Below are 60,948 nucleotides of genomic sequence, written 5' to 3'. Positions count from 1 at the left end.
GGTCGGGCTGGGTCCATGAAAGGTATTTAGACCAATTTTTCAAGTCAAATCTGGTTTGAAAAATAGGTTACTTTTTCTTGTCCAAATTCAACCCAATTTAAGAAAGGTAAATCTGGGCCAGTCCTGCCCATATTTGATTTTTTAAGATTAGTTTTTATTTAAAAATATTTTTAAAAAAAATATAATACACTATATTAAAAATACTACCATAAATATAATAAATATTTTATTGTATTAAATATAATTTTTAAAATTTTATATTTTAGGTTGAGTAAGTTGAAAAAGTTTTTTTTAGATTTTGGATAACGCGTTTAATTGTTATTGAGTTAGTGATTTAATATAAATATAAATATATATAATTAATATAACATTTTTTTATAATAGAATATATTTGAGCTGGGCCGGACTGGGGCAAAAAAATCTTACTCAAGGTCCGGATTTCAAGTGAACCTTCGGATCGAATTCTATATTTTCTTTTCCTTATTAAGAATGAAGCATTAAATCTTTTATTTAAGTAAAAAAATATTTCCACTTAATCTTTTATTCAATTCCTTTCCACAATTTTGACAGAAAGCTGTCTACAATTCTTTATCATTTTAAAAGTGATAGATTTAAATTTTAAAATTTGAAAAAATAAATAAATTATATTCAAAATAAAAGGACTAGAAGATTTTAACAAAATTTATTGCACAGAAGCTTTTTCTACCTTCTAGTGTCACGGACTTAGGAACCCATGACACTAGTCACCTATGAAATACTACGGTTTCAGATGCGTTTGATTGACGCCCCAGATTTGATGAAGCTCCATCTCTCCCACTCACCAATCTCCATTGTTATCGGAGACGACTCTGTCAACTTGGACTCCAGGTGTAATAAATTAAAATGAATGCAACAATTGGTCAGATACGATAATTAGTTCAATAGGTGTCTGGATATTCGTCGTTTGATAATTAGTTCAACAGGTTTTTGTTAATCTGAAAGCCTAGAAATCAGAAAAGAGAAGCATTAGTTCTTTTTTTCTACAATTGGATCAAATCAAAACTCGTATTGCATGTGTAATTTCGGGATTTTTCCCGACTTCCAGACATGACAAAAGAATCAAACAAAAAAATAAATGATGCAAGTTCCAACAGCTACTTCCCACCATGATTTTGAGCCCAAAAAGGTAAGAAAAAAAAAATTAATTTACAGTTACCTTTGAACCTTGTGCCAAATATTTTGAAATCCTTTTGCTACAATCATATTTTCTGCTAACTTCAACCCAACACGTCTTAGAAACATAACTCCACCTTCTACTTTGAAAGAAGATTACGGGAGGGAAAAGAAAATTTTCGGGTTTCTGAGATGAGGGGGGAAAGGGGAAAAGAGAATTGAGCTGCCTACCCGAGAACAAAGATATGTTTCTTCCCTGCTAAGATATTTCTTGACCTCGATACTAGGATGTGCTATGGATTTTAGGGCTACCAAAAGTGTTAAGAGTCGATGTAGCATTTAACGCGATGGTCACCAGGAAAGTGAAACAAGGTTTTGCTACCAGCTCCCAAATAAAAGTTAACCAAGGAAATACATTGCTTCTTGGACCATCTTTTATGCATAGTACATGTACAAGCTGTTAGCAGCAACACAAGCTATCAAGTTTTCGGTGGGGTGCCACGCTAAGTGCAGCAACTTTGTCGTGAAATCAAGAGAGTTTCCATTTGCATCAACTCCGAGGGTTTCTGCTATTTATGGCAGATTTTCCAAAAACACAAGCATTTGAGAGGAGTCCAGCACAAAAATAATCAAAAGTTAGTGGTAGTTAAAAAGGAACAAATAAACACTTGATCTCTACCTCGTCGTACAACACGTGTTATGCTGTTTAGGGATCTGGAAGGCCTTGAGGGTGACTGAACTTGTGTCCTGAAAAGATGTTAGGATGTTTATAACTACTTACATCATTACAGAATCACCCAAGATTTTACGATGATTGAGTGAATAGTTTACCTCATTGGATTTTTGCTGGCTTCCAAAGTTGTTGTCTCAGTGCTTCCAGGGGCACAACCAAATACACGGAACAGATTGCTGAGATCATGGGAAATATATATTATGATAAGTGGAAGACGATAACATCAACAATAGCAAAAGATTAACAGACCTAATCTCAAAAAACAAACCTGTAGGAACCTGTTGCAACTCGCAATCCATCACCACTTAGGCAACACTCAAATTTGTCAAAGATTGAATCGTTTTCATACAAATCACACAACTGAAACAATTAAAAGAAAGCCATAATCAGCTCTGACACAGCACAACACGAATATGATTAATATAATCTCTATCAGAAGGTAGAAATCATACCTTGGGTCTTAAATATTCGTGAACCTGGAATGTTGCAACTGGACCCGAATCCATGTTTATGTCCCATAACTGACAACCAAGTGATACGTTATCAAGTCAGATGATAAGTTCTAAGATCCCTATTAAACAATTATGCTAATGTCAAATGAATTAAGAGCACAACGGACATCAAGTAGAGAATAGGGAAGGCAATCAAAAAAGCATTTACTTCAAAATTGTTGAATGCTCAAATACTGAATAGAAGAAAATATTTTCATGATAAGCTCTCTACGAGATAAACAACATCCTTTGATTATCCAAGTCCTAACTAAAATGCCGATGAACCAAATTGCTCTTTCCATTTCAATCAGTGTGCTACATGTTTACAAACTAAAGTCTTTATTGAAAATATATTTGCAGCAAAATTTGAGCTTCATGCTTCCTGCATGTTACAGCATACCAATGGCAAACAAATCCTTTTCAATGTCTTACAGAATAAGTGGACAGATAACGAAAACCGGGATTAAATGGCACATAAAGTCGTCGGCTCAGTGCAGTATGCTTAAGAAGAATCACGTGATAATGTAATAATCATGCATTGAAAAGGAATAATCATATATGGATCAATACTGAAAACAATTTTAAAAAAAAATAAAAAGGAAAAGAAACAAAGCTAAAACCTTAAGAGTCATGTAATCACGGCTGAGTATATATCTTCCATCCTTGGCAAATTTAATATCTGAGATTGAGGCGATTATCTCTGTAAAAAACGATCTAGAACCAGGTGCCTCCGGTTCTTCAAACCTGTTGGCATAGTATAGGTTATTCAGAAAGGATATTGAAAGCAAACAGCCAATATACCATCAGCTGTCAGGATCTATAGGAAAGTCTTTTGGGAGAATAAGTTGGTAAATTGTAGACAAAGGTACAAAAATGGTAAAACACTTACAATTTGGCATGAGAATCACACAAAGCTGATTGCCGCAAATCAATGAGGCGAATCGAGCCCTTTGAGCTACTATATGCCAACATATTACAGTGGGCAGGGTGAAACTCTGCTGATGTTATAACCTCTGAAAAGATAGGCATAACAATAGTTCAAATGAAAACGAAAACAAAAACTATGGCTAAACGGAACTTGGGAACTTAAGAACTACCTCCAAACAAATTTATTGTAAAGATCTTAAAAGTGGCTTAAAAAGGAGATACTTCATAGAATTTATTAAGCAGCAGAGAAGGTGGAACTACTTTAACTGGTATGCTAAGAAGATTACCAGTTAGATCCTCCATGTTTGCAGGCTTTAAATCAACAATATTGAAACTTTGATTGCTAATTTCCAGGTTCCAAAGATTTATACGCAAATCATCAGCTGATATAAAAGTTTCGCCATCACTAGGTAAAATAAGAGAGAGAAAGAGACCCAGTAAATCTTGGAATGAAGGTAAATAAAAACTAATATAATCCCATAAAATATAAACTGCAAACAAGCCTGAATGCAAGAAGCTTAAATATTATGGATTTCAAAGCAAAAAATTACATGAATAACAATTGCATAGAAACATGGTGTGCAGACAATCCAACATCAAGACAAGGACTAGATAATTCGGTGATAAAATATGATGCAAATATTTGGTATGAGCTAAAAACTTACTTCAAGGGTTGAATGGCATAAAGCATATTCAGTTGAGGATAGATCATCATATTTTTTTATGCAAAATGAGAATGCAATAGATCAGAGGCTTCAAAAGACAAATAATTCCTAAAGAAAACTCCACTCATAGCATTTAAACCTTACAGTTTAGAAGTTCTCCGGAGTTGTAAAGATTATTAATCAGCTGTTCATTTTTAATGCATGGACAGTATCCTCAGAGACCATTTCACAATTAAAACTTCTTGCTTGGCCATGACAAAACAGAAAGTTCAGCCACAGAACTTGTTGCTTAGAAATTAAAATCCACCATGTAATTACGACATTATAAACTCAATCATACTTTATCATTATATAACGGCTTGACCACACATGAAGTTTGAACGGCGAAAAAAAGGAAAAAAAAAAAAAAAAACTAGAAACCTAATCCACGCAGTTTTAACTTTCTACTCCATACTAGAACCTAAAACTAAGGATTTGCATCAAAAGATGGAAAGAGTAGAAAAGTAGAAACAAAATATATTTTTTCTTTCCATCGGCATGCTTGGTACAAAAAATGGAAAATTTAAAAGAAAAAGTAATTTTCTTTCCATTCATTACTCGGAAGAGTGGAAAAATGAGAGAAAAGAAAATGAATTTTTTAAAAAATACATAAATCTGAAATTTAACTTACATCTCTCTCATTTTCTCTCCTCTTATCATTCCAATTTGGTATAATTTGTTTTTATACATTAGGATAGAAAATGATTATCTTTACTATTTTCTTTTCTCCTTTCTATTATCCTCTTCCATCTTTCCACTTTTCCACTTACCAAGGACATCCTAAATGACATCACTTTCTGCAGAGATGCCTCAGAATGATATTGCAAAGGACAAGAAACAAAAATCAACAAATAGAGGCCATTGAAGGTAAGAAATTATCAGACTGAAAATCTTAATAAGGGCATTCAAGTGTCTCAGATGATGATAGATTTCTTCATCAGAGAAGAAAAAAAAGTAAGATAAAAGGTTTCTACTCATAAAATATCCAAGGAAAAATCATACTTCCTCTTCAAAGGTTTTCAAGCAAGTCCACATATAGTAAGTCACAGCATAAAGAAATGTAATAAAAATATAAGAGAATACCTACCTGTTATTTGAAATAGAGTTGATATGATAATCATGAGCATGGCCATATACTCTTCGACATCTCGCCACTAGGTTGGTCTCCTGACTTGTTACCTAGAAGATACAATAAAACTTAAAGGTAAGACAATAAAAAGATTCATGGTTGTTCACCAAGAAAAGAAAAAGAAACAACAACCTATTGTCTTCCAAGGACTAGAGCCATGTATGGCTCCCATGGCCCCAGTTATCCAATAAGATGCAGAGATGGAAGTGGCAGATTCTTAGATGATAATGTGTAGCAGGATAGAAATTACAAATCTAACAGTATATGCTGCATAATGCCTAGAAGTGCATCTTTGAATGAGATGGTGCAGAAGGATAATATAAAATGCCAAATACTCTATCTCATTGAAGAATCCTGGGCTTCGCCCCTGATTCAGTTAGGCATTAGAAAGCACATCTTATAGACATGTCATCTTAAAAAGAAGTTCATCACCTTAGGTAGCACTTCTTTTAAGCTTTAAGTAAGGTTTTAACATCCTCACAAGCCTTGGCCATACTAAAACTCGTTTAGATAAAAATTGTATTTAAATTTAAAACTTAATCACAGCAAGTAAATAAAATAATTGTGTTGAGTACAACCACCACAGGTAAACATAGCGATGGAAGGCCTCCTGGTGGGAAAGAGATGTCATTGCCCAAATGGTTGCAGGATCTGTCGGGGGAGACTCCATTTGCAAGAAAAGATTTTGGGCTATTTGAATTACTTGAACTAGCAACATTTCCATTTCCAACAGCTTTCGAAGGGTCAGCAATAATTTTAGAAATTTTCTTGATCTTCTTTTCTTGTACCTGTTACCCTCACATAGCAGACAAATAAGTGGCCATAATAGCAAAGACAAAGCTACCCACAAATCATAATATCAGCCATTAAATATGCTTAACACCAACAGTTGGAAGAATAAACAAACTAAAATGAGAAAAAATACCCAGTTTGTTTTACACTTGTCAAACAATGTCATAGGAAGTATTTTACAGACAAAATTATAAAGGCATGAACATGCTAACATACCACCAATATGTATTGCAAATAATGTGATTGCATAGACAAAACTACAAGCAAACTGAAGGACTTATAGTTAAGACAGAGTTACAGCACGGATTTCTTCCCTACCTTCCAAAATTTGATGGTTTTATCATTGGCGGAGAGGAGAAACAGTGCACTGTTGGCTGTTTGGCACCATCTGATTTTGTTGATTTTTTCCTCTATTTCCAAGCTTTTGAGGTAGTCAAACTGAAAAGAAAAGAAAACCAAAGATAGAGCAAAATAGTTTGAGCCTGGGGAAAAATAAGTGTGTCTGTTCATATGTGCATATGCAAGTAGTATCAGTGCTCCAAAAGTCGATGAGAGAGCACCTCAGGCTCATGGCTCTGGAACTCTGTCTTGTAACGGAACTCAGGGTGCCGACTAATTGGATAATCCGTTCTTTCTAGATCCCTTCTTGATAGACCACGCTGAAATTGTAGTACAAGAAGTTACTATAAAGCCATAATAGAAGAAAATAACTAAGTAATATATTAACATCAGAGGAGGAAGCAGAACTCACATCCTTTGCATCTGTCCTCTCAAAAAGAACCACACGGCCCCCACGGTCACCAGTTGCAAGATGATCCCCAGTTTTATCGAATTCAATTGCGGAAATAATATCAACTGCAGGAGGAAACAAAATTCTTAAGAAAATACAAATGCATTGCCAGTAAGAGTAATGGTAAGATTTTGTCAAGTTTATATAACTTTCTTTATAGAAGCTGCAACAAATGTGAAGAAGCCCAAATCTTGATAACCTTTATTTTCTACACTATCCTTTCTAAGAAATATCCTTGCCAGAGACTCCTTGGTCTTCCATAACTCAGAATAGACTTCTGCAATCTTAAGCTAACTATGAGTTATTGTAGACAGAAAATAATTAGCGATTCCATCCTAGTTAACGAGAATGTTTCTGAAAGCAATCCATTTCTCACCGAATCCAACCTGAACTTATTGCCACACATTAGCAAATTGCTTCAAAAACAAATCCTAAGTAGAAATATGCATATAAGCTGCAAGATCTGACCAACCTAGCTTTTCCAGAAGCAAAAGACATCCATTGCAGCCAAATTATCCACCTACTCTCTGTAAAAATCCCCAATTTAAGCCATCTAATCACAGCCATGCTTTTCTGGGTTGCTTTTCAAGAATTAACTAGAAAGGACTTCTAACCTTAATTTAGTAGTTTAATAGACAAAACCAAAACCGTCTATCATGGCTACTTCCTCCAGCAAATAAGGAATTGTCTCCTTTAGTATCAATAAGAATTCACTTGCCATGTCTTCTAAACACATTCTCCTCAAATCCTTACATCTTTGGACATTATTGGTCTTTTTTATCATGTATAAATGCACCATCTTAGTCCTTAGGCAACTTTCTCAGATCTTGTTCTTCATACATCTATTGCAGTCCTTCACAAACTCATTACTTTTCTTAGTCATTAGCTCCTTGGGATGTTATCAATGTAAGCACCCGACTATCATCTGCAGTTTCCAATATTCCATTCTTATCATATACGAGCTAGTTCCTACAATGGCACCAAACCAAGCATCACCAAAGTAGTTCTGTCACTTGTTCATCATGACAAAATGTCTCGGTTCATCGGTTCCAAAATAATTACTTACCTTGACGTTTACCCACCTAAACTCAACTCAAGCAAAGTTTCACCATTGAATTACTGAAATGGACCATATTAAATTAAACTGAATATCGAAAAGGTCAAATATGTATCAGCAAATCACCGAACTCTATGTTTCATAGAAGCATCACAAACTCTTATATCACTCAACTCATAAGCTAACCAACTTTCTGCCAATCCCATTTGCTTGGCACATATGATATAACCCATTTGTACAAGTAAACGATTGCAAAATATATCCAGGAATCGGTAGAATGTAGCTTTCTTTAGTCAAAAACATACAAATAGTAAAACCCATGACACAACAATGTTGTCATCTTTCCATGGGTTAAGACTCAAAGTAACAAAATCTCTAAAAACATAGTCTATCTCAATCCTAAGAGTGATAATACTCAGATCCTATTTTCAACACAACTCTCAATACTATTAGTTACTTTCCATGCACTAAAAATCCCCATAACCACAAATTTTTTGTTATTAAGATCCAAACATCAATTTAATACAGAAAAGAACATTTTTTTGTGCATGCATCATGAGTAACTTAACCAAGTTCACTTCCATACAACCTTTTTTTGGCTAACAAAAACACTATTTAAAGCATTATTTGGACAAAAGCTCCATCTTTCCCGAATCAAAACCAAATCCCAAAAAGTTCACAATTATTTCTCATACCCATTTACCAAAACAAAAATTACTCAATAAGCCATGATCGAAAATCGATCCAAAACACCAAAGCTAATCCTAATTCCAATTGAACCAACAAAGTACAAATTGGATCCAAAAACGAATGAAAATTACCTTCTTGAATTTCTTCTCCAGCGGTTCGCTCACCAAATACCTGAGAAAATTTCCAATCCAACGGCTGTGGCGGGCCAGCCGGAGCTGCGACCTCCTCATCGCCTCCTTTCATTTCTCTTTCTGTATTTACTGTCTGATAATTAATAAAAAATTGGAAAGGCTAACGGCCTAGATTTCTCCACACTCCCAGGATCAAATCAAAGATCGCATCTTCAGTCGGTTCTTTTTCCATTTTTCCTTTTCCTTCTTTTTTCCAAAAAAGCTTTAAAAAAAAAACAGAAAGAAGAAATTCTAGAATTCAACCATTAATAAATGGCCCAAAGAAAAACAAGAAGACCGGAGAAAATTTAATCATAAAATTTTAATTGTGATTTATTTAAATAAATATCCACATTTAATTTTAAATTAGATTACTATAATTATTATATATGTAATATTATGTTGATAATATTATTAATAATTTATGAAAATTAAATTAGCAATAAAACGAGTAACACTCACACGGGTTAATTTAGTTAATGAAGTAATTAATATTATTTAAATCAAGGTCGAATTTTTAAATTCGAAAATAACAATAACTAAAGACATCAATTTGGACACAACTTATATAAATTTAAATTTTTGTTTCAAATTTAAAAGTTTATAGACTAAAATTGACTACTTTAAAAATATAAAGATTAAAATTAATTAAATTAGAGTAGAAGAATGCATAATATCTATCTATATATTTATTATTATATTTAAATATTTTATTGAGTTGGTGTCAAACTTTAACCGGATCACCAATTCAAGTAATAAATTTATTAAAGGTCATTCATTTTAATAAACAATAAAGATTGTTTTGAAGATAATTTTGTCTGTTCATATAAAATTTAGAAATATACTTGCACATGATGAGATTTAAATTCAAAACATTGTGATATTTGATTTTTTAATTTTACCATTTTAACCAAAGTTATTATTATAATAGCATCCTTGAAATAAAATTTCTTTTGATAATTTCATTTAGTAGGGAGAATTCTTTGAATGTTAGCTCGTGCAACCTTAAGGAGATCGTCTCTAGTTGCAAGCAATTTGGCAAAAGTTAGGTCCTTTTATCTGCAATGTATTGCAATAGAGATTTATGCATTGCTGCCAAGCTCTTTTTGTGCTTTGTTGACTCTTAATTGTGCTCCTTAAAGAATTTGTCACCAATTCTCTAGCTTGAAAAGATAGCCTGAGTTGGAGATATTTGTTGATTATGGAAATTATTATTATTTAAATAAAATAGCTGTTCAATACTTAATATACGTATTCCTAGAGGCATTTAATATTGAAACATCATTGTCAATAATTTAAGTAATAGACGTTGAAATTCACTCTTTATAATCTGCAAATAACATGGTTGCCTTGGACATAAAACGAGCAGCCTAATTAGCCGTCCGTCGAGTTCAAGCAAATGACAAAGAAGAGAATTCAAGTTGCAAAGATAAACAATCGCAAACAAGTACTCCAAAATTTGACTAATTTATAGTAGGCTTTACCAAGCATTAATGGTCAAAAGACAATTCGACTCAACCACAATTTTATCAAAACATCAATTTTTGTAGTCAAGAGAGAGCCTCGCGTATTGACCAAATTTTAGGTATGTGAAGTTCCATCAAAGCCCATTACTATCACGCACAATAGCCGCAAAAGTAGAAGCGTTATAAGCATCCACGTTACAGTCTAGTAACCCATCCGTTGGTCTCGCCCACTGTGAAGCACCAATAATACTCGCATCATTCGAGGGTGTATAAATTTATTTGCAAACTCGATAATTCGAGCATCCTTGTGCTGCCAAACAAAGATGTTCCTATAGAACCAAAGGGTCCACAAAATCATTAAGGCCCGGTGGCGTGCAAAGAGGCGAAAAATGGTCTCAACAATCCCAGTAGTCAAGTGTTGAATTCCCACAATATTCCAGCAATGAATCAGCACATGCTCAATTATTTCAAGTTCATCACACCATAAACAAAGCAGATCAATACAACACCCTTTCTCAACAAGTCTTCCTTTACACGGTATGAAATTGTGAAGGCACCACCTCCAAATAAAGATCTTGACTTTAGTATATTTATAAAATATATTTATTTTATTCGTAAGCAAGAATTTTAATATATATAAGGTTAGTATATTTATAATTCATTTCTAATTATACCACAAATATAAAATGAATTTATAAAATATTTTAAATTTTAAATGGGATAAATAATAAATTTATATATGAGCTTTGATAAAATTTGCAATGTTATACATAAACTAAAATTTGGTGTATTTGTATACATCAAATTTTATTTTTGTTTCATTTTTCACATTCCACTAACCCTATTATCTATGTGGCACAATTTTCTATTATATGTAATTTGTTGAAATGATATTTTATTAGGATAGAAAACAAACAAATAAATTTAAATTATTTTCACCTATATTAAAAAATAAACACTCTCCGGAAAAAGGTTTCCTATTTCCACCAAGAAATCTTTTTTTAATCTATGTGAAATTAATTTAAATTTGTTTGTTTGCTTTAAACCTAATAAAATTTCATATTAACAATTACACATGACTTAACGAAAAATTGTACCACATAGATAACGGAGTTAATGAAATGTGAAAATTGAACTAAAATTAAAGTTCAATGTATACAAATATACCAAATTAAAATTGATATATAAAATTACAAATTTTATCAAAGTTCATATATAATTTTAATATTCATCTCAATTTAAATTAGTATTTTCTTTTAAAATACTACCTAATAAGTATCTATCAAAATGATCAGTTCTATTTAAAGATATTCATGGGTTTGGATTGGATCAAACTGTCTCTTTTAAAAAAAAATTAAGATTAAGCCGAAACAGAAGCTCAACCTAGCCTTTTTAAGCCGATTGAAATAGTCTGTTATATTGTTCAAAAATAATAAAATTTATTTTTATTTAAATTTAATTATAAAAATATATAAATATAAATATAAATATAAATATAATTTTTTATATTTATTATTTTAAAGAATATAACAGGTTGAAACAAATGAAGATTAAAAATTATACATCCAAACTTAATCCAAAGAAACTCGAGTTAATCAAACCATTCAACTCATAAACACCTCTAATTTAATTCAATTTTTTAAAAAATTCACCCAATATTTTTCAAAACACAAGCATATTCATCAAAAATGAATTGATATAAATTTGGTGGCTGAGAGTTTTTGCCATCCCAAATACTCACGACAAAAGAACAAAATCTGAGTACCTACTTACATATGTATATATATATGTTTATAAATATATTAAGAGCTAACAACATGGCGAAGAAAAACATAAATATATAAAATTAGCTTAAAATCTAGTCTGAAAAATAAAATTAAAAACAAAAGAAAAAAAAAAACCTATTTGATGTGGCCTTTACCTCAAGAAATTAGCAGTGCCTCCTTTTAACCCTCACATGCATTATAGACCATATATATACATGTTATTCTTGACATTTCATTTTTTTCTTAAACACTTGTGTGCACGACACACATCCGAACATAAGTATGAGAATATAATTCGAAGATTTTCCAAAACATGGTAAATCTTGAAAAATAGAAATTGAATGTACTCATGTCGAATACATACCGTATCCAACATATTCAAGTCGGAATAACATATATAGTATATATATATGAAATAAGTTGGTGATTATTCTTCTTTGGTACCGTTTGCTGATGAAGTTACTGTAGAGGAAGCAGTGAGTAATGGAGGAGAAGTGTTTGGCAAGCTCTTAGATGCTGAAGCATTGGTTGATTGAGGGTTGTTATTTGCTGCTGCTTGCCCTTCCTCTGCTAATTTTTTCAGAAGGCTCATAATCGTGGGAATGAACTTGGTTGATAGGGAAATTATCCCAGGTAACTGCAAAACATTAAAATTTTAAATTATATATAAATAATAATATAAACTACTTTCAATAATTGAGTAGAGATGGCTAGACTCAAACTGTTTGGAGCGATTTTTAAAAAAAATTGTATTCAAGATAAGGTGATTTTCTTTTTTGGATAGCATGCATGGAGTAGTTCTGGTAATTTATGACAATATTTTTACCAGAATATTTAACACCATTTGGACTAACTAATAATCTTATAAAAGTAATGACCAAATTATACCAAATAAAAGTAAAAACTAAATTATAAAATTGAGGATGATAGAAGGACCAACATCATAATTTTAGAAAAAATGGCAGCTTTGTTTGTTTGTTTGTTTTTTTCTGAAGTAATTTTATTTATAATGTATGAGTTGGATATAGGATATGGCATTCCAAGGACTTTCAAAGTACATGTATATATATTTTGAATATATTAAAATTCATACCTATATGCAAGTAACATAGCCAGACACGTCTAAAAAGAAGCAAATCGCCTCCAGGTATCTGGCTTTTGTATTTCAAGTTTACATGCAAAAAAAAGTTTCAAATGTTTTTCCAATAAATTGTTTCAAGATTTTAATACGTTGTTACTACTTTTCGTTTTTTCTTAAAATATAAATATGCGATACATATTTTAACATGCTTATATGAATATAAATATAATCTTTCAAAGACTACAAATAAATGAAAATATTGAAAGAATTAAAAACTAATGTTTCGAACACATGATCATACCCAACACTCTCATTTGAACACGAATGACAAATATTTTATGCATGCTTAGAAATAAACAGAAAGCCAAAATACATGCTTGATACTCACAACACCATGGCTGAATTCACCAGAAATGTCGAGCTGCACCCAGAGAGCTTTCAGCATAAGGTAACCAACAAAGATGATACCCACATACAAAGGGTTTCTGCAATGACAATATTTGAAATTAAGCACTAATAAACTATTTACTTTAGTTTTAATTTTAATTTTTATAAAATATTCATATCTGATATTTATATTTTGAGATAATAACATTCTAAAAATCCTTAAAACTTCAAAAACATTAAAAGATTTAAAAGAAGTTGAAAAAGCCCGTATTTGTATATTCTATATTTTATAAAAAATCCAAATACATTGTGAAATGTGCACCTTAGAAGAGTCAAAAATTCATTAAATCCCAAGATGATCAAAGCAACAATTGCCCATGGAGGTGGTAACCAGTTGTTGCTACGCTTGTTGGCTTCCTGAAAGTAGAGAGATAAATAATAATTCAGAGAAAAAATTGAATATACCTGTATCGGACACTAACATTCAAATCCGAGTAACATAATAATCTCCTAGAAAATTAATAAGATTTTAAATTTCATGCCTGAGCAGAAATGGCCTGAGTGACACAGTACTCTGTCTCTGCCCGGTATTGCCGCCATAAAATCTTGCACTGGACAGGTGTGATTAATATCTTGTTGGGTGGAACCTGTAGCCAAACGAAACCAGTCATAAGAACCAATCATGCAATAGACATCAATGAAGTGCTTGTGTTCGACACTCTTGTCTGAGTATAATTCAACTAAATCTTTATAAAGATGATCAGCAAGGACAGGACTTAACCTTATCCCAAGTGCTAGAGGCCAATGGATCAGATGTTGTACTGCCCCATTTAGTCACAGAAGCAATGCCTTTGGTATCCAACAAGGCAGAACAAAGTGTATTCTCAATGTTATCGACATTATCATCCAACCGGATTGCAGCCATAACAGATAGCAACTTTAAGGCCTAACAAGGGATAATAAACAAATTCAGAAGAGAACAGAATGGAAGAAATTTCTTTTTTTAAATTATCAAAATGATAATACATAAACATACTGCAGAGTGAGCTGTTTTAGTGATGGATCGAACATCTTCTTTCCCGGTCCAAACCCGTGGCATTGATTCAGAATCGTGATTAAATAATGTAGAAAACCTGTATGTAAAGTCGATTTTGATAATGTATAATGTTTAGAAAAACAAGTCTATATTGTTCAAACACTTTTAACTCAATCATGAAATGTATTATTACCTGTCCTTCATACGGATTAATACCCTTCCTGCTTCTTCTTTTGCTTTCCCTTCAACCACACCTCTCGCATGATTCTCTAGACTCGTTAGAGTCTTCTTCTGGGTTTGTTCATCCATGTCAAAACCAGGGAGAGCAGTGGACAGTCCAGAGAGAATTGATTCGGTTTCACGCTGCAGAAGTTTCCTTATCAATGGCCAGGTTTCCTTATTAGCTCCATCTAAGAGTGCTTCAACAGGTCCAGATAATGCCTCATTCAGCTTTGCCTGCAAATGCACCATTATTATCATTATGATTCAAAGTGGTGATTAAACCAATCATAAAAATGAGATATGGGCTTAGAATTCACCAAGCAAATTTTAGGTCTTTCTTATCCAGAACTAGATGGTAGATTCGACACCCATATTGTAAAGTTATAATAACCCAACTCTTTATTATGACATCTTAGTAAATTGAGATCTATGTTGCCCCGGCACTCCATATGTCTTGAAGTACTGTTGTCCGATACATATTTGAGCATAGGTATGCGGATATGACCCTCCAAATACATATAAAAACTTGAAAGTAATACCCAAATCCTAGTAACAAAGAATGGGATTCAATTTCTAAAACAATTCAATATGACATCTTGATTACTAGGGCTAAAGCTATTTTTAAAGTAATCTGCACAACGCAACAATGTGAAAATTATCATCGACCAGCAAGACTGTGCGAAAAGAAAGATCATGGCGCCAAGGCCTCAACTTCAGCTCACCTTGCCTCCCTAGAGAAACCAAACTGACACAACTTCGAATGATACACAAACCTATGTTGCTCCATCTTTTAAAGTGTTTGTGCTCGATACTCAGGCCCAACAAATATCTAGATATAGGAATAAGGATATGACCCTTGAAGGACCTTTTTGAATACACTGGAAAAGCTTACAAGAAAAATTGAACAAACCCATGTTGGGCATATAGCTGTATCCAACACTCATACCCGAGTCCGGGTGATATAGACACAAAATCCTGCTTTTAAATTATTAGGTTACTCTATCCCTAGCTTTTTGGATAGAAGGGGACACATAAATTGCCATACCTCATAGGAAGACGTAAGCTCTGAAAGCTTGGCAGCTCGAACAGAAGCAACATGATCATTAATGTCACGACGTAGCTTATCCCTGATTTTGGAGGAATCCCAATTTGCTAGCTCAACAGCAGCATCTGCAAAAAAAGTTGTCAAACAAATAGTTTTTTTTTTAAGATTTGTTTATATTTGATTGACAATTTTTAATGTAATTTTGGATAGCAAATAAAGTGATTTTGTGCAGCAAAAATTGTGATATCACACAGCTAATCAGGGGAGATAATTCTCAGCAAGGAAACTAGTAGATGGGATTATGATTATCTTTCCATTTATTAAGAGATATGCAATCGAGAGGGATATGGATAATCCTTATATTTTTCTCAAATATTATCTAAGCCATAATGATAATGGATATTGGCGAAATTCTAGAGATTTGATCTGATCCTACTAGCTGGAGACACCCAAACTGAAATCTCTATATATTAAGGTTGCTACTTACATTGAGTGTGTGCATTTGAGTGTGCACTTATCTATTCATTAGGAGAAACTTTTATTTAAAGTAAAATTTGATCAAACTGTTTCAGCAATTTGTTCTAAACTTTCATGGGAAAATCTTTTTTGGGGAAATTTCTTCATTGTAATTAAATGAGAGTGACTGCAATATTTGTGGGTGTGATTAGGCTTAAATCATCTCTTATACCATGAAGATTATAGTGATTTACTCTTTAGACAGGCTCTGCGGATGTGGGGTTGGATCCAAACTGTGTAAACAATCACCTGTGTTCATTGTTTATTGTTTCTGTTTTTAGTTATATCTTAAGTCGCATTTAAACAAAGAACTTCTCAACTACTCCAACACTTACAATTGGTGCTAGAGCTAGACATAAGACGAATTTGGTGGGATCATGTTGTTAGTTGTTGAATTAGGGAAGGAAACTTGATCTACATGCCACCTATGCTTGATAGCTCGAATTATGCCTACTAGAAACCCGAGTGTTTATAAAATCTATTGATAAGAAGGCATGGAGAGCAATCCTAACAGGTTGGGAACCTCTAGTTACTGAAATTGATAGTGTTCACACTCTCAGACTCGAAATTACATGGTTAGCCAAAGAGGACAAAACAACTAGTTATAACTCAAAGGCTTTAAATGCAATCTTCAATGGTGTTGACCCCGAGGAATTCAAGTGTATCTCCAAGTGTGTTTCTGCTCGTCAAGCTTGGACAACTCTTGAAACCACACATTAAGGAACCACTAGTGTAAAGCAGTCAAAGCTCCAAATGCTAACAACTAGATTAAAAAACTTAAGAATGTATGAGGAAGAGATTCTTTATGATTTTTATGTTATGTGACATATCTAACCAAGCTTTCACCTTTGATGATGATTAATCCAATGAAATTGGTGCGCAAAGTGCCGATATCCCTCTCAGAAAGATTTGAATCAAAGTAACAATCACTGAAGAAGCCAAGGATATCAATACTATAAAAACATATAAGTTGCTTGGGTCACTTCAAATATTTAAAATGAATTTAGAGGAATTCAAAGGGATTCAGAGAAAAACATTGCTCTGAATGTCACATCTCTAGTTGCAACTTGTGAAGAAATTACCATTGAGGACCTATAGAAGCAGCTAGTTCTTCTTACTAAAAATTTAAATCAAGCCTTCATAAAACTTTCAAGGAGAAACACCAGGAATGATGGAGGTCATGGCTTAAACAAAAGCAAAGGAGAATATGTTGTTAAAGAAGAGTGTCAAAGAAAAGAAGAAAAACATTAAATGTCATGAATGTAAAGGCTATATATATATATGTAAGATAATGGATATGGGCAAAATTCTAGAGATTTGATTTGATTCTACTAGTTGGATGCACCCGAACTGAAATCTCTATATATTGAGGCTGCTATTTACATTAGATGTGTGGATTGTAATTATATGGGAGTGAGGCTGCAACATTTATGGGTGTGGTTGGACTTAAATCTTCCCTTGTATCACAAAAAATATTGTGATTTAGTTTTTGGATAAGGCCTCGCAGAGGTAGGATTGAATTAGGATTGAATCCAAACTGCATAAACAATTGTCTGTGTCCATTGTTTATTGTTTCAGTTTTCAATTGTTTCACAAGTCGCAACTAAACAAACAACTTTTCAGCAACTTCAACACTTACAAGCTAAAAACTCAATTTTCCTTGAATGACTTATTTATTGCCAAATAAAACTTTTTAATGAACTCTTTCCCATTTCAAACCTCTTGAACTTATGTTTTGTAACTTTGGTTTATAACTCAGAGAATGATTATGAAGTTCAATCATACCTGTTGAAATATGTGAAATCGCTATATTTTAGGCATATATTTTAAAGTTATTTAGGTAGATAAATCTTATTTAGTAGATAAATCTTAGAATAAATTATTTGAGATATTTTAAGAGTATTTTATTTTATCTTTTAGTAGTTTATTAGAATAAGAGAATTATTTTCCTTATCTTTTAGTACTAATTTATTAGAATAAGGGAATTATTTTTCTAATTAAGTTATGACTCTTTTTTCTATTTAAATTTAGTTGTTTAGTTAATAAAAGACAGAATAGTTTTATTAAATGCTCCCTTGAAAACTTTCATGGTATCAGAGCTAGGTTAAATCTCTAGTAGCATTATGGTTAAAACAACCTTCACTAGAAATAATAGATCCAACAATCAAACAGAGGAAGAAAGTTTTACTGTTGAAACAACTAATGAAGATTATGAGGGCTAAAGTATTCTAGAAGGGTCTTCATTCACTAAAGAACAATTAGAGCATTTACACAAGCTTTTTCAATCATCATAATTTCGGATGAATTATTCTGTTCCTAACTCATCCAATAATCCTTCTTCCTCCTTTGCCCAATCAGGTATTGAATTTTTTATTTTTTTCAGTGTCAAGCCTTGTAAAACAAACACGTGGATCGTTGATTCTGGAGCTAGTGATCACATGACTAGTAGTCATTTTCTTTTTTCAACTTACACACATTGTGCAGGAAAAAAAATCAAAGTAGCAAATGGGTCGTTCTCGACAATAGCCGGGAAAGGCACTGTTAAAATTTTGCCTTCCTTGGTTTTACATGATGTTTTACATGTGTCAAATTTAACTTGTAATCTCATATCGGTTAGTAAATTATCTCAGTCCTCGAATTCTCATGTTATATTTGACTCCTCTGTGTAAATTTCAGGACATAGTCTCGAGGAGGATGATTGGCAGTGCTAAAGAATCTAGTGGAGTTTTCTTTCTTGACGACGACTATCTAAGTCAATCAGCAACTACTTTATGTTTAAATTCTGCTTCTAGTTTTGATAAGGTTATGATTTGGTATTATAGGTTTGGACATCCTATTTTTTACTATTTAAGATATTTGTTACCTGATCTATTTAAAAATAAAAGTCCTTCATATCACTGTGAATTGACTAAACATCATCGGTCATTCTTCCCACCTCAAAAATATAAACTTACAAACCTTTTTCGTTAATTCATAGTGATGTTTGGGGACCTTCGAAAGTCTCAACTTTTTGAGGAAAACATTGGTTTGTCACATTTATTGATGATCATACTCGCATTTGTTAGGTGTTTTAATTAAAAGATAAATCTGAAGTTAAAAATGTATTTCAGTCTTTTTATGCTATGGTGAAAACACAATTTGGTGTGAGAATAAAAGTACTTTAGATTCACAATGGTGGAGAATTTTTTAGGGACCAATTAGGTGTTTTCTTAACCAAACATGATATAGTCCACCAAAGCTCTTATACAAATACACCACAACAAAATAGGGTTGCAGAAAGAAAAAACCAACATCTTTTGGAAGTAACTAGAGCCTTGATGTTCACTAGTCAGGTATTACATTATCTTTGGGGCGAAGCCTTGTTAACAGCTACATATCTTATTAATAGAATGCCTAGTAAAACTCTAAACTCTAAAACTCCTTTCCGTCTCTTTAAAGATAACTTTCCTAACTCTAAAATGATCACAGATTTATGCTTTCGAGTTTTTGGGTATAGTGTTTTTGTTCATATTCACAACCAATGTAAACTAGATCCTAGAGTAAAAAAATGTGTCTTTGTTGGCTATACTTCTAATAAAAAAGGGTTACAAATGTTATGATCCAATTGATAGGAAAATTATTGTTACCATAGATGTCACATTTGTTAAAACACAATCTTACTTTGATTCTAATTTTCAGGGAGGAAATTATAGTAAGGAAGATTCTATAATTGATCAAGAAAACACTAGGAATATACAACATAAAGATTCTAATAATGGGGAAGGTGAATTTATGATTAATACAGAAATTAATGATGTTAATGTTGTTAATGAAAAGGAGTATGAAGGTGTTGAGTCTGATCATGAGAATAAAGAATAAACAAAGGAGTTAATTGTTTACTCAAAAAGAAATCGAAATCAAGAAAGTGGAATCCACCAGATTCATCACCAAGAATCCGACCCGTAAGATCTTGTCAAAAGTTCAGGTAAGCTCATAATCCAACTAATGAATTTTCTGATTTAGATATTCCAATTGCTAAAAGAAAAGGTGTTAGAAATGTTGTCAAATATCTCATGTCTAACTTTGTGTCTTATAAAGCCTTGTCTTCGACATTTTCAGCCTTTGTTTCGTGTCTCGATACTGTGAAAATACCCAAAAATGTGAAAGATGCTTTACAGGTTCCTGACTGGAAGAAGGCTATTTTAGAGATGCGCGCTCTTGAAAAAACAGGCACATGAAAACAGTGGAATTACTTGTAGGGAAAAATCTGTGTGCTGTAAATGGGTGTTCACAACCAAATTCAAACTGGATGGATCTTTAGATAGATACAAAGCTCGACTGGTGGCTAAAGGGCATACTCAAACATATGGGATAGATTATCTTGAAAAATTTGCTCCAGTAGCCAAATTAAATTCTGTTAGAGTTCTTTTATCAATTGTTGTTAATCTTGATTGGTCCTTACAGCAGCTAGATGTGAAGAATGCTTTCCTAAATGGGAAACTTGAAGAAGAAGTTTACATGGATCCTCCAGGTTTTGAAGAAAAATTTGGAACTCGAGTATGTAAGCTTAGGAAATCTTTATATGGTCTAAAGCAGTCTCCTCGAGCTTGGTTTGATCGATTCACTCAAGTTGTTAAAAAACAAGATTACTCACAAGGGCAAGCTAATCACACAATGTTTTATCGACACTCACAAAGAGGTAGAATAGCAGTTATTATAGTTTATGTCGATGATATCATTCTTACAAGAGATGATGTGGATGACATAAGGCGTCTCAAGGAGCATCTAGCATTGGAGTTTGAGATCAAAGACTTGGGTTCTTTGAAATACTTTCTTGGAATGGAAGTTGCTCGATCAAAGAAGGGTCTTGTGGTCTCTCAGAAAAAATATGTGATTGATCTTTTAAAAGAGGCTGGGATGAGTGGTTGTCGCCCAGCTGACACACCAATTGATCCAAATGTAAAATTTGAAAATAAAGGTCGATTAGTTGATAAAAGGCAGTACCAAAGATTAGCCGGTAAGTTAATTTACTTATCACATACAAGGCCAAGCATAGCTTTTGCAGTGAGCTTAGTAAGTCAATTTATGCACACCCCAATGGAGGAAGATGAAGAAGTAGTGTTTCGGATTCTGAGATACTTGAAGAGTTCACCTAGAAAAGGCTTATTCTTCAAGAAATCCAAACAAAGAGGAGTTGAAGCTTATACAGATGCAGACTGGGCAGGCTCAATAACAAATAGAATATCTACATCAGGATTATGTACATTTGTTTAGGGAAACCTTGTGACTTGGCGAAGTAAAAAACAAAATGCTGTAGTAAGAAGTAATGCAGAGGCTGAGTTTAGATCAATGGCTCAAGGAATTTGTGAAATGATGTGGTTAAAAAGAATTATGGAAGAGTTGAGGAAATCAATAACTTCACCAATGAAGTTGTACTGTGATAGCAAAGCTGCCATTAGTATTGCTCACAACCCAGTCCAGCATGACAAAACTAAACATGTTGAGATTGATACACTTTATCAATGAGAATATTGAAGAAAACCAAGTGTGCATGTCGTTTGTTTCTTCAAAACAACAGATTGCTGACATACTCACCAAATGGCTCTCTAAGACAAGCTTTGATTTTCTTGTAAGCAAGTTGGGCATGATTGATATATGTGCACCAACTTGAGGGAGAGTGTTGAAATATGTGAAACCCCTATATTTTTTGCATAAATTTTAAAGTTTTTGAGGTAGATAAATCTTAGAATAAATCATTTGAGATATTCTAGGAATATTTTATTTTATCTTTTAGTAATTTATTAGAATAAGAGAATTATTTTCCTTATCTTTTAGTACTTTATTAGAATAAGAGAATTATTTTTCCAATTAGGTTGACTATTTTCTCTATTTAAATTTAGTAGTTTAGTTAATAAAAGACAGAACAGTTTTATTAAATGTTTTCTTGAAAACTTTCAATACCTGCATATCCTGCATCAAATGAAGCCATGTAAGTTTTAATGCACTTGCAAGCAGCCACTGAGAACCCCTCATCTCCTTTCAAAGCCTTATCAAATGCTTCCTTAAATTTTTCAAGAGTTTCGATCCTTAAATGTCCTAGCATGGATTGGTAGGCTGGTTGGACAAGCTAAATCATAAGACAAGGCAAATGAGATGAGAAAAATTAATAACGGACACTAATTGGTCAAGAATACTATAGAATGCTCTTACTTGGAGCAGTTTTTCTTCAAGGTGCTTTCGCTTTGCAGATCTCACACCTTCATCAAAATATGTGGCTTCTGCATCATATCTAAAATCAGAACAAAATAGAACAAGAAACTCAATCACTGATATGGTAGTAAGCCAGGGAAAAACCAATAACCAACAGGTCTTTGCCTAAGCTCAGCTCATCCAAATGCTTATATAGATAGTAGCCTACTTATAACTTCAACATTGAAACAATCATCTCAATCTCATTAAGTGGTCTTACTCTGATAGAGAAGTGTAGAGAATTGAATTTAGCTTCTTCCCAAAGCCAGCAACGGGACCAGATTTTACAGCTTCTTCCAACGAATGCCAATTCTGTTATATGAAGTAGTAGGTTGGTAAGCATACAAATGTTTATGAATTAAATGCTTACTTACATGTACAAATACCTCATTTGATGTAAAACTAGTGTACTTTTCACTGGCAATTTCTTCACAGCGTACCGTAGCCACCATGACCTAAAGCAAATGAAGCATGGATAACAAAAAAGGCAACAATAATTACAAATTTCATTCAAGTTAAATATGTCCTAAAGGTCACCTTATGGGCTGGAAGATCAAGGTCCTTATTCTCCTTAATGACTTTCCAGATATGTTGTGCACTAAAAGAGAACCCTGAAGCCGGTACTGCTCCCCTCCGATCTCCTGCAATCCCCCCGGGTGCAATAGAGTGGAAGAATCGTTGTCTCAAATTAGCCACCTTCAGTAATATAATAAATAGGAAGATAAACTGTCAATTTGCATGCCATTTAGTCAAAAGTTTCAGAACCATCATCCAACTTACATGCAAATTTATAAATGGTAGGCAGACATGGTTTTTTTAGCATGCAATGAATACTGAATGCATGAGATGACCCAAATACAAACAGGTTACCTGCTCCTTAAACAGCTCTTCCTTTCCTTCATAACTAGAAAGTGCAACAACCTCAACCTGTGTATTATCAGCAATAGCATTAAATTATCAGAAGTAATCTCATAGAAAATGTATAGGGAGAGACATTTACACTTTTGTTGCAAGAAACCAAACCCAATATCTTACGTTGAAAAATTCACTTAATGAAGTTTCCATATGTGCTTCTGGCTTAGGAACTGAGTCCCATATCTGCATTTCAAGAAAATCGGGTCAAAAGAAAACATTCTGAAGTTAATCAGAAAAGCAAGGAGGCATAGGATCCGCATATTTATACCTTCTGGATATCTTCTCTCAGAACAGGTTCCAAATGTTCCAGTGGTGTCTGTAAGCAAGAAATCTTTAAGTAACCATAAACTCAATCGAAATACGAAATCGTTAAATGAAAATGATGAATAATAATAGCTCTCTAAACGCAAAATGCTCTCCATTAAGAAAAAATCTACCCACCCTAGTTTTATCGCGTATGACAAACATCAAAGTCGTTTTGCGGGGACTAAACAATCGCATCATGACCTGCAACCAGTACAACCAATTAAATCACATAACCACATGAATTCAGCGCACTGCTTAGAAAGGGAAACAATATTGTGAATACCTGGAATACAGTTTTCAAAAGAGGTTTATTAGCTGCTTGCTCGCGACCAATATCATGACACCACCTAAATGGAAGTTGCTCAAGAATATTACTTGTACATACTGCAGATAGCAATAAGTCCTTCAATGAAGGTGCAAATTATATCAAGCATCATGTAAGTGCCGAAAGTTACATGTTTATCAGTACTATATCTGAAACTGCCAGTGCAAAAAGCGCACTTTGTTTCTCAAATGCTGTGTCATCCTGGAATAATACAAAAAATTTATATGTAAAAGAGCAAGAAACAAAAATGCACAGAGATAAAACACTTCCTATTCAACTTTTATTATCTGGATTCCAACTATTATTCAGTACAGTTTCATTCGTCACTCTAGCCTTGATGTTATTAAACCAGCAATAACTCTGTTCGAAAATTACTGAGGATTCTTTTAACTAAAAACCCACTGTAAATTAAATTTACTCTTTAATAATGGCCTGTTTGATTTCATCAATTTCACATATAATATATATTAATCATATCCTAGGGTAAAGGCTATTGAATAAATATAACCTATTCTAGATCATCATTGCAGAAATTTTAACAAAAGCACCTCTCCACGTTCTCTTCCATCGGTGCCCTCCAAATCCATTACTAGGGTGCAAGGCTCTAGACCAGCGCATTTTGCTATCCAAATACCTTTAGTGGTTTGAGACCTGACAAGAATCCCATTAGTTGTTTTTGAGCCAACTGAAACAAAAGCAGTTGTTATTAAAGAGCAACATAACTGACCTTCCCATAAATGCATCCATTTCCCTGAAATTTGTGTGAAACAAATGGTTTAACAGTGTGCTTTTACCTGTCATGATCATTGAAAACTAAGTGAAACGGTATCTGACACAACTAGAACTTATATAACTACAATATAATGATAAAACACGAAATAAATAAAATCTCTGATCATTTGAACCAATAAAAATAATGATATAACAAATATCTAAAACTAATTATAGAAGTCAGTGTTGTCAAGGGTGCAAGGCGCACGGTAGGCACTAGAACCCTTTTATTGCCTCGAGTACAAGGCACAAAAAAAAGCACGCAATATGTAGATGTGCGTCCATCTGTGTGTATATATAATAAGCTTAGGACATATAATTATGGTAATAAACTCTAGAGAGTGATCATTTTATCTACGAAACAATCATTTTTTTTGGTTGGCCAACAATATGCATGATATTGTTAAATACTCAAATATTAAGAAGTGAAGAGTTCAATGCTATCCGTTGCTTTAGTGGTAAAGATACATCTAATGAAAACGGTTAAAATAACAAAGAAATTGAAGAGAACTTCGGGCCTTTTATTTCTGTTGCTTTAATAAAAAGGAAGCCTAGGCGCACCAGCCATGCACCTAATCAAATCACCTCGCCTGAAATGATCCAAGTTGCTTTTGCGGTCTAGCAGTAAGACACAAGGCCAAAGGCATACCTTGATATCACTAACAGAAGTAATCCAACAAAAACATGAAGAAGCAAGGCCATTTCAACATGAGATGTCGAAAATTGAAGTGACCCAACTTCCAGCTAATCATGCTAACTTGTATCCCACATATTGAATTCAATATTATTAAACCAAATGTACAAACAAAAAAATATGAAGCAGCTTAGTAGGAATATACATCTTAGGAACAAGGCAAGTATAAGCATGAAAAGCAGGATTTCATGAAGATATCGAAGCATACCGCTACTTTGCGGTCCCATGATGGAAACCACAGCATATGACAACCCACATTCAGCAAGTTTTATTTCCTTGACAAAATGATCAATTCCCTCATCATTGAATGAACCATCTCCGTTGATAACTTGAGTTGAACAACATTCTTCACTCTCAGCTGAGTAGCGACATTTTTATAGCATCCATAAGCGAATTGATGGAAAAGCTTCCATATATAATACCATTTTTCCTTGTTAATTTTAAAACTAAATGATCCATATCGATTGCTCAAAGACAAGATATCGAAGAATACCACAAAACAAATAGTATATTCATTGATTTTGACAGAGAAATCTCATGTATTACGTGGCTAAAGAAATGATGGTTCTAAATCCGATTTTCCTTTTTTTTTCTTTTTCCATTTTCCTTAGCTTTCTCAGCAATCAAACATGCAGTAAACATACATTTAACCTCCGCTACTAATCCAAGCATCACAATAAAATTTCAGATTTCCACCACTTAAAGGAACTGTTGAAAACCAAAAAGTAAATAAATTTAAAGCTAAATTTTCAATCATTAAGGAAGCTTTGCATGCTTTTAATGCTCTCCTCCCCTTTGTATTACATATATTTAAAATCCGACTATCCTTTTTTTTCCCTCTCTTTTTCCTTAGCTTTCTTGGCAGTCAAACATTCAATAAACATAATTTTTGTTCTCTGGTACGATCCAAACATCACAGTTGAACACTTAAAGAATTAGTTGAAAACCAAAATATATATATACAATAAATTAAATCTAAATTTCAACCAGTAAGGAAACATTGCATGATTTAACGCTCTCCTCCCCTTTATATCACAAAAATTCAAAACCCGATTATCCTTCTTTTTCTTTTTCTTTTTTTCCTTCTCATTTTCCTTTGCTTTCTCAGAAACCAAACATGCAATAACATCACAGTTACTACTTAAAAGAAGCTGTTGAAAACCAAAAAAAAATAAATCTAAATTTTCAATCATTAAGGAACAATTGCATGCTTTTAACGCTCTTCTCCCCTTCATTTTACAGAAATTCAACAAAGAAAGCAAAGCACATAATAATTAATTCATGAAATAAAGAAACGAATCATTGAAAAACAGCTATAAATCAAATAAAAAAAAACAAGAAATCACAGTCTTTTTAAAGAAAAAGTAATAAGCGGAAGTGTACCCATAAAATCTTCTTCGAAATTGATAGCTCGAAAAAATTGACGAGATCGATATCAATGAAAGACAATAGAGAGAAAATGAGTGACTTTTTTATTTTTTATTTTCAAAATTTTGTAATCCTTTCCTTTTTTTTGTGGTTAAAAATAACCATTTTAAACTGTAATTTTTTTTCTCCGATTTTGCATAGCTTTATTTATACAAAATTTAGAATAAAATGTATTCCCAAAATTATTTCCATAATCCACGAATCAAGCGAAAGACGTAGAAGGACCTGATTGGCTGTCTGAACTTTGAAGACAAAAAAGAAAGTAGTTTATACAGTTAAAAAACCAACGGTTTTTTTTTCGCTGACAATTTTTGGTGGGAAATTTTGCCGCCCATTTATTTTTTTCAAAATATTATTCGTATTATTATTTTAATTCATATTTTTATATTATTTTAGTATTGTTTTCACCCACACTTAGCATTGGATTTACAATTTGTTCAAAGTTTTATACTTTTCGTATATTTAAAATTTAATCTTTATATTTTTATTTTTAAAATTTAATCTCTTTTTTCAATTTAAAATTTTAAATTTGTTAACATTGTTAGAGTTATTTTGTGTTGGTGTGATATTTAAAAAAATTGATATCCATTTAAAAAAACATTTTAACGAACCTTAATTTAATAAAATCTTAACAGTGCTAATAATTCTTAAAATTCACATTGTCATATTAATTAGAATAAAGTATTTAAACTAACTAATAACATTATAAAAGTGAGACATTAAATTATGTCAAAATTAAAGTATATATACTAAATATCAAATTTGAGCGAATTTTAAGGATCAAATTTAATTATTCTTATAATCTAAAAAGTAAAGAGATTTAGGGCCTTCCTCTTATGTATAGTTGTATAGATATGTACATTGACGGCCGGGATGGAATGTGTCCCAAATTATTAAATATATTTTTGTTAGGTTAAAATATGTGTTAAGTCTATGTACATTTTACAAATTCAAATTTAATTTTTATATTTTTATTTTTAAGAATTTAGCCCATTTACTTTTTAGATTTCAAAATTTAGGTTCAATTGTTAATACTGTTAATTTTTTAATCAAATTTGTTGCTATAAAAAGCTTATCGACTTGTGTTATTTTTGTGGTTCTCTAGGTCATATTGTTAGATCTTGTGAAGATGCTCCGCTATTGGTGGAAGAGGGGAGTCTTTGTTTGAAATATGGGCTGCATCTGAGAGTTAATATCAGGAAGTTTGGTGATTTTAGTTCTGGTGCGGGTAGCAGTAAGATGAATTTTAGAAACAAAACGGGAATTTCTAAGGGGGTGAAGACGAGGGAGGAGTTAGTTTCGAAAGGGAGGAGGGCAAGAGTGGTGCGTGAGTTGATAGAAGGATGTGGGTTTAAGTTGTGGATTGTCATCAATCCTTATACTATACGTAAGTCGTAGATTTAATTTATGTACCTTACTTTTTAAAAATTTAGTATTGACTTAATTGGTAGTTGTTAAATTTTGTTATTTCCAAAATATTACACGGTAAATGTAATATCACATGTGTAATGTCATATCGGCTTATTATTTCTACATAATACTCACAAAAAAGTCATATTATTTTAATTAATGGACTTATAAATTATTTTACTAAAATTTTAAAATTCAAAACTATCTAAAATATCAAATTAAAAATAATAATTAAATCCGTATGACACTAATAATAAAATTCAATCTAACAGGTTTATTGCTCTAATTTGGACCTAACATTAAAATTTTAAATTTTAAAAATACAATAACTAACTAAATTACATACCACAAAGATTAATGGCAAAATTAGTGTTTTTTATATTTGAATTAAGTTGAGTTGAAAAGCAACCTCTCAAGTCTGAGAGTTTCTATTATTCAAAGTTTGTTTCTCTTTTATGAGAGTAGGTTTTGGATTTGTTTTCCTTTAATTTCTTGAGTTTTCAACTTTCTGAATGTGTGCCTTGTTTGGGATTTTCCTTTAGTTTTTTTTTTTTTGGCTTAATGACAAATTTAGGCACTAATGTTGGTATATTTTGTTAAAGTGACTCTAATTGTATTTTTGAGATTTTTTTTGTAATTAACGTTTGTTTTTTTTCAAATTATTTTTCTAATAAATTTAATGAAAGTACCGTTAAAAAGTTAACGGGATGATGTTGAATTTCCTATGTGAAATATTTTTAATGTAATGTAATTTATTACTTAAATAACCCTATAGGATAATTACATGTGAAAAATAATAAAATAATACATGAAATTAAAAAATAACTCTTAATTTAAAGAAAATAAACGTAATTATCTAAAAAAATAACTTAGTAGAAAAACCTATCAAGAAACAAACGTATGAATGATCGAAACCTTCGAAAGAAAAAGATTGAAACATTGAATTTATTCATTAAATCATTAGAAGAAGCAATTTGAAAATAAAAATTAAAAGTTGATAGCTAAAAAAGGTTCAAAAATATAATTAAGACTATTTTAATAAAACATATAAATATTAGTGACCAAATTTATAATTACGTATTTTTTTTTAATCTTGGTAAATCTTGAGTCAGTTTTCTTGTTTTATAAGATTTGCTTTATAATTTGTTTACGGAATGCGGTAAATGATTGGCCATTGACAGGGGTTATAGAAGGTTTGCACTTCAACAATATATTTGCGTGTTATGGAAATTGGTTGATTTCGTTATACAGTTAGAAGAAGAGAGGGATGGGATGGCACACTAATGGAGCTAAGTCAAGTGTTGAAGTTTTTAAGGTTTTGGGTATATAGTGGAGTGTGATTAGTGGAATTGGTAAGTACTCGGGCCCCTTAAAATAAAAAAATTGTTCATTTAGATTTTTTAGAAATTTTTAAATTTTAAATTAGTAAAAATAAAATTGTACTTTAACCTCCTAAAAATGATAAATTTTTTATTTAATCTTTTAAAAATTATAAAAATTTAAACTATTAAAAATTACAATTTAATTTCGACTCCTCCTACAAATTTTCTGATTTCACCCTGAATGTAATGAAGTAGACGAGCAAAAGGAAATTTTACCCATGGGAATTGTGAATTTCGAATTCTGAAAGAAAATTGGAAACGAAATTTGAAAGGGAAGAGGGAGGGTTTTTTACAAAATTATTATAAAAAAATAAAAAAACCAAAATATTATAACTTTTTTTTATTTACCAAAATATACAAAAAAAAAAACAAAAAACAGAAAAAAAAAAAAAAACTTGACACAGCCTGATCAGGCAAATCACATTGGCGGCACCAATGGTGCCAAAGGACTAAAATGTTAGTTAAGGGTAGTTTCAAGGACCTAACATGGAAATTTACCATTTTAAATTTTGAAAGTGAATTGATGCTGCTGTGCGTGTGGGGCGCACTAAAATTAAAATGTGGCTAATTGCCTTCTAAGCCCTCCTTATTTATTATTTTCTTTTTATTCCCCTTCAACTCACTTTTTTATTTAATAAACAAGCCCTCAACTTATTTTTGTAGTTAAATAAGCTCTTAATCTATGATTTTTACTCATAAAAGCCCTTTATTTTATTATTAAAGTAAATATATTTTACCTAAAATAAAGCTATTTAAAAAGTATAAACTAATTCGCATTTTATGTATTATTTTGATAATTTGATGAGAATAGTTTATTTAAAAATTTACTAAATTTGATGAGAATAGTTTATAATTATAATTTATTTTTCTATTTGGGTTACATTTATGGGTGATCAGTTTTATTATTACTTCGGTTTTCAATAAGGCATGCCTCGGTATTTCTATTAATTTTTTAATTAAATCTAATATTAGTTAGGTGATAATTAAGATACTTAGAATTCTAATTAAGTAATAACTCTATTTTAATTTAATAAACTATTCTCATTTAATAACTCTATTTTCATTTAAAATATAAAATTTGTTGCTTCATAATATCTTAAGAGACTATTTTAATTAAAATAGTCTAACATGTTTATGTTATAAGTCTATTAAGAATATATTAAATTTATAAATAGATAAAATAGTTTATGTTTCGTTATTTTTCCTTTTGATTTAATATTAGTTAAGGGAATATATTAAATTCAGAGGATTAAAATTAAAATAGTTTAATTTAATTTTTTAAATTAAAATAGAGTTATTAAATGAGAATAGTTTATTACATTAAAATAGAGTTATTAAATTAAACTTTTTAATTTTATAAATTTAATATATTCCCTAACTAATATTAAATCAAAAGAAAAAAATAATGGAAACATAAACTATTTTATCTATAAACATAAACTATTAAATTTAATAACTTAAAATAGAGTTATTAAATAAAAAAGTGAGTTGAAGGGGAATAAAAATAAAATAATAAATAAGGAGGGCTTAGAAGGCAATTAGCCATATTTTAATTTTAGTGCGCACAGCAGCAGCAATTAACTTTCAAAATTCAAAATGGTAAATTTGCATGTCAGGTCCTTGAAACTACCCTTAACTAACATTTTAGTCCTTTGGCACCATTGGTGCCGCCAATCACATTGGCACCTTTGGTGCCGCCAATGTGATTGGCCTGATCAGGCTGTGTCAGGTTTTTTTTTCTTCTATTTTTTGGTATATTTTGGTAAATAAAAAAAATTTATAATATTTTGGTAAATAAAAAAAAGTTATAATATTTTGGTTATTTTTTATTTTTTTATAATAAATTTCTAAAAACCCGAAGAGGGATGTTTGATAGGTAAATATTTATTACATATTTTAGTTTCTTATTTGCTTGCAACTATTTATTGGAAAACGAGTCTTATTTTATGGTTTACTATTTTTTTGGGTAAATTACACCCATGGTCACTTTTGTTTACCTTAGGTTACGTTTTAGTCACTTATGTTTGAAATATTACGTTTTAGTCATTTATGTTATCATGTTGTAACATTTTAGTCACTGAGCCATTAATCGTCGTTAATGGTGTAACAGTAAGCTGACATGGCACGTTAAATCATCATTTCAAACAAAATTTTAGGTTAAATTATACAATTGATCCCCATATTTTTTTCGTTTTAAGTAATTTAATTTTTTCTTTTATGTTCTTTAAACTTTCCTCTTTTTTCTATTCTCTTTGTTTCTCCTCTGTTTTCATACCTTTCCCATTTCTTTTAACATATTAGGAAGTCGAATTGGCAATGAAAAAAGAAGTAGGAAGTCGACTGTCATCATTTGCCTATAACCAAAACCCATAAACCCATACCATGATTCTTTCTTCACTACCAATTCGACTTCCTGGTATGTTAAAAGAAATAAAGAAGGTAGAAAAACAGAGGGAGAAACAGAAGATAATGGAAAAAAAAAAGAAAAAAAAGAAAGAAAGTTAAAAGAACATAAAAGAATTAAATTGCTCAAAACGAAAAATTATGGGGACCAATTGTATAATTTAACCTAAAGTTTTTGTTTGAAATGATGATTTAACGTGCCACGTCAGTTTACCATTACACCATTAACGACAATTAACGGCTCAGTGACTAAAATGTTACAACACGATAACGTAAGTGACTAAAACGTAACATTTCAAACATAAGTGACTGAAATATAACCTAAGGTAAATAAAAGTGACAATGGGTGCAGTTTACCTTTTTGTTTTACTTAGTAAGTTTTTTCAAGGTACTTTTTTGTAAATGAAGCGAGTTTGAGGAAGGAAAAGCGATTTTGAAAAAAGTAAAAAGAGGAAAAGTTGAAAAAAGTGAAGAAGCAGAATTTGCCAAAGAAAGTCACAACTTGGCTTTCTTCAACCACGACCTTGTGTCAGTTTTTCACATTTTATTTGTTACTCTGGTTTTACATATGTAATTTGGGTTTATCGCTCTAGCTATTCACCTTAAATAAGCATTTTAAATAATAGAGTTTAGCAATTAGGATGTGACAAGTTTACTATAGGCGAACGAAAATTAAAATGAAATACATGAGTTCTTATAAAAAAATAGAATTTATTTTAAGTAAATAAATCTCATTAAATTTTAACAAAGTAATTACGCTTAATGTTGTGTGGTTTTAATTTAACGGTCTTTATATATAAAGGAAAATCACGAGAGTTGTATTAAAACAAAAAAGAAAAGATAAAATAATAATATTTTAATAGAACACTTAAAATTCTATTGGAACTGCTTGTGGTGGGCAGCACATTTACATCGTGAATACTCGCTATCTAACCCACTCCTTAGTGAAATAGGCTTGTTGTGCCTTTCACATATATGCAATCCAATTTTATTTTTAATTAAAACAATTCAACCTAATAACTAGTTTTCTATTCTCAAAAATATTATTCTATTCAATTAAATTATTTTCTCAACACAATTTTAATTTCGTCAAAATCATGACAACTTTACTATATTAGAACCTACAAGTAAATTTAATTGTTTTGTTTGATAAATTTGCGACGACTAATTAATTTAATTTCACTTTGTACTCATTATTCAATTACAATAAATTAAATAATAATTCAAACCATTTTCAAGTCATTTCTTGTTCCTTTTAAGAAAATATTTATCATGGCTAGTAATTCATGCAATCTATTTTTCTTTCATCGTTTTCATTCATTTGGCATATCAGTTCTGATTGCAAGCAATACAAGGTTGTATTGAGCTAGCGAAGGAATCAATCAAACATATATAATTGGGGGCTTAAATAATTTGTAATTAAGTTTAAACTCTTTGTTTATTAATTACAACATTATTTAGTCATGGAGTCAATTCACTAAAAGTATCATAATTGAACTTTCTATTATTTTATGCTAACTACTATAATTAAAAATATAATATTTTAAAAAATCAATTAAATATTAAATGCATAAAATCAAAATATGTGACATTAAAAATTAGTTATCCCTGACGGGAAGGGGAGCTGGATTTTGGGCTATAGTCGTTTCTTGGGGAAGTGTTCAGTTGCGGTTGCTGAACTTTGTGGCTTATTGGATGGATTAATTCTTCTTTAGAAACGAGAATATGATGAGGTCATCATTCAATCGGATAATTTTGAGAATGTTATATCTATTAGAGACAGTAAAATTATAGGTTCTAAAAACGCATTTGAAGGAAAGTGGTCCTTAAATTATGTTCTTAGAGAGACCAACCGAATAGCAGATGCTTTAGCAAAAATGGTTCTATCAGGTGATGAAGTGTTGCATACGTTTGAGGAACCCCCATTGGAGATTAAAGAGATCTTGAAGGAGAAATTTTGTTCGGATAACATTGTTATGAATATTTCTATGTAATCTTTTAATTTATTAAAAAAAAGAGTTATTTTAACTTTGAAATTCATTACCCTACTTACAATTCTTTTTAATAATATGTTTTTCTTTTTATCAAATTACTACAAATCTTTTTGTTTATTTGTTTATAGTTAATATCAAAATTACTTTTTCCTTACAATATTCCATTTTACCTTTTTTTTTTTGAAATTGCTTGATTCAAAATTTAAATACTAAAATTAATAATATTATATTTTATCAGCAGGACATATGACCAAGGACCTTTTGTGTCACTTATTTTATAAAAAGTTATCAAAAGATATTAACATTTTTTGTTTGTCAAAGGCCACACTCCAAAATAACAAGTTAGAGTTGTTCATAATAAATTAATAATGTCATACTTTATATTCTACCAAAAAAATTCGTACTATATAAAATTTTAAAATTAGTTGATATTATATTTTATTGTATTATATATTACATTAGCTAATTCACTTCTTAATTATCTGCTTTCCTGAAGCAAGGAACAAAAAGCAGAGGAATCAAAATATCTTACCCATCACTATAATTTGAGATTTAATGTTTATATTTAAAAATTTAACAATAATTTTATTTTTCAAAATTAAAACATTGCACCATCATAATTTACTTATTCTACGGTATAGTTATTGAGTTCATAATGATTTATTTTCAAATACGGTATAGTTATCAAGTTCGTAATAATTTATTTTCAAAGATTGTATGATTGCATAAGTGTATTAATGATAAATTTTGACTGAAAATATTAATAAGGTATGGGCTATTGGATTAAAGGTGGGTTTGGATGGGCGGTGGGATGTCGTGCGGTGCGTTGTGTTATCTCACACTATGGTTATAGTATTTAATCTCATCGCCACCATTGTTTTTACACTAATGGCAAGTAAATGCACCGCCCATCTAAACCCACCCTAAGGTTTTTTAAATTAAAAAGAAGAGAGTAGCTTATAACTTTTTAAGTACATGGACTAAATCACAAAATTTACTAAAGTACAAGGGCGAATACCAATTTTGACCAATATATTTTGTGTTTATAATAGCCCCCCCTCCAGTTGAAGACTCATTTCCCGCCTCTTTTCAAATTTATAACTAACTACAAAATAAAAAAGAAAAAAAATAGTGGCGTCTTGTAATAAAGGTCATCATCAGAACCGAAGCGTCGTTGAAGAACCGGCTGTTGGCAAATCAGGTTCTCAATCTCCAACGCTCTCTCCTTTTTGCCTCGAAACGACGCCGATTCCCTCACTAAGGTCTAGTCTATGGGGTTTCTGTTTCTCTATCTGTTTCGGCCCGATGGTACTCTCTCTCTTTCGATCCGTTTGATTGCTTTGAATCCAAGTTTTTAAATCTTAGATTTTTAGAAATTCTGATTTCTTTAATTTCAAATAAGTTCATCTTTATTTTTCCTTTCAGTTCGGATCGCTAACTTTTTTTTTACCTGCAACCCGATTAGTAATTGATTCATTTTGACTTGTTTGAGCATTTTTCGTTTCGATGATTTTGCTTCCATTTGTGATTTTTTCATACTTAATTTAAACTGTATTTTCTTATACGTGTGTGTGCGCGCAGGAGATTCATCGAACGAAAGAGCCGACGCTATTATTTCCCAGAAGACCGTGTCAGCTTAGTTCTCATCAGATGCAAGCGGAATCATGGATATTTTGCTGGTATGTCAGTGTTTAATCTCTTTATGTGAATCAATTAACTTTCGGAAATTCCTCTTTACTAGTAGTATCCGCATTGTATTTGGTGATTTGTGTGAAAGTTTGATTTGAAAATTTAGAATGGCTGGTTAAGTGGATTGGATCAGAATCCAACTTTTAGTTTTTGGTACAAAAGAGGCCTCGTCCTCAATGTCACAATTTAAGAGAGAAGTCATGAACACTAGACTTTGATTGGGATATAAGTGTTCATATTATTGCAACTGGAGAAGCATTTTTCTTGACAAAATCATGAGGTCCAATTGGTTAAAGCTGATAATATTTAGTGAATTGGTATGGATTGTTAGATGAAAATAAGAGATAGTTTGTGGATGCTAAGATTTAAATCTTATATTGTAAAAGGTGATTGCGTGAATTATGTTAAATTTTGAGTTAAATTTGGTTTTATTGTTGATCAAGCTAATATCATCCTTATCTTTATAATGCGGTGTTAGAATCTATGTTGCTTTGGATTTTTGTTTTTCAAGTGTTTGTGTTTGATACTTATGTTTAATGTATATTTGGATAATAATATAAAGATAACATTTTTAAAGATAATAAATACTATAAAATTATATCAAAAAATTATTTTATATTAATAATAATATTTTGTTGGTAATACAAAAATATGATCGTACAATATGAGATATCTTACGCGCAAACTTGTTGAAGTAGTTCAACACATTGTTGTACATAGAACAGATTGTGGCACCACTCGAGGAATTTCTGTGAGTCCTCAAAATAGGACACTTCCGGAAAGAATTTTTATCCAAACATTAAATGGTCGTGTATTAGTGGACGATATATATATGGTTCCGCGGTGCATTGCCATTCGAAATCAAGATATTGGGCTTGGGCTTGTCGATCGATTCAGAACCTTTTGAACACAACCAATATCTATTTGAACTCCCTTTACTTATATGAGTAGATCTTGGATTTGTCGATTATGTTATGGTCGGAGCCCCACTCATGGTGACCTAGTTGAATTGGGAGAAGTTGTAGGTATTATTGTGGGGCAATCCATTGGAGAATTGAGAACGCAACTAACATTAAGAACTTTTCATACCGGTGGAGTATTTACTAGGGGTATTGCAGAACATGTATGAGCCTCTTTTAATGGAAAAATTAAATTCAATGAGGATTTGGTTCATCCTACACATACATGTCATGGGCATCCTGCTTTTTTATGTTATCTGGACTTGTATGTAATTATTGAGAGTGAAAATATTATACATAAGATGACTATTCCACCAAAAAATTTACTTTTAGTTTAAAACGATCAATATGTAGAATCAGAACAAGTGATTATTGAGATTTGCATGGGAACATACCTTTTAAATTTGGAATCTAACTGTTGCAATATGGCCGTTGAAATTTTTAGACCATTTTACCTATTTGAGAATCCTATTTCTCTTAATTTTACAAGCAACAAAAAAGCTTCTCTCATTCTTCTTGATTCTCTTATGTTTTTTTCTTTAAAAATTTGACATCTTACTAAAATTGCATTAGAGGAAATTCTCTCTAGGTGATTGGATTTTAAATGAGACATTTTTTGAGAATTGAACCTAATGTGATTTTTCTGGCCAAGTTTTTACGACCAGCTTTAAAGCTTTATTTCTATCTTATTTCTGAATTTCTTAAAGAAGAGCAATACCAATTATGCTCCGCCTTCCTTATTCGGGTGTATGAATATTGAAGTTCTGTGTTAATCTTGGGGGGTAACGTCCACTACACGATTACACTAATCACATCGAATTTGCTTTTAAGGCAGTGATTCTTCCATGACATATTAATTCTTTCTTTTATTTAAGCTTAGTTTATTTTCTAGTTAGTGCCAACGATTTTGTTTTGTAGTCGTGTTTTTCTAACATATTTTTATAATTAAAATAAAAATTTATTTTTTTATCATTAAATAACCATAAAGTTCTGTTTGAAGTAAAAAAATTATCCTAGACTCGAATGGTATGAATTGAATTTACATGATTATACTGATATCTCCACTTTTACACAATTCATTTTATAAGTGTGGAATATTGAATTGGTTATTTAGTGAGGAAGGTTGAAAATCTTTAAATCGAAAATATACGGTTATGTATTTAAATTCACATTCTCATATATTTTTATTGTTGTAATTGCAATAATGTTAATAGGTAATTTGATTTTAGTTTTTAAATAATTGTAATAACATTGGGTGATTAATAAAATATCATTTTTATTAGAAAATATGGACAAAAGAAAACTGAAAATCAGGCTATTGTTTTGGAAGTGTGTATATAAAACCTTGTTTCCTCCTTTGTTAGATGGTTCTTCTTGTACACCTTAATAGATTATTTTATTTTATAATTATATTAATAAGTCATTTTAAAATTTGTTTTAACTATATCTTATTTTAAATTATTATTCAAATTTATGTTTAACATATTTAAATTATCAAATTCATGTATTTAATAAATTCGGGAAGATTAATATTGAATCTAATGTAAACAATAAATGAAACAAAAAATTACAGATATACAACTCGTTATTTTTATAACATAAATAACAAAAAACTTCTGGTGAAATTTAAGGAAAAACAGCCTTAAAATTATCTAAAACTGAATAAACTGAAAAACAAAAAGAGTGAAATTTTAAAATAGAAAATAATATTATATTATTTATACAAGCCAAAGGGACTCCGGGAATTGCTGTGAAAGAGAGAGAAATATTTTCTCTCTTACGCCTAAATGACTTTTTCTAAATTTTACCTCATTCTTTTCCCTTTCTCTCTCTAAGTTTCTTTCCTTAATCAAAATTAACAAAAAAAAAAACTGTCTTTTTTTTCATTGTCTCCCTTCATTTATTGATGTGCAAAAGATATTGACTGTTCTTTTTGAATAGTTTTGAAAATGTTCCTTTTTTTGTTAATTTTGTATTGAAGATGAACCAGCCTCCGTATTGAAAGGTACCTCTCTTTTGTTTTAATGGCCTCCCTTTCCTTATTGATTTTGCTTCTTGAAATTCTTTCTTTGATGAATGTCAGTGATGTGCTCATTTGTTCATATTTTGAAGTACTATATTTGTATTGTCTTATTTGCTACGTTGCATGTGTTTGACACATCCATATAAAGATATGGAAAACTTTAAAATATTCATTATACTCATATTAGATACATACCTGTATCCAACACTTATAAGTTTTGGTTGTTTATTTGGATATTTGAGGTGAAATGTGGAACTGTGGATGACATCTTCTCCAGCTATCTGTCAAATTTGTTTTTTTGTTTCTGTTGAATTCTGGATCTTTGTATGCTTTTTTTCGAAAGAAGATCTTTGTATGTAGGGAATGGCTGTATGTGTGTTTTTTTAAATAATAGCTACCTAGTATTGTTTTTGGTCAATTTGTAGGTTTAACCAATGTAGATTTGTTCTCATCTTTGTCTTAATTTATCATTTATTCCTAGAATTTTGTAGCTCATAAGACTTTCTAATCTGTGTTATGTAAGAACGTTGAATGTGATTTAAATACGGCATGTTTCAGAATGTTTGTGCTTATGAATTGTGAGCTTTAATTGTACTTGCAAGCTTCAATTTGTAAATGTTAGATATGTACTAGTTTGATTACCATTTGGTTTTGTGAAACAGGAGGTAAAGCAAGGAAATCGTGAAGGAGTGGCTGCATTAATATCCACTGGTGAAGGCTAGATTTGGGGGCTTCCATTTGTTTGACAGTTGTGTCCTGTTTTTTTATATTTAAATTTTGGTTCTGAGAGATGGCTAAGGGTAAGATTAGAGCTAAGATCAAGCGGAGTCAACTCTATACATTCGCATGTGGGAGAAAGTCTACTCAAGAGGCAGTGCCATTTGTAGAAGGGGCTGGATGCTCACGAACTGTACATTGTAACCAACCTCATATGCACAGGAAAAGACCTTTAAAGTATCGATCAAATTACATATCGACGACCAAGTATAATTTTCTCTCTTTCTTACCAAAATCTTTGTATGAACAATTCCACCGAGTGGCCAATTTGTACTTCCTTGCAGCTGCAGTTCTTTCACTTACACCCCTTTCGCCATTTTCTGCTGTGAGCATGATTGCTCCCTTGGCCTTTGTTGTAGGGCTTAGCATGGCAAAGGAAGGTTTAGAGGATTGGCGAAGGTTTATGCAAGATATGAATGTTAATAGTCGGAAAGTAAAATTTCATAAAGAGGGAGGCGTTTTTGAGTTTAAGCAGTGGCAGCAGATTGAGGTTGGAGACGTGGTGAGAGTGGAGAAGGATGAATTTTTTCCAGCAGATCTGCTACTCTTGTCATCAAGTTATGAGGACGGGATTTGCTATGTGGAGACTATGAATTTAGATGGTGAGACAAACTTGAAGGTAAAGAGAGCTATGGATGTAACATTGTCTTTGGAAGAAGATGAGGATTTCAAGAACTTCACAGGATTAATTAAATGTGAAGATCCCAACCCTAGCCTTTACACCTTTGTTGGTAATTTAGATTATGATCGTCAAACTTATTCTCTTGAACCTGCACAAGTTCTCCTTAGAGATTCGAAGTTGCGCAATACAGGTTTCGTCTATGGTGTTGTGATTTTCACTGGTTTTGATACCAAAGTCATGCAGAATTCCACAAAGTCCCCTTCAAAGAGGAGCAGAATAGAAAAGAAAATGGATTACATAATATATGTTCTTTTCAGCCTCCTTCTGGTAATCTCATTGATCAGCTCTTTAGGCTTTGCTTTGAAAACAAAGTTCCACATGCCAAACTGGTGGTATATGCGGCCCGATGATACAGAGCAATTCTATAATCCCAAAGAGCCTTTTATATCAGGGCTTAGCCATTTGGTCACTGCCCTCATCCTTTATGGTTATTTGATACCTATTTCACTTTACGTTTCAATTGAGGTGGTGAAGGTTTTGCAAGCAACCTTTATTAATCAAGACTTACAGATGTATGATGATGACACTGGGATTCCTGCGCAGGCTCGGACATCAAATCTAAATGAGGAGTTGGGCCAAGTAGATACAATCCTTTCTGATAAAACAGGCACTTTGACATGCAATCAGATGGATTTTCTCAAATGTTCTATTGCTGGTACTGCATATGGTGTGCGCGCTAGTGAAGTTGAACGGGCTGCTGCACAACAGATGGCTAATGACCTTGAGCAGGATGGGAGACAATCATCTGTTTCCAGCAAAAGAAGCAAGCAAGATATTGAATTGGAGACTGTTGTTACTTCCAAAGATGGAAAGGATAATAAACCTCCCATCAAATTTTTTAGCTTTGAGGATGACCGCATGACGGAAGGGAACTGGAGGAAAGAGCCAAATGTTGATATGATTATATTATTTTGCCGAATATTAGCAGTTTGTCACACTGCTATCCCTGAGCTGAATGAAGAGACTGGCACTTATGCATATGAAGCAGAGTCGCCTGATGAAGGAGCATTTCTTGTTGCAGCCAGGGAATTTGGTTTTGAGTTTTTCAAAAGAACTCAAACAAGTGTTTTTGTCCGTGAAAGATATATAGGTTCAGGACAAACAACCGAGAGGTGGGGATACCAATAAATGAATTTTGTGCTCTTTTCTAATCTCTCCTGGATTTCTATAGCATCTTAATCCTCTCGGTATCTTGTAGGGAGTACAAAATTCTAAACTTGTTGGAATTTACTAGCAAAAGAAAGCGGATGACAGTAATTGTGAGGGATGAAGAAGGGCAGATTATTCTAATGTGTAAAGGTGCTGACAGGTCAGTCTCTATATTACCCGTTTGACTTCTTCAAGGTGTTAATAGATGAAACCAGTCCTTACCCTTGAATGGCCTGATGATTTCTGTTTGACTGATTTATTATCCCTATGTTTGCACAGCATTATTTTTGACCGATTAGCAAAGAAGGGGAAAACGTATCTGGAAGATACTACTAAGCATTTGAATATTTATGGAGAAGCTGGATTGCGTACATTGGCACTGGCTTATAGAAAGCTTGAGGAGTCTGAGTACTCTGCATGGAACAATGAATTTCAGAAGGCAAAAACTTCTATTGGGGCTGATAGAGACACAAATCTTGAAAAGGTGGCAGAGATGATGGAGAAGGAGTTGACTCTCGTTGGTGCTACTGCTGTGGAAGACAAATTGCAGAAGGGGGTATGTGATATCCCTGCTTGCTTCTTTAAGAAACTTATGTTTTGGGTTTCTTCATCCTGTGTTAGCTTCTCTTCGTTTCAGGTACCCCAATGTATAGATAAACTTGCACAAGCGGGTCTAAAGCTCTGGGTTTTGACAGGGGACAAGATGGAAACTGCTATAAATATAGGGTCTATCTCTTTCTGTTTAATATTAGGCTCTCTTTGCTGCCTCAAATTTTATTTCTTAATCAAAAGGTGCTCCATGAAAATTGTTTGATGTTTGTTTTTTCATGCGATGCAGGTTTGCTTGCAGTCTGCTAAGAGAAGGCATGAAGCAGATCTGTATTACTACACTTGATTCAGAGTCCAAGGAGGTACGTATTTCTTCATGAAAGAGCACTGGAATTTTTCTTTAGGAAATTGATTTCACTTTATTTTATATATCGTCACTTTTGTTATTGATCAGGCAATTAAGGAGAATATATTGACGCAAGTTAACAATGGTTCACAAATGATCAAACTAGAAAAAGATCCATATGCTGCATTCGCATTGATCATTGATGGGAAGACTCTTGCATATGCCTTGGAGGAAGATATGAAGTTTCTATTCTTAGGCTTAGCTGTTGATTGTGCATCGGTCATATGCTGTCGTGTATCTCCCAAGCAGAAGGCACTAGTAAGATTTCTTTTTTCCTTCCTAACCTTTACAAAGTTTTTAAAGGATCAAATCAGGTAATATTCATTGAAGTGGAGATCTTATTGTGTACTCGATTTATTTGGTACATTTTCGTGGTACCAGGTTACAAGATTAGTAAAAGAAGGAACTGGTAAAGTCACTCTAGGAATTGGTGATGGTGCAAACGATGTTGGAATGATTCAAGAAGCTGACATTGGAGTTGGCATCAGTGGTGTGGAAGGTATGCAGGTTGGTAACATATCTAACTCACTCTTCCTACAGTTGAAATGCATTCCTCTAGTGATTGTAGCAAGTGGATCTTCTCTATAGTTTTATATCAAGGATATTTCATGTTTATGGATTGTCGAAAAAGAAAGGTTACCTCATTAGAGGCGAACTTTGGATGGGAATTTGCTCTTTCGGTCCTTTTCTGAATTCATGCTATATATTATAGATAAATATAGGAGAAAGAGGTAGTCATGTTTTTGAGCTTTATGGTTCTTGTCAGCTTCTCTTCTATTCAGTCAGTGGTAGATGTAAAACTAAGCAATTTATATGCAAGAATCCTCATTGGGATATAAAGATATTGTTAGGCTTCTTTTAATCTATCATGTTATTCGTACTTAGGGGTTAGTGTCGATATAGGTATGTGTTCAACATGGGTACACTCTCATATATTTGAACCCCATCCTGTGCCCGAATATTGTGTCTAAGATGGGTACTTCAGGGAAAATGAAGAGTCTGTAATGTAGCTTTTAACAGTATGAAAATAATATTTGAGTAATATATTTTAGGCTTTAAGTGTGCTATCTTGACATAATGTTTTTTAAGGCAAATACTACATATAACTGTTCTATCTTGACAATGATGCTTCTTAAGACAAATTATTATTGCATGTCAATGAATCACATAACCTGTTTTTTCTCTTTATCACATAACCTGTTTTTTCTCTTTTGCAGGCTGTAATGGCCAGTGACTTCTCTGTCTCCCAATTTCGTTTCTTGGAAAGACTTCTCGTTGTTCATGGACACTGGTGCTATAAGAGGATTGCACAAATGGTAATATACTACATACACCGGTGCTTTGTCCTCCTCTCACTGTACTGGGTTAACTCTGGTATTTTGGATTCAGGTTTGCTATTTCTTCTACAAGAATATAGCATTTGGCCTCACCCTCTTCTACTTTGAGGCATTCACCGGCTTTTCTGGACAATCAGTTTATGACGACTGGTACATGATATTATTCAACGTTGTTCTTACTTCATTGCCTGTAATCTCACTAGGAGTTTTTGAGCAAGATGTTTCTTCTGACGTCTGCTTAGAGGTTAGTCCGTAATCAATTCTTTTTATTAGCAATTAATCTGTAATTGCCGGTGACATTATTATAAGAATTTTTCATATATGCTTATTGGTGTTGCAGTTTCCCACATTGTATCAGCAAGGACCTAGAAATCTGTTTTTTGACTGGTATAGGATACTTGGATGGATGGGCAACGGTCTATATTCCTCTCTCGTCATTTTCTTCCTCAACATCGTCATCTTCTACGACCAAGCTTACCGTGCCGAAGGACAGACTACCGACATGTCTATCTTGGGTACGATAATGTTCACTTGCATCATTTGCGCTCTCAATTTCCAGGTCTCTCTCATAATGACCCACTATACATGGATGCAACACGTCTTAATCTGGTTCAGCATTGTCGCTTGGTTTATATTTCTTTTCATTTACGGCATGCTACCTCCGAAGATTTCCCATAGTGCGTACCAAATTCTCACGGAAGCCCTCGCCTCTGCGCCTGTCTATTGGATAACCACCCTCTTAGTTACAATTGCTTGTACTCTCCCATACCTTGCTCATATGTCTTTGCAAAGATGTTTCAACCCAATGGATCATCATGTCATCCAAGAGATCAAGTACTTGAAGAAAGATGTCAGTGATCAAGTCATGTGGCGTAGGGAGAAAACGAAGGCAAGAGAGAAGACGAAGATCGGTTTCACCGCCCGAGTCGATGCACTGATCCGGAGTCTTAGAGGGAAGTTGAATAAAAAAACACATTCTATTGAATCCAACAAATCTTACCCTCCTTCATAACAATGCACTTCAACTTAGTTTCATTTTTAGGGGTCCCTTTTTTAACAACCATTTGCAGGTTTACTTTGAGGTGCTGTTCCTTATTATTGTCATCATTATATTATTATTATCATCATTATCACTTATATTGCTCCAATTCTTCATTTTTCTTGGAGTATCGATCTTCCACCTTCTGACCGACATGGATATAAGGATATAACCTTCAACTTAGAGAAAAAGCTTTGAACATATCATATCGAACACATATCCATATCTGACACTCATTCAAGTCCAAGTAACATAGCTTATTGCCATTATTATTATTATTATTATTTTTAGATTCAAAGTCCCATTCATCACACAAAAGTCCTTTGGGGGCTAACTGTATTTTCAGTTTTACACTGCTTGAACATTCAAAATTGTGGATATTTTCATCATTATTTAAGATTGTCCAATCTTGTTTGTGGAACTCTGTATACTGTACAAATTTGGAACTGGTAATTCTAAACTTGTATTCAACTTTATGTTTTAGGTCTTTTTTGTTCTTTGTTTGTCCTAACTCTACTAATCATCGAGTAAAAAACCAAATTTGACTAAGGTTGTTTGAATTGAACCGGACTGGCTAGTTAGATCGGTTAGATTGGGAATCGACCGAGATACTAGTCCAAAAAAGAGCATTGAACCAGTTGACGCGAGAACTAGTATAGACTGGTTAAACCGAACAAATAGCCGGTTGAACTCAAGAATCAGTATTGATTGGTTGAACCGGATTTTTAATATATGCATTATTTTTTATGAAACCTTTAATGATTTACTTAATCGAGTTAGACGGGTCGGTCAAATCGATTGAATTGATGAATTAATAACTTGATTAGTTCAACCACCGATCTGTTTCTAGAAATCTTAAATTTGAATGGTTGATTAAATAAGTTGAATTGGAAGTAGCTTATCTGGTTTGAATGGTATATAAGAATTTATGAATGTTGAACTAGTCAAAAATTGGTTCAATATGTAAAAATCAGTAAAATTTTAGATTAAATGGTTTGATCAGTTGAAATAGAATTAATGGTCTAATCCTTTGGAAGGTATATATGAGTTGGATGTATGTTTAACAGATCAAAAATTGGTTTGGATTTCGGATTGAACAGTTTTAGGTGACGCAAGTTCAATTGGTAAAAATCGGAGTGGATTGATGTATATGCAATTGGAAATCAATGGATTTGTTCTGTCTAAGATATATATGGATCAGTAAAAAAAACATGTTTAATATAAAAAAAATTGTATTGAATCAATAAATTATTTGCTTTTCAATTTAATGGGTGGGCTCCTGGAAATGTGGTCCAATGGGTAATCAATTGGAATCCCAATAACTAAAGAGTATATTGTCCTTGTGTTGGGGTTTTGCCTCTAACCTTTGTGGAGAATTGTAAACGATTTATAGAGAGACATTTCGATGGTACTTGCAAAATTGGGAAAATATGTTAGTATAGGGCGTGTGAATAATGATTGAGTTACTTGAGCACGAGACGATTTGAGCCAACAACCTAAGGCTTATATGGCCTATACCTACAATCATGATACCACTTGAGCTACCAACAATAAAAGGCTTCATTTTTTGTTGAGGGGGTCAGCTCATTTGGAAAAACTTTTTGAAGTATCGCTTGTCGAGCAACCAATCAAGATATTGTCCCTGACCTCCGCGGAGAGCTGTGTACTGTTCACCGAGGGAAAGGGTACCATGGTTGGTGGATATATAACCTACAACTATGATACCATTTGAGTTATGTAGCCCAAGTGGCGCAGCTCAAGTGGTACCATGGTTGCAAGCAAGGACCTTATAAGCTTCATCTGGTGGTTCAATTTGCCCCACACTTTGGTACCTCCATTACTATTTACACACCATCTACTAACACTTCTTTCGAGGTTTGCAGGTACCACCAATCGAGGCGTCATCGAGTTAAGGGGATTTTTTTCATCGTCGAGTAATTCATTGTGTTATTGCGTTAAGCCTCCTTGAGGGAGGTTTGGAGGGGTACAGTTCCTTTTCCTTAAGTCTCTCCGAGGGAGGTGTGGAGGGGTAACGTTCCTATGCTAAGGTCCTGGGTATGATAGATCAAAGGTCATGGTTCTGAGATATTTTAGTCATGGGTCTGCCTGATAGATCTAAGTCCTGGGTCTGATAGAGTGAAAGCGATCGGTATAATTTAAGCCCCCCAAGGGTGAGGGTGGCCTCTCCCTTCAGCTTCACCACCCGTAATGGTATGAGAAATTTGAAAAAAGCTTGAAAGCCTAAATCGATTCCTATACCATATGTATTAGGGTATGGAGCCAACATCAGTCAAGTATTCACGCGTGTCCTTTTGGGACATAGACTATAAAACAAATAGATCTTAGTCATATCCCAACCCCTCTATAGAATGGTAAACCAAGAGTTCTGCCAAGGTATAAAGAAGAAGTCACAGTGTGACTCGCGTGACAAGTCACAAGATAGAATGGACTTGGCACATTTGGGAATGCAAGCAAACGAGATAACAAGGGGATTTGCTAAAGGCAACGGTAAGTGGAGCCTGTTGAAAAATCAGGTTTGGAAAACGTAGCAGAAAACAACTTAGTGAAAAACCAGAATTTTAAAAAAAATTCCCAGAATAAGAACTTGATTGTGATATCTAAAGTAGTAAATACTAAATCAAAATTTTACTTTTTCGATTTGTCTAGGATGAACGTTTCAACTAAGTAGTCTTCTCTACTATCTTCAAGTTCACGTTTTTCGAGTATAGACTCGCTTCGAATTAGAAAATTTCAAATTCTCTAAACTTTTGGGTCAAGTTGTAAATAAGAAAAATATCTCTAGAAATTTTTTGAACTATTTTCTTCATAGAATTTTCTCTCTATATAACTTTCTCTTTTTGAAGTGTGCGTAAATAATGACCAAATACTCTCTTTATATAGGAGTTCAGAGAGTTTAACTATGATTAAACTTAGTCACTTTAATATTAAATTAACATAATATTTATCTACAAGATAAATATTAAATTAAATTAATATTAAAATAATCACTTTAATATTAAATTAATAAAATACTATTAAGATAAGTTTTAAATTAAATTAAATATTAAATCTATTAATATAATATTATTTTTAGAATAGTTAATCTGAAATCAAATTCTCTGGTAGAGTCTTAATAGTAGTGTAATTCTTCCACTGCTCAACTACCAAAAAACCACCGCCGCCGACCATTTGCCAACCACCGAAAAGTCATCGTCATTGTTATCGGCATTGGTTCGATTTCTGTCAATTCAGTTAGGGTCAGTGATGGCCTGACTGGTCCGATCCAACCACTAGTTGGACCGTCAGCTCGATTTCATATACCAAGCACGGTTTGACTAATTTTTGGGTATTGGTCTCGGTTTTGGGCTCTTAGGCCCAATTTATGATCTTAGGTCTAATTTTCAAGTTCAATTACCCATTAGACTAATTGTCTAACTTGAAGATTAATTTTTAAAAATATTATATTAATTTTAATTAATTTGATTAATTTAATTTTACTTGATAAAAATTAATTTTCTCAAAATTCACTTATAATTTCCAAATTAATTTTTAAGAAAATTCTTTAATCGAATTCTCTAATTGAACAATTCTTACGATCGCCCAATTTAATTCCACATCAAATAAATCGACTAAATTAAATTATTTCTAAAGTCGTAGAATTTACTTCTAATTCAAAAGCAGTTCGATTGAGCGTTTGTTGAGCTAGCAGAGGGACCAATCGAATATATACAATTAGGCTCTAGTAATTGCAATTATGTCTAAAAGCATCGTTCCGATAATTCGCAATTACTTAATCATGAAGTCAGTCCACAAGAAGTACCATGATTGAAAACTCCTTATTGTATACTATTTACGAAAGCAATTCATCCAACTACTTTATCCAATAACCTCATCATATGTGTGTTACCCTTATATTATATCATTGGTTCCTTTGAGTTAAATCTGTACACTCAATACAGTCCTATTTTATCTCATTTTCACCATTGTGTCTTCTTAATGATTAATATGATCACTGTCAACAAATGACTGTGATAAATTTCTCATTTGAGAACAAACAACTTGTGACCACGTTCCATATTTATCAATCCACACAATGCCAATGAGAGGATATTGTTAACTCTTTAATTAAGCAATGAATTCCACTGTTGCTAGTAAAACAATGCCATACAGAGTCATGTACCCAACATACTGGCTATCGGCTTGATCATCTTTAGAGCATAAGCCTCCATTTATATTAAAGCATATAAGTTACATACACATGGTCAGTGACTAATTTAGGATTTAGGTAAATCACACCATGAATGTCACAAGTGAATTAATTCACAAACGAATTTAGAATTAATTCATCTTGGGTCTAGTCCAATGTATCATTCCGCCAATTAATACATATATGTCTCTACCAGTGGAGTCAATTGCTCCGATAGCCAAGACTAGTCATCTCCTCAATTGGAATTGTATACGACATAATAATCCTTCTTAGTATTTGAATCAAATGCTCACTTTGATTCTTTTACGGGATTATGGACTCATTTATATTATCTACTAAAATAAGTTGTCTTTTTCGCAATGTAAACATTCTTACAATGCCACTTATCATCAATTTGAACTTAGACAATCAATGAGTTAATATTTGCTAGTCACAATTTCGCTATGCATGCAAAGTATGAAAGACAGAAATACAAAAGACATAATAGTGAAATGTGAAATTTATTTATTCATCGTTCAAATACATAGAAAATAATTATATGTTTACTGCCAGAGAAGTCGTGGAACCCACATTTGTTAAGTAGATACAGAATGGGTTAGGATAAAATCTTAATTTGGTAATAAAAAAAGAGGTAGCTGGAAGAGTGAGTAGACCATCAAGGTTGAATGATCAATAAAGTCCATCAGGAATTTATAGGAGAGGTACGTCGGTTAGAACTATAAAGCACGAAAAAGACCACAGGGACTAATAATAAAGAAGTTCACTGAGAATTACATTGGGTAAGGAGTCCACCAGAAAATAGTAAGAAGCCAAAGTCAATTAGGGCCATGAAGCACGAGAAAAATCTTGTAGGTCTATCAAGGGTGGAAACTGTCAAGGGATACCTGAGTAGGAGATAGTACGTTGGGAACTACCTGTCTATTGAAGTATCTTAAATACTGGACTACAAGAATAAGTACTATGAGGTTACATTGGAGGCATGAATCCATCAAGGAAAAGAGGGTGTTGTTCAACAGAGCACTATAGTTAAGTTCGTAAAAGAGGGTATTAACAAGAGACCTTATTCAAGAAAAAGAATTAAGTTAAGGACCCGCAGTAATGACAAATAATTGGATAAACACTAATAGTTGTTGTCGGCCCGTAATGGTGAATATGGGATAGTAATGAGGCATGCCAGGAAGGGTATAATGAAAGTTTGAAACAATGAATAATAAGGATAAGAACCATATGAGAATATCTCTAAATAGAACATGGTTATGACCAGACCAGAGATTATGTCTGCCTACATTGCACCAACTAAGTTCACGAATTCCCCCACGAAATCCATTAAGATTAACTATGTGCATAGAATCTCATTTTCTTAAATTTAAGTAGTCTTTTATAAATTTGTATGTACATATCTCACTAAATTCTTCTAAACTTATAAATTTCATTGCTTGAATGTAGGGTAGATAAAAACTTGGAAATAAAGAATGAGGGACCAAGCCAAACTCCACCAGAGTTAGTAGTTGGGCGGTATAGTTGTCTCATGTATATGAAAGGGCTTCCTTGGAGGCGATGCCCTAGGGTTTAAGTGGTTTTGTTTATAAGTGAGTCTTTATTTAAAATTTATAATTATTTGTTGGAATCCAAGTTGTAAGAATTCATCACTAGTTTTGCATGATTTTTAATAATAGTTAGATTTTGAAATTTAGCCTGTTTAAGTATGTATTAAAGTAGAATCATAAATATCATTAAGTAATTTGGGTCATTGTATCATCCGATACCAGGACTTGACGATCGAGTCGGGTATAGGGCATTATAAGAATATATTTGTGACTACAATTGAGAGTAAACAAGTTATGTTTACAATCTAAATTCTCACGGGAAGTGAACGTTCTAGTATTTATATACAAAGTGATAGAGCCTGATTCACTTATTGTAGTGGATTAAAGATAGTGGAATTAGTTACTAAGCTAGGCTCCGTAGATGTAGGGAAATCAAACTATATAAATAAACTTTGGTGTTCTTGTTTATTTTGTTTACATAGTTTTCACAGTGCCAGCCATAACCGTGATGGCCACTACAATCAAGCACTTCCATTCATGTTGGACAATTAAAACAATTAATTTAAGTTCCAACAATTGGTATCAGAGCATTCCACTTAATATAGCTAGTGGTAATTCTGGTCTCAATACTTGTTTGAGATGGAATGTTCTTTATTGTTTTGACCCCTTATGTTGGATGGAGCAAATTATACTTCTTGGAAGGCAAGAATGAAAACTTTCATAAAGTTTGTTGATGAGAAGGCATGGAGATCAATTCTTAATTGTTGAGATCCCCCTATTGTTGATGTTTTTAGTTTCAAAACTCCTAAAGCCAAAACTACTTGGACCACCGAAGAAGAAAGGCTTGCAAATGCAAACTCAACGACCCTTAATGCAATCTTTTATGGTGTTGATAGTCAAGAGTTTAAAAGGATTTCTCTGTCTGTGAAGCTTGGTTAATCTTAGAGATAGCCCATGAAGGAATCGACACAGTGAAGAAATTGAAACTGCAAATGTTGATACCAAGTTCAAGACTTTAAGGATATTGGATGATGAAACTATCGGTGGCTTTCATTCTAGGTTGTGTGGCTTGTCAAATCAAGCTTTTGCTTTTGGCAATCAATATTCAAACTCAAAGTTGGTGAGGAAAGTCATTCGATCTCTACCTAAGATATTTGCAATCAAGGTGACGGCTATCGAGGATGTTAAAGACATTGATCAAGTACAGATTGATGAACTCATAAGGTCATTTCAAACTTTTGAGATGAACCTTGGTGAATCTAGAAAGAGAAAATCCAAAGATGAAAAAAAATATTACTTTCCAAGTGGTAGAGGAAGTACCCACTTCTGGCTATACTTTAATTGAAAGTCTTTAGAAACAAATAGAATTACTTAATGAAAAGTTCAATAAGGCTTTCAATAAGCCATCCAAATAAAGCAAAGGATTTGAAGGTAATCAAAGAGTCAACAAGGAAAAAGAGAAGTGTGTGGGCATTGATTAGAACCCTAAAGCAAAAAAGAAAGGCATTCAATGTTACAAGTGTGAAGGGTATGGTCATGTACAAGTTGAATGTGCAAACTTGAAAAGAAGTCTTTCAATATAACTTGAAGCGATCAAAAGTACAACTAGCTCAAACACAAATAATTATTTCTCCTAGTGTGAGTGGCTCAAACACAAATAGTGAATCAAATGGTGAGTAAAATACAGAGTTCCTATAAACCTACAAGATTATGCTAAAGATATAGAAATAAATATGTCATGTGTGTTAGATCTAGTGCCCTTTGTGTAGTATATTCGTTTGTAAACTTATAATTTTTTTCGAACAGATTGGTTAATAAAATAAATTCATTGATTACATTAATATACTTTGTATTATTTTCCTCATATAGTTTTTTCACGTAAAGCAAAATAGAAGCAAATGTTGCTCATTAGTTGTCTAATGTTTAAATTAATACTAAGTGGTATTACGTGGTCAAATCGTAATATGGAAATACAACTATATTAGTAGGCAAACCTAAATATGTCCTTAGTCTAATAAAAAATGAGAAAATCGATTGAAAGATTAATATGTCGTTTATCAAGTCCAATTGGGGAGATGTTTTGTCTTAGGCATTGGAGCGGATGACTCGTAGAAGATAGAGATACAGATGTGACTGACTGGACTGATAGTACATCAGATTGGACCAAGAAGAATAGATCCTGAATCCATTTATGAATTTATCCACTTGTGATGTTTATAGTGTGACATATCTAAATCTTGAGTGGATTCTGGACTATGTATGTGTGACTTGTACACTTTAACGTAAGTAAAAGCTTGAGTTCAAATAGATAACGAACCGAAAGCTGGTGTGTTGAGTGTACGACTTCTGCAGTATATAACGTCATTCACAACAATGGAATTCATAGCCTGAGATATGGGTAAATGATATCCTCTCATTGGCATTACATGGTTGATGAAAAGTAAATGTGGCAATGAGCCGTTCGTCTTTGTGATGAATGACTTGATTACTATTTGATATTAATTGACTTTTCATGAAGGAAGATGTAATGGTTATCATGAGATAAAATACGATCATATTGGGAAAACGGGTATTATCCCAAAGAAATTAAGTATATCCTATAAGGGTAACACACTTATGACAAGGTCATTGGACAATCACTAATCGAGTTGCTTTCGTAATGGTATACCGTTGGGGAGAGCTCAGTCAGAATACTATAGTGGAATGACTTCGTGACTATGTGAGTTTACAATTAATTGGAAAAAAAAAACTAGAACTTAATAAATCATTTGAGTCTCAATTGCATATGTCCAATTGATCCCATCGCTAGCTCATTTAAACCATAAATGAATTGCATGTTGAATCAAATGAACAGAAATGAATAGAAATGATGAAATGAATAAATAGGAAACATTTGAAAATGATTATGGTTTTCTCCTAAATGAAAAAAATGGAGAAATGAAATCATTTGGAAATGAATGTAGTTTTCTCAAAATGAAAATGAAAATGAAATTGACCTGAAAAATGAATTTATGTTTTTCAATTAAATGAAGTTCGAAAATAGAAACAAATCATTGGGTCATAGTGAACCGTTGAATGCATATATATTAAATATAATTTCTCATTGATTATTTTACGGTAAATTTGTCATGATTTTAATAGAATTAGAATTTGGTTGAAAAATTATTTAATTGAAAATATATTGAAGTTTATTTTGGGAAATAGAAAAAACAAATATTGGGTTGGATCAAATTATAAAATATTAGGTTAAAAGGTCAAAAAATACTTGTAATTGGACTCGATATGGAAGAGGCCGAAAATCCCCTTATGTTATAAGGTGAGATGACAAACCCTAGTATTATTAACTAGGGGTGTTGCCCCCTACATCCTAGTTAGACTAGAAGTTCATTTTTGGTTGAAATAAACTTCTACAATTCAACAAGGTTCTACCTTTCCTCCCTATAAATAGATGGCACTGATAGAGCTATTAACACAAATTTAAGATATTGTTACTCTGCCAAAAAATAGAGAGAATTTATTCTCAACTATTAAATTTATTTATCCGAAATAACAATTATGTCGGTTTCTATTTGAGAAAAGCAAATTCATTTTCACCTAAAAGAAAAGAAAACTATTTCTAGTTTTGTGTTTAGATTCAAATTGTTTGAGCCCACACTCCAAGCAATTTGTGGTACAAGAGTAGCGAAAAAGATCGTTTGGTTGAAAGTTGGGAACGACAAGGATCCATTTATCCGAAAACAAAAGTATGATTTCGGTCTAACTTTTAGCTATAAATATCACAAACCGGGACAGTTTTCAAAATTTTATTTTCCTTTGTGCAAGAAAATCATTTTTGAACCAGATTTTTTCCAACAATATGATTGCAAAGCTGATAAATAAAAATCCCAGCCTCAAGGAAGAAAACTAGATGTTGGTTAAGCAAATGTAGTTGAAAGATTTTGTACTTGCTGAGAAGGCTGCTAGTTTGGAGAATACACTAATGATCTTGCAGCTAATCAATCCATGCTAGAAAAATTCAAATCTAGTAGTGGTAAACTTGATGAAATTCTTGCTACTGGAAAAAGAGATCCAAGAAAAGATGGCTTGGATATGTTAAAAGAAAGGAAAAGTTGTAATGGAAAGCCTAAAAGTTTTTGTCAAATTCACAAATAGTATTGATCCAGGTGAATCATCCAAGAATCCCATTTTGATCCGTGCTAAAAATAAGGTAATCTCTAATAATCAAGTTATTTGCCATTATTGTTGAATTCTTGGTCATATTAACCCTATATGCTTCAAATTGTTGAAAGATCAAATATGGAAAAAAGAAGAAGAAGAAAGAAGCTAATGGAAGTGCCCGCTTCCTGTGGCACAGAAGCCAGAAGCCAAAACTTATTTGGAGGAAAAATGAGAGGCCATTACATTGGATGGAAGAACATAAGAAGAGAAGGATTATGTAATACCCCCTACCCGTATTCGTTGCCGAAATAGGGTATGAGGCATTACTAGATTTTACCAAATAAATTTTTCATATTACGAGTTAAATAGTATTCATTTATCGAAACATGTCATGACATCCCTTAGATGGGCCTCCGAAGCCCAAAACATACATCGGGACCAAACCGAGATTAAATCGAAACCATAAGAAATTTTTCGCAAAATCCTAAAGTTTTTTTTTTGAACTCAATATAACCCCTTTATAAATATCTAATCTTCCCTGCAACTTTAAACCGAGACCAATCCAACACAACCAATCCATTTCAATATATTTTCAAGATAGATTTAACGTATTCAAAAGATAACCTCACCACATACCAAAACCAAAATTTGTTAGCCATACCAATGCCTAACAATACATTCATTTCACATTAATATTTACTTTATTAGCTTGTACATGCCATTGATTTCCAAAATAAAGTTTCTTTATATACCGAGATCTTAAGGTTGATAGTGTGATACGTCTCTGACCGAATCCGACCTCCGAGCTCTTAACACTACAAAACAGGGGAAAAAGAAACAGGGTAAGCACTTTGTGCTTAGTAAGCTCATGTAACAAGAATTATACTTACCTAATATTTTCAATACAATGCAATAAACATTCATACATCCATTCAATGCATTATTCCCTTAACATGCACAAACTCAACATTCAAGTTAGTTCAATAATTTACATGTATCAATAATATATATACCATGATTGATGAGCTCATCAATTCCATGATTTCCATTCCCTTGTTATTTTTCCATATTTATCTCGTTGAACTACTTGGAATTTCGATGGATTTTCAGGGGTACACTTTAGTGTACAAATCCGGGTCCGTCAATTCATATTAATGTGCGCACATTTCCATTTTAGAGAGCACACTCTCGCGAACCTCATCCTTACAGCGGGATTACCAGTCCAGGCTAAATCCCCTGTAATATAAACTCATAGAGTATTGTCGGGATTACCAGTCCAGGCTAAATCCCCTGCAATGACAATTACTCTAATGAGCATGGATCTGAATTACCAGTCCAGGCTAAATTCAGACCCTAATTCGGATTAGCTTACCCTTCCGGGATAAATCCATTTTCCACATATTCTTCGGGAGGGCTATATCAAAATGGGATTACCCGTCCGGGCTAAATCCTTTTTACCGTCAATTCCTTTTCAGAGATCCATCAAATTTTCCTTCCATTCAACCGGGATTTCTTCCCCTTTTTATCAAATATATCAATGTTTCATCAATTTTCATACAATGAACATTCAAATCATATTCACATCAATAACAAACATTTCAAGCATTTAAGAATATAATTCAAGTTACAGGAACTTACCTCGATACTTGTTCGTAAACAAAAATCTACTAATCCCGAACTTTTTCTTTTCCTCGATCTAGCTTCGTATTTTAATTTTCTGGATCTAAATAAATAAATTTAATTATTAATCTACTACATTTCATGTTCATATGTAACATTCTCTATAATTCCATTATTATTTATAGTGCATTCAAAGCTGTCTCACTGAGTCATAGTCACTAAATTATTTATATCTTGAGACAGGGAACTCCAAATTAAGATCCGCTAATTTTCCCAGAAACTAGACTCATATATCTTCTTACCATAAAATTTTTAGAATTTTTTGTTTAGCCAATAAGTATTGTTTATTCTTTAAATTTTCCCCTGTTTCACTATTCGACAGTTCCGACCCCTCTTCACTAAAAATTAATTATCTCATTGTACAGAATTCAGATGATGTTCTCATTTTTTATTCTGAAAATAGACTCATTAATAATTTTAAACATATAAATTTTAGCCCCTAATTATTTTTCTCCAATTTTTTATCAGTTTCCAAAGTCAGAACAGGGTAACCCGAATTCATTCTGACCTTTTCCCACAAAATCTATTATATCTCATGATTTACGATTTCATTGCTTACACCGTTTCTTTTATAAGAAACTAGACTTAGTAATATTTAATTTCATATTTTATTCATCCTCTAATTCGATCTCTACAATTTTTAGTGATTTTTCAAAATTAGACTTCTGCTGTTGTCCAAAACTGTTTTAGTGCCTGATGTTAATTATCATTTTTCCCCTAAGCTTTCAATAAATGATAATTTCATCCTTGCTCAATTAACCTCTCACTTGAGCTTATTTTTCTCAATTAAAACTTTATTCTATCACTTAAAACTACTTTGTAACCTTTGGAAATCATAATTTTAGCACTAAACTTTAATTCCATACCTTTTTACAATTAGGTCCTACAAATCAATTTATTTTGAAATTACCTAATAAAATCATCTCATAAACAAATTAAAGCTTAAATTTCATGCCATTTTATCATAAACTTACAGCACTCAACCATGGTGACTTTCAATTTTATTCATGAAAACAAAAACTAATGAATTTAGTAATAAGACCTAGTTGTAAAAGTCTTAGAAAGATAAAAATTACAAGAAAAAGGTAAGGATCAACTCACTTGGTGCAAAAATTATGAAAAACCAGCTTGAATAAACCCTTAGAACATTTTTGGCTGATGAGAATGCAGAAAAATAAAGCCAATTTGGTCCCATTTTTATGTTAGGAAAATTTGTTATTTTCTCATTTTACCCTTGTTTCACCAATTCTCCTGATTTTTCTCAGCTTATGCCGCCCAAAATATCTCCTTTTGGGCTTATTTACAATTTATGCCCCTCCTCATTTAACAATTGAGCTATTTAATCCTTCTAGTAACTTTTATACCTTTTTCAATTTAGTCCTTTTCACTTAATTGACTATCCAAACATTAAAATTTTATAACAAAATTTTAATACCATATTACTAACATTTCATAAATATTTATAAAAATATTTTTGACTCGTTTTTACGATATCGAGGTCTCGATACCTTATTTTTACCTAATTTCTTCAATAATTTCATTTTCTAACTAACCACTAAATCGGTAAAATTTTTCTATCTATATTTTCATACGATTTTCCTATCATAGAAATATTCATGCAAAAATATTAAAATAAATTTATTTTTAAATCAGATTTGTGGCTACGAAACCACTGTTCCGATAACCTTGAATTTAGGCCATTACAGATTATCTACCACTATTGTAATATGATGGTCATACCACCACATTATTATAAGATGTTGAAAGATATAAGAAGGAAAAATGTTAGAAGACAAGTTGCAACTCAGCAAAGTTACAACCAAAAATAGTTTCGGGTGAGGAAAGTTCAATAGTTGATTGATGGATAAGTGAAATCTGAAACGACAACTGAAGCAACAACTTTTAAAAATCAACATAAAGATATTTCTACTCTCTCAAGATCTCATGGTAAAGATCCATGTTTTTCTATGAGTTACATCTATTACATACAGAATTATTGATGAGTTAACATCCCTTACACCCTCTGCTGAAACATCGTATTGGGGGGAGTATGTTAATGCTACAACTAAGGGGAAGTGTGTTGATGGAATTATTAAGAGGGATTTTTGTAACATCCAGTTACCATTATTTGCCCAGAATTGGGGAAAACTATGATTAAATTGAAAGGACTAGTGAATTGTTAGACTTCGTCGGGAATTTCAAAAGTTTTAGTGGCTGAATTGTGATTAATTGGATTCTAATTCAAATTCAGTAAGATTGGAACTGACTGGTTCCAAAGTGAGAGAAAAAATGATTAAGAATGGATAGTGGCAATGGTCGGTGAGGACCATGCCTATTGAGTATATATAACCGTGAGTAGAGACAAAATTTTCTCAATTTTGTTTATAAATTTTCTCCTCTTTATAGTATCATCTTCTTCAATCATTCTGAAGAACAAGAAGGGGATGCAAATGAAGAAAGTTATGCATGTTGTGGCAGATATATGAATTTAGTTTGGTGATGGAGAAATTGAGGAACTGATAAGCTTTATTATCTCTCTGTGCTTGTGGATTAGGGAAAGGAGTAGAGTAAGACTTTTAAAGCTTTTGTATAATTTAAGGTTCTGGGTTTCTAAAGACTGACCATCATTAAAATTAATCGATGAATGGTTGTCATGTTTAGCTTCCCTGACAAAGGAGGCTCTAGCTATTCAAACAAGCTAAACTGATAAGGTTAAGAAAGCAATGTAAGTTTCTTCACCCCATCCCTGAAATGCTAACTATGTTTAAGATCGTATAGATATATGAGTATCCGCCACTTTAGTCCAAGTATGCATGAACTAATTACGATTACATGGTATTTCATCTATGAAAGGCATGTGTTGCATATTTATGATAGTAGAACATGGAAGGGATTTATCGACGGGTTAGACGAAGTTAGGATTGGGAAAATGGGGTGATTCTTTTAGATACCGTCATACATGTTGCTGAGTGCACTCGTGATGAGCGGAGCTCTGGGCCTTGAGGAAGGAACACTTTGGTGTTCTAGCATCAATGTTAGGAAAGCTGTAATGGATGAATGGGTGGAAAAATAGAGGAATTGGAATTACGTAAAGATTTCACCATCCAGGATTATTGGGAGCAAATCGCAATGTGAAAAGCTCTGGTCATTGCAGAAGAGATACTTCGGTGTTCGAGCATTATGGTTAAATGCGAAACAAATATTTCGGGATAAAACCATGACGATGGTATTTAGGTTCCATAGAGTATCATCGCGATGATAGTTAGCAGGCTCTCTAGGTAACACCGCGATGGCAGTAGGGTCCTTCGAGGCGACACTTTCAAAAGGTTTAAGGTGTAAGAATATAGCTCGACTATGGTGACCAATGGTAATCCGTCGGGATTGTAAACACGGGATAGTTCGCTGAGATAGTAAACATAGGAAATCTGCTAGGACGTAAAACATGATGATTATACTTGAACAGTCTATGGTTCATGAAGGATGTCAAGGGTGAGAGTAGAGTCCACAGTGTAACTAGAGTGATAAGTGACAAAAAGAAGTGAGTTTGATGTGTCAAAGGAATATAGACCACTAGAATAATGAGTGATGCCAAGGTTATGTATCAACCCCGAATAGGGTAAAAAGAAAAAGAGACTCCTTAGGTATGGAGGTATTCATAGTATACGCATATACTAGTCCGCCAGGGAAACTGTGAATTCCATATGAATTAAACAAGCACAGTTTAGTCTGTAGTAGTACGTAATCATATATTTTAAGTTAACAAAAAGGTGAACCAAATGGTTTAATAGGCTGATCAGGGTCTACATGAGAGGAAATGTATGCCCAATGTTAAAAAAGCTAGTAATGCCCGTTAGAAGGTAGTGGAAAGCGAATGTCAGAAAGAATGACAGAGATCTTGTTAACCTACCAAAGGTAAGAATTGCATGTTCTAAGAAGCTTCCTTAGGAAATAGATCGACAGAGCAAGTGTTATGGTGTTATTTAGTGAACTTTAGTACTCCAAGGTAATGAGAACATTGAAATATGGTAAAGAGCACATAAGCAACAATTACTTGGGTAGTCGCCAAGTCTCACCTGCCAAAAAATAATGAATACAATCAAGGAGATTCATTCTAAGTTGGATGTCTCAAAATTTTCTTTTTAATTCTATATGCGAATCTCACCAAGTTCCCCAAACTTATTAGATATCTGCTTGAATACAGGTTAGTTAAAGATTCATAAATCGAGAGGGACCAAGCCAGACTTTGCTAGGATCTAGGCGAAACGTGGAAGTTGTGAATGTATACAGAAGGGCACCCGTAAAGGCTCCGCCTCAAGGTTAAGTGTCATTTTATGTTATAAAGTCTTTGTCCAAAAAATTGTAATCAATTGATGGAATGAAGCCTTAAAGTTTTATTTCTAGTTTAATACAAGTTGTTTAAGCATGTAATTAAGCCAGAACAAGAATTTTGTTAAGTCATTTGGGTTAGTGTAGCATCTGATACCTGGACCTAGCAAACGGGTCGGGTAGAGGGTGTTACAATTTTTCTTTTCCATGTTTGTTTTTTTATTACTTTGTTTATTCTTGATGTTGTCTATATGTTATCACTTTATGTGGTTGGTAAAACCTCAACTTGTGGATATGTTTCTTCAGTTGCAATTTCTCGAAGTTCTTTTGGATTTTTATCTAAAAAGGGAGAGAGAAAATGCTAAGTTTGAAGGGAGTTTCATATGCTTGTGTTGCAGTTCTTACTTGAA

At 32.5% G+C, this 60,948-nt stretch overlaps 3 protein-coding genes and 1 long non-coding RNA gene across 6 annotated transcripts; 2 read left to right on the top strand and 2 right to left on the bottom strand.

The window, feature by feature from the left end:
* Nucleotides 1-624: 624 nt before the first annotated feature.
* Nucleotides 625-8,905, bottom strand: LOC105799050 (serine/threonine protein phosphatase 2A 55 kDa regulatory subunit B beta isoform). Of its 3 annotated transcripts, XR_008188839.1 has the most exons (15): nucleotides 8,597-8,905; nucleotides 6,680-6,783; nucleotides 6,489-6,587; nucleotides 6,247-6,366; nucleotides 5,715-5,924; nucleotides 5,095-5,186; nucleotides 3,591-3,709; nucleotides 3,266-3,389; nucleotides 2,997-3,120; nucleotides 2,338-2,406; nucleotides 2,154-2,245; nucleotides 1,984-2,061; nucleotides 1,832-1,899; nucleotides 1,196-1,721; nucleotides 625-982 (listed from the first exon to the last, which is right to left on the bottom strand). XR_008188839.1 is itself a non-coding variant. In XM_012629379.2 (14 exons), the coding sequence occupies exons 1-14, from the start codon at nucleotides 8,706-8,708 to the stop codon at nucleotides 1,588-1,590; spliced, it is 1,545 nt and encodes a 514-aa protein (XP_012484833.1). In that variant the 5' UTR covers nucleotides 8,709-8,905; the 3' UTR covers nucleotides 1,167-1,587. The 3 variants fall into 3 exon arrangements, 2 of the variants coding, with proteins under 2 accessions (XP_012484833.1, XP_012484834.1); XM_012629379.2 differs by lacking the exon at nucleotides 625-982 and having other exon boundaries at nucleotides 1,167-1,721; XM_012629380.2 differs by lacking the exon at nucleotides 625-982 and having other exon boundaries at nucleotides 1,167-1,718; nucleotides 8,597-8,903.
* A 1,330-nt stretch (nucleotides 8,906-10,235) lies between these two features.
* Nucleotides 10,236-25,852, bottom strand: LOC105799049 (protein ROOT HAIR DEFECTIVE 3). The gene is given in 21 exon segments (XM_052621228.1): nucleotides 10,236-10,331; nucleotides 12,232-12,504; nucleotides 13,337-13,433; nucleotides 13,658-13,752; nucleotides 13,878-13,982; nucleotides 14,117-14,281; nucleotides 14,372-14,468; nucleotides 14,565-14,827; nucleotides 15,639-15,763; nucleotides 22,095-22,260; nucleotides 22,344-22,422; nucleotides 22,603-22,694; nucleotides 22,769-22,837; nucleotides 22,920-23,078; nucleotides 23,253-23,309; nucleotides 23,887-23,950; nucleotides 24,059-24,129; nucleotides 24,477-24,579; nucleotides 24,656-24,722; nucleotides 25,602-25,751; nucleotides 25,816-25,852. Coding segments are annotated over 21 exon segments (2,430 nt in total).
* A 9,254-nt stretch (nucleotides 25,853-35,106) lies between these two features.
* On the top strand, nucleotides 35,107-36,108 carry LOC128032804 (uncharacterized). The gene is made up of 2 exons (XR_008189135.1): nucleotides 35,107-35,318; nucleotides 35,592-36,108. It is a non-coding gene; the product is annotated as an uncharacterized LOC128032804 (long non-coding RNA).
* Nucleotides 36,109-39,389: 3,281 nt separating this feature from the next.
* Nucleotides 39,390-44,860, top strand: LOC105799048 (probable phospholipid-transporting ATPase 4). The gene is made up of 10 exons (XM_012629377.2): nucleotides 39,390-41,252; nucleotides 41,339-41,449; nucleotides 41,569-41,845; nucleotides 41,927-42,015; nucleotides 42,128-42,200; nucleotides 42,293-42,502; nucleotides 42,626-42,751; nucleotides 43,462-43,560; nucleotides 43,634-43,825; nucleotides 43,922-44,860. The coding sequence occupies exons 1-10, from the start codon at nucleotides 39,472-39,474 to the stop codon at nucleotides 44,591-44,593; spliced, it is 3,630 nt and encodes a 1,209-aa protein (XP_012484831.1). The 5' UTR covers nucleotides 39,390-39,471; the 3' UTR covers nucleotides 44,594-44,860.
* Nucleotides 44,861-60,948: the final 16,088 nt, after the last annotated feature.

The sequence above is a fragment of the Gossypium raimondii genome, chromosome 9, assembly GCF_025698545.1.
Source record: "Gossypium raimondii isolate GPD5lz chromosome 9, ASM2569854v1, whole genome shotgun sequence".
Classification (NCBI taxonomy): domain Eukaryota; kingdom Viridiplantae; phylum Streptophyta; class Magnoliopsida; order Malvales; family Malvaceae; genus Gossypium; species Gossypium raimondii.
The sequence above is the reverse complement of the archived record's forward strand: the minus strand, read 5'-3'. Positions and strand labels throughout refer to the sequence as shown.

What these genes read in the sequence shown, in the direction of transcription:
- LOC105799048 (XM_012629377.2), top strand. Translation starts at nt 39,472, where the DNA reads ATGGCTAAGGGTAAGATTAGAGCTAAGATCAAGCGGAGTCAACTCTAT. An exon ending in AAGACAAATTGCAGAAGGGG is followed by an intron (nt 41,846 to 41,926) that starts GTATGTGATATC and finishes TCTTCGTTTCAG; the next exon opens with GTACCCCAATGTATAGATAA. An exon ending in CTTCTGACGTCTGCTTAGAG is followed by an intron (nt 43,826 to 43,921) that starts GTTAGTCCGTAA and finishes TTGGTGTTGCAG; the next exon opens with TTTCCCACATTGTATCAGCA.
- LOC105799050 (XM_012629379.2), bottom strand. Translation starts at nt 8,708, where the DNA reads ATGAAAGGAGGCGATGAGGAGGTCGCAGCTCCGGCTGGCCCGCCACAG. An exon ending in GCCAGCAAAAATCCAATGAG is followed by an intron (nt 1,900 to 1,983) that starts GTAAACTATTCA and finishes ACATCTTTTCAG; the next exon opens with GACACAAGTTCAGTCACCCT. An exon ending in AACACGTGTTGTACGACGAG is followed by an intron (nt 1,722 to 1,831) that starts GTAGAGATCAAG and finishes TGCCATAAATAG; the next exon opens with CAGAAACCCTCGGAGTTGAT.